Source organism: Siphateles boraxobius, unplaced genomic scaffold (assembly GCF_051911475.1).
Source record: "Siphateles boraxobius isolate OS27281-9 unplaced genomic scaffold, OSU_SipBor_1 49, whole genome shotgun sequence".
Classification (NCBI taxonomy): Eukaryota; Metazoa; Chordata; class Actinopteri; order Cypriniformes; family Leuciscidae; genus Siphateles; species Siphateles boraxobius.
Window position 1 is genome coordinate 5,394,398 of NW_027509130.1, and position 50,948 is coordinate 5,445,345.

Sequence of the window (50,948 nt, forward strand, 5' to 3'; positions counted from 1 at the left end):
TTGCCTGTATGTTTTATTTATTGATTGTTCACAGATAGTGAGAGAAGTTGGTGTTCCTCAACAGTGCTAGCTTTTAGACTGTTTTTGTAACCTTTGTTTTTATTTTTGCTCTTACCCACTGGTGTATGGACCTTTTGCACTTCCTTGCTTGGTGTTGTTTATTCACATTGTCTCATTTTCACAGACCATTTAACTAGAACTTTTACCTGCAACAGTTGTCAGACAAGAAGGGCAACAACAGGTTTTTATCTTTTTATCAAAGTGACTGACTCGTCCCACAAACCTTTTCCTGCGTTCTTGTTGGCAAAAAGAAAATACAAGCATGATGAAACCTCGACATACAGGTATCTGTTTTTGTTATAAATATATTATTTATGTTTGTTATGCGCAATGTACCATAAATGTGAGATGAGTTTACACTAAATTATGAGTTTAATTAATATATGAGCTGCAGTAACACTGAGTTACACTTTCTTTAATCCAAAGTGACTTTAAGAATGAGAAGCTAAAGGCTTAAACCTATAATCAATAGCAGGTTTGAAGATAAAGCTCTACTCTTTATTAATTTAAACATTCAGTTCAATGCAGTTGACAGAAATCTGTTTAACAATAGAGAACGAGTATGGTGTTTTTCATATTCTGGTCAAATGAACAGAGACTGAAGTCTTTAACTGAAAAGATAAACTGACAGTTGTCAAGTGTCAGAGATGATCAAATGAAAAACGATCACGTCTGAAAGAAAGAGACGGAGAAGAGAACAGAATATCAACATGTCCAGCAGAGACAGCATAGGTGAGAATCACAGAAAAAAACTTTTTAAATGTTGTTGACCAAATGAGCATGCAGCTAAAAAGTTGAGATAACATCTGATGATATTTTAATCCAGTTTCTAAACTGCAAATTCACTTAGGAAAAGTTATTTTTATTTCCTTAAGACAAAACACTGAGAAGTTGTATTTTCTAATATGATTTCCCAGTATCTCACTTTCATATTTCTGCTTTAAGAATCACTTAAATATGTTGTTTTCTGTTAGTATGTGCTACTGTGATTAAAGTCCAATTTAATGTAGACTTTTTTTTCATACAGTGACTGTTGTCACCAAACCTGCTCTAAGGAGAAAACAGAGTCACCATTTTCCCATTGAATGTAAGTCTTGATCTGGATTTTGCTTGATCTTTTTCTGATCTTAATTTTGCTGTGATACACATATGTAATTAGTGGTAGTGACAATAATAGCTGACAGTACAATTGCTTGTAAATATTTAAGAGCATATTACTTTGCACATTGTCACTGAATCAGTTTGTAATACGTGCATTGTACTGTACATTTCAAACGTTATACATTATTTAATGTTTTTACAGTTTATTATAGTATTATCAGGGATTGCAGTCACTAGACATATTTAAAAAGTGCATGTCCTGTAAAATAACATTTAAATGGAATCTACTGCATGGTGAAAACAGGCATTATATGGACTAGCAAAATATTCCCAGCTAACAGGGAACATTCTCATAACTTTGGCTAATGTTCTATCAAGGTTCTTTTAGAATTATGAACAAAAAAATCTTCCAGTAACATTAATAGAACATTTGTTCAATATTATCTTGTCTTAATGTTCTCAAAAGGCTAGCACAAAAACGTTATTTATAATTTTTTTTTTTTTTATGTTATGTTATGTCCTCAATGTTGGTTGAAAACATTCCCTTTCAGTCGGTCACGTTCGATGTATTGGGATCGCGTCAGAGAGCCCCAATCATCTTCGAGTGTAAACAGAACGAGCCAATGATCATTGGCGTGCAAGATTTGCATGGGTGAGCTCCGTACGGCAACCGACCTCGCCCCCTGAGCGACGAAAGTTGCCGCACATACAATCGGTCAGGTGATGTCCACACTTGTGGTCCAGTAGCACCATTTCTGGCTAAACCTAGCGGTCCCTGGACTCCCTCATTTCCCAGGCTGGCCTCTTCGGCGACGTGGTGGAGAACATCGCCCAGCAGTTCTCTGCTGCCCAGAAGCAGACAAAGGCGATTTGGTACATCTTTCCCCGGCGAGGTGTCCTCCTGCCGCCGGCTCCACTAGGCCTGTGCAATCACCTAGGCCTCAACGTGGAGCCGGCTACAGGAGAGCCGCCCAGCCCAAACCAGGTGGCAATGTTCCCTCTAATTTTTTTTCTTGCTGAGCAAACTTTTTTCTATTGGGCGGACATTTTTCGCCACCTGAGCAAAAATATTCTTTATACCTGACCTGTACAGCATACGTAGAAACACAATGGTTTCAACATTCAGTTGTAACTTTTAACTTGAATGTGCCATTTCTATTTTATTTGACCCTTGATGTAACTTATTGGTATTAAATCATATTTTTGAAAAACAAGCAGTTAATTAAGAAGTCACTAAATAAAGCACATTTTAGGTTACCTGATATTTTTTTCACAGTGCTGTTAACTGTACAGTCTTTACCAAGAAATCCTATGAAAAATAATTTACAAAATCTTCTGCAGGACAGTTCAATTCTTTACAATAATAGAATATAGTATGAAAGAAAAGTAAGCTGTTACACTGAGATGGTTTGGGAAAACCATAAAGTGTTTTTGTACAGTCAATTAATTGTGTTCATGAAGCATTAAACCATCAAAGTTAAATGATTGTTTATTGCTTATGAATTTCCAATATTTTCTTTAGCAGGGGGTTTCAAACTTTTTAATGGCAATGAGCCTGTGTGATTCTTTATTTAGGCTTATAATATAATAAAATATAGGCCTAATATAACCTAATCAATACCCTTGTGAGATTCTTTATTTAGGCTTATAATATAATAAAATATAGGTCTAATATAATATAATATTTAAAAAACGAATTGAAGTATTTGAAGTGATATAATATATCAGTTTAAATGCTTCAATTTGTTTACATATTATATTATTATAATATGAAAACAAACTGAAGCATTTAAATAGATCGAATAGCTAATTATTTTCAAGAAAAGTAAATATGTGAACTCTTTTATAGTAATCTAACCATGCCTGAAACTCCCCCCCACACAAAAACATCTATTTAAACTAATGATGTATTTTGAATTTGCACGCGGGTGGGTGTGTAATTGTTACCGTTCTGTGTCCATCAACAGTTATTTCTACCACTTTAATCAAACCACTCTTCTTTAAAACATTATGATGTGATTTTTACATTATGATTTTATTTCACATGTCTGCGTTTCTCGTTGCCTCTCGTATCGAGCTATTTGGTCCGCACACAAGACTCACTGCCAATCACACGTGCTCACAATCCTCACATCATTCTCTTCGCGTCAGTCCTCTGTGTGGCATTTTATTCTTTTCTGCGCGGCCACGGCATCAGAAGTGCGCGGCCGCACGCGCGCAGCTTAGAGGGAACATTGATTTTTAAGTACTAGCGGCTCTGAGACAGGCTACCCAGGGATGGAAGAAGCAGCTCTTCGGGAGATGACCACATCACTCCCTTCCCCCGGAGGAGGGCCGGGTGGAGAATCTTCAGTTTGTTTCTGTTTGTGGTACCTAAATTTTCTCTGAGAGCAATTTCCTCTATTCCTGGGTCCCAAGAGGGCGAGGATGTGCAACGCTGTGCCTTGCCACCCTCAGCCTCCTCTTTCATCTCCAACCAGCAGCCTGATGTGGTTTGAGAATGCGATGCTATCTCACACGTCCCCTGCTGTTTGGTGGAGTCAGGTTAGTGTTATGCCATCCGAGTCGGGCTCCTGCCCCCCTCTGCACGGGTACGTCTGTGGTTCCATTGATCCCCCTTGCACAGTCTCTGAGAGCCTGTTAAGCGCTCCCCAGCCCGTCCAGCTGGCTCATCTGCACCATTTGACTTGGCTATGCAATTCAGTTCGCCCCCCGTTCGCCCAAGTTCAGGGTCATGCTGGGTTGCCTCTGTCTTGTGCGATAGAGCCGTTCCCTCCAGTCGATATGACGATGTGCTTCTACAGCACATACTTCATTGTACCCAAGAAAGGCGGTGGGTTGCGGGCGATCTTGGACCTGCGAGTTTAGAACCGGGCCTTGCCCAGGCTTTCGTTCAAGATGTTGATCCAGAAATGCATTTTCGGATGCATCCGTCCCCAAGATTGGTTTGCAGCGATCGATCTGAAGGATGTGTACTTTCATGTATAAATTTTTCCTTGACCGTCAGGCATATCAGTACAAAGTCCTACCCTTCAGGCTGTCCCTCTCGCTCTGCGTCTTTATGAAGGTCACTGAGGCTGCCATTGCTCCCATGAGAAAGTGTGGTGTGGTGAACACAGGGACATGGTATGTGACAATCACCCCGGCCTGCTGCCAAACCTTCAGCCCATGGTCAGACCCTTCGCTTCTACGAGCAGGAGTTCCAAGTATACGTTTCCCCCAGTGAGCCTTCTTGCACAGACAATGTGCAAAGTCAGGGAAGACAAGGAGCAGGTCTTGCTACAGTGGTTACCCCATATTGGCCCAACGGACCTGGTTCCCAGATCTCACGTTCCTCGCAGCCCCTCAGCCCCTCTCTGACCCATTCTTCTGAGGAAGGACCTACTTTCCCAGAGACGAGGCACCATATGGCACCTGTGGCCAGACCTCTGGAAACTCCTTGTCTGGTCCCTGGACAGGACACGGAGGTGTTAGGTTAACTACCCAAAATGGTTGTAGACCGTTATATTATATTAGACGGTTGTACCCTCTTGGAACTTGTTTCTGGTGCTGTACTGAGCGCGCTGGAAGGTGGCGCAATAGGTGGCGTTTTACTTGGGATCCCAATACGTCACGTCGAACATGACCGACTGAAAAGGAATGTCTCGGTTACATATGTAATCCTCATTTCCTGAAAGAGGGAACGAAGACATAACGTCCCAACGCCACCATTGCTGGACCACCACTGAGTGCCGGGTCCTGCTTGGCTCCTCAGAGAAAAACAACTGCTGCTTGCATCAACTTCCTATTTATACCCGCACGGCGGGGTGGAGCGGGAGAGCGTGCAAATCTTGCACGTCAATGAGCATTGGCACGTTCGGTTTACACTCGAAGATAATTGAGGCTCTCTGACATGATCCCAATACGTCGGTACGTCAGTGTTACATTAGGGCTGTAGTCAAGTAAAGTCCAAAACCAGGACTAGTCGAGACAGAGTCAAGACCGAGTCCAAAGAGGTTCAAGTCCAAGTCAAGTCTAAGTTCAAGTCCAAAGAGGTTTGAGTTCAAGTCAAGACCGAGTCCAACTGAGACAGTCAAGACAGACAGACACAGAAAAAAAGGATCCTCTTCAAGACCTCGTACTTAACTATCTATTCTAAGATAACCATTTTGTGTTATGATTTGTAATGATCAAAAAGCATGTATGCATATTAAAGTGTGCATATTAGCTGCCTGGTTGTTTTTAAATTCACTACACGTTTAGAATAGAATAATTAAATTAGTGCTGTCAATCGATTAAAAAATTTAATTTGAATCATCACACATTTTTTCTCTGATTAATCGGGATTAATCACAATTAAAAACTAGTTTTTATACGTTTTTAATATATTTTATAATGTAATAATTTCACAGTTAATCTCCAAATTTGTAATAGATCCACTGAAGGCAAGTTGTAGAGAACCCATGTGCAGTTTTATTCACACATAACAAGATCCAAGATCAAACATAAAACAAAATCTGTTTATTTTTATTTGTATTAGGCTTCAAAAATATAACAACTTTTAATTTAAGTGAACTTAAAACAATCCTCACTTAAACCCATAATAAATGTCATAATTACCTGTGCTCTTCCTGTCTTACAGGTAGGAAATATTCAGAAATTTAATAAAGTTATAAAAAACAGTCTGCACTGCATAAATTATGAATTAAATATATACCTTATTAAAGCTACAAAAGTTATTTAGTCAAGAGCAGTGAGTAATTTTGCCTCTGTTGCCTTTGTTTAATTTTACTGACAGGAAGAATTAGTGGCTGCTGTCACTTTAATTTCAGCCACTGCTGAGAGACACGGACCTAACACGCGTCTCATTCTCTCACAAAGTTTGTTTTAGACTTTTTTAAATTAATTTAAGACTGATCTTATGAGGATCCTCGACAAAACAGACATTTTATTATTAATGTGTGTGTTATTGTTCATTCAAGGAACGTAACATAATGTTACCTTTTGTCAACTCGCTTCTTTACTACAACTCGACCGCCGTGTGTGTGTTGGCCCATACTCATGTGTGTGTTTGATAGAGGAGCCGACACACAAGTGACGAGAGCAGAGGCTGCTGGTCTGCAGCACCACGGCCCGTTTAAAGGGACACTTCACCAATTTGCATTAAGCTTTGTATCGTTAGAAACCCAGTAATATTTGTGAATGGTCATGCATTATTCCCTCATTAAATCCTCAAGGATTTAAGTGTTGCAGTTCCTGCTTATAATGACGTAAACATCGTAATTTTGCTTCATTATAAGCGGGAAGTCCCACTTCTTTGTATATGGGTTGAGACTGCAAACACTGGTTCCTCATTTCTCCAGTGTGATGAACCCACTCACGCTACAGACCTATTAGAGATCAGTGGGTGGGGCTTCACTTGCAGAAACTAAAAGCAATATCCGCCATCTTGTGTGGAAGCTAAGCTAAGAAGCGTTGTGGAGCCAGATGGAAAGTTACGACTATTTTTTGGTAAAAATAATAAAATAAAAAATTTCCAAGAACCCTTGCAAAATTATTTTAAATAGATTAGGAAAGGCACCACAACTGGTCACATCTATGGTTATTGATTTGTTTAGATCCAGTGAAGTCGTGTCCCATCACTTTTTCTCAGGATCAATATTGTCCCCCACCACTTTTGGAAACATTGAGGCACGGATGTACCTAATACAAATAAATAAAACATCTCCAGTTAACTAGCAGGATTCATTTAGTTAAATACTATTAAATAAGATATCTAGCACTAAATTGTGTTGTTTTTTTAAATCAAACTGAATGCTCGTTTCCGCTGCTATCAGGGTCATGGATACAGTTGTTCTCTTGTGGCTCGCGCTGTCTTCACTCGGACGCGCGCTTTAATCTATCGCTGTCGCGGAGACTCTCTATTCATTCCGGTGAAATCACAAAATAAAATGCATACAAACGTGTCCCTGCTTGATATAGACTGTAACCACTGATGAACATATTCAGTTTTGGAAAAAAAACTATGCGAGTGCGGATTAGAACCTGTTACCTCTGACACGCTTGGCAAAAGATCTACCACTAGACCATTTAAGAACTCAAACAAAACTGCAGATCTGCAGATCAAAACTGCATCGAACTGCAGATCGATGGATTTATTTACGGGTTGAACAGAGAGGCTGCACAGTTTGACAAGTGGGCAGCGGCCATACACCACCTGATCTCAACTCATCAGCTCATTAACCCATGTGATAATGAGCTGATGAGTTGAATCAGGTGTGTTTGATTAGGGAGACAAAGAAAACGTGCAGTGTTGGTGGTCCTCCAGGACAGGTTTGACAACCACTGTTCTAGATGGATTGTGAATTAAACCAATAATGTTACCCGTTTTCGGAAACAAACGGGTAAAGGTTTCAGAAACCTGTTGAAATAAATCAGTGGTTTTGTTTTAAAGGAGAAAAATACATATATTGCTGGACTCGGTCGAGACCACCTAGAACATTTGGCGAGACCAATGACCAAACCCGAGACAAGTCCGAGTGCAAATACAAACGAGTCCAAGACAAGCCTGAGACAATAGAAAAACGTCTTGAGTCCGGACTCAAGTACTACAGCACTGCGTTACATCTACGTCCCCTCATTCAAGGAATAAGGGTTACATACGCAACTGAGACGTTCTTAGAACAAAATTCTTGGAACATTCTTTAAATATTTAGAATGACAACTACCTTCAAGTGAAGTCAGGTTGTGTTTGCTGTTAAAAGAACATCCTTGGAATGTAGCCTTTTCCATAGTTATTGTTCCTGACTTTTCTCTTAAACTTATGTAAAGGTTATGCACGTGTTAGAATTAAACTCTTTCAAAAGAATGTTCATGTAATCATCATTGTCATTTGGTGATTGTTCACATTATGTTGATAGAAGACATTCTTTGAACAATATTCTTCGAATATCCTTTAAATATTAAGAATTAATTACTTGTAAAATGGTCTAAAATGGCTAAAGGTTGGATGTTACACAGCAAATTCCCCTGTGTTTCAATAACTGCTAAGTGTTCATATATGTCCACACTACAGAGTGATAAACTGAAACCATACTGGAGTTTATTAGACAATTAAGTGATGATTAATCATTATGTGATGATGATGACACACTGAAGGAAATAGGAACAAACATTTGAAGTCACCATCAATAAATATAGCTGCAAGCAGCAATTATTGGGGCCAAGTGCAAGAAGACGATAAGACATGCCAACATGGCTGGGAGTGTCAGACCAACTGCAACGATGAGCAATTAAAGACATTTTTTAAGATGATTTTAGGCAAAATGGGTGAAAAAAAAATCATATACAGTCAATAATAATAATAATAATAATAATATGATCTTATAGTTTGTCACTTTTGACCAGGGGCGGTGCCAGAGAATTTTTGCGACGCCAATGCTTTTGACCAATAGGTGGCGCAGTTACAAAATTTTACTGTGTCAGAGAAATTTGAGACGAAATAACGTGAAGTGGTTTGATTATCTGATTACATATGAAGTCCAATCACTGAATTGTGTTTTGTCATTCATTTGTTTAAATATTGTGCTAGTGACCATGTGATATTAATATGATAAATAGATATTTAGAAAAATGATGAAACTATGGTTTTATCATGATGGAACTGATATTTTTACAATACAGTATAAAGCAGCTTTACAGTGTTAACAGGAAAGTAATTCAACAAAGTTTGTTTTGGCTTTGTTCAGCATTGATTCATTTCCGTTGAAAAAATTATTAGTTATCTGGAGAAAACAGTGATGTCATTGTCCAGCTCTGTTCAGTTCTCATCTCAAACAGATCAAAAATATATAGAATAATAAGAGTTACAAATTAAGCAAGCCAGAGGCGACAGTGGAAAAGAATCCAAACTCACAGAATGGAGGAAAAAAAACCTCTTCAGGCAGCATTACAGGTCAGAAGTCAGATTGGGATCCGAATATTCAAAATATTTAATCCAGTTCCATCTAGTTGCATCTCAAGTTTTACATAACGGAGGTTGTAGAAGATTTTGGAAGATTTTAGATCGCTTCAGTGTTACAAAGTGATCATTCTATCACACCAGCTGAATTTATTACTTTTTTTATTAATTAATTCTTCAGCTTCATAACTATTTTAACCATTCATGAAACTACAGAAAAAGCAGTTATTTAAATCAATTAAATACAGACTGTCACTAAAACAGAAATGTTCTACTATTTTATCTTTCTCTTTCTTGAGCAATGCACAAATATTCTCTGAAAACAAAAGTCAAGAGCCCAACCATAATGGTGATCAAACTAAAACTTATTTTAAACTAAACATCAACATCTAAACCTCTCAACTCAATCAGAGCAATGTACATGTCTGAAAGGATTACAGACAAACTGGACTGTAAATTAAGATGTAATGCTTGTGGAGTTGTTTAATCCTCCTCACCTGAGATGTTGAGATATTTAGGGCCAGATTTACTAACTTCCGTCAGCGTATAGCTTGTTTTTGCGTTAAAAACCTACTGTCAGGATTTACTAAAGACACGCAGTGTAAAATTAGCTCTGAAAAGGTGTGGACAGGGTTATTTTTACAGCTGACCTAATTGCATATGAATTTGTAGAAGTTTTGCTTTCATAGGTCATCATTTCTGAACATTTTAATAACACAAAGAAAATTGGATATTTTGATAATAAAATTTATATTTTTTTCCATCTATGATGATAGATCGTTGCATCATAAAGTTACATATCACTTGTGTGTTTTAGTTAGCGACCTCAGGATTGTTCTGCTGGGGAAGAGCATTTCAGAAAACAGTCGAGTGGGAAACTTTCTGTTGGGACGAGCAGCGTTTGACAGTGAAGCTCCTCCAGATGTTGTTGAGAGAGTCGGAGGAAGATTGAAGGACAGACATGTGACCATCATCAACAGTCCTCAGCTACTCCAGCAACATCTGTCACTCCGTCACATCACACAGACAGTGAGAGAGTGTGTGTATCTGTCAGATCCAGGACCTCATGTGATCGTTCTGCTCCTCAAACATGATCAGTGTTCAACAGAAGATCAAGAGTGTGTGGAGAAGGTGCTGGACTCTTTCTCTGAGCGGGTTTATCAACACACCATGGTGCTCACAACACAAGAACCGACTGAAACCGACGACATCCTACAGAAAATCCTTCAGAAATGCTTAAACAGACACTTCAGTCTTCAGAAAAGCAGCTCTCCTGATGATCTTCTGCAGACGTTTGAAAGCATTGTCCAGATGAATGATGGACGTCACCTGATTTGTGCTGAACATGAAGCTTCACAGTTTTTCACAATGAAGCAACAAGCCACAGAAAGAGGTACGTGTGATAATATTTGATAAATTGAAATTCACTATAATATACGTTTTTTTTGTTTCATTTTAATATTCTACTATCTGTTTCAGAGGGCGTGAAGCTGAATCTGGTTGTGTGTGGGAGCGACGGCACATTAAAATCCTCCATATCAGAGCGGATCCTGCAGCAGACAGACAGAAAATCAGACGTGGATCTTCATGGACGTGTGATCAGTGTGGTGGAGCTTCCAGCTCTGTTCAACACTCGGCTCTCAGAGGAGGAAGTGATGCGTCAGACTTTCCGCTGCGTGTCTTTCTGTGATCCTGGAGTTCATGTTTTCCTATTCATTATTCCTGACGCTCCACTTACAGATGAAGACAAAGCAGAAATGGAGGAGATCCAGAGAATGTTCAGCTCAAGAATCAAGAAACACATCATGGTTCTTATAATGCAGAATTCAGAGCAAACAACAGCAGAACTAAATGAAGAAACAAAGTCTGTCATTGAGAGTTTTGGAGGACGACATCATTTCTTTGGTCCCACCACACAAGTGTCCACATTAATGGAGAATGTTGAGCATATGGTGGAAGAAAACATAGGCGGGTTTTTCTCCACAGAGACTTTTTTGGAGGCACAGATTAATAAAATGCTGAAATTTGAAGAAATGAAGAAGAAAATTCATTCACTAGAGACACATTTTCTGCCACAAGGTAATGACCTGATAATCAGTTTGGGTCTTAAACTTTGGATCCAGAAAAATTACTAAAAGTTTTGAATTCTAGACATGACATTAAACAAAAATGTTGTATGTTAATAGTTTTATACAGAAGAGGTGAAATTCCGAACTCCAACATTATAAAATTTAAACTCCAAAACAAAACCAAGCTTCTGCATTCCACAGGAAAAGCAGATTATTAGAATTTTTAATTGATAACTGATAATTTTGGCCATTACAGATAACTATATGTAACGGAAGCCAGCTAGTAGTCGCTGTGCGAGTAAACCTTACTCCTCTGATCTCAAAAGGCTCTCTAGCGACAGATGCTAGAGGCTGCAGTCTTTTGCCTCCTTGTTAGAGCGCCTGACTCCCATGCCGGAGATCCGGGTTCGAGGCCCACTCGGAGCAGGTCGAGTGGGACCTGGGTGGAGGGGTTACATATATACTATATGTACTATAATTCTCTGGAGTGTTGAGGCTAAAAGTTGTTCCGTCATTTTATAAGCTGTATACACCTTATCGTGAGAGTGGACGCATTTTCAATTTGAATGAGGTATCCAGTGTCATCTGCTTAGTTATTTTAGCAGTAAAAAACGTCTCAGGTTACGACTGTACCCATGACGCTATAGTAACAAGTGCCTGTTCATGTGAAATCTCTGCACACACAAACCGGAAAGCACCTGTGTGCGTCCCTGGAGTGGAGTCGAAGTCAAGATCAAAAACCTCACAAATGTGTGCGGCGAGGCAACCTCCTGCCACATCACAAACATATTGGAGGGAAACTCCTGACAATAATGTTTTAGAAGCAGCCCTACTCCTCGTCTCTTGGTCTGACGCCTACAGAGCCACGAAGGAAACGTTACTAGAGGGTGTCTCCTCAAGGACACATTCCACTTAAAGGGACGTGGTAAGCAGCTTAGGCCGCCATATATACCTGCGGAGAAACGCTCCTGCAGGAACTGCAGGACTGCAACCACAGGGCAGATAACTGGGTCCAGCTGGTGCTCTCTGCAACAGAAAGTGAACAATATCCACTTCAAGGTGTAGAGTTTCCTCAGTAAACGCCAGATATGAGCCACTAGATTCTTATCGGACCACGTAATCTACGCGCTGCCTCAGCACACGCGAGATCCGAGATCGAGTAACAGAATCTTTATTGCAGACCCCGTAATCTACGCGCTGCCTCGGCAAACGCGAGATCAGAGCCAAAGAATCTTTATCGACTTTCTTCCCTCGAGAAGAATGGCAACAGGAGCAGAGCTCTCGATAGTGCATGTTACACGTCGGGAATTTATGAATGAACACCGTCAGCCCCCTTTTACTAGAGGTGACCGTGTATGCTCCACTCCCAAACAAACAACACATGAATGAATGAAGCGAGCTCGCCATTATACTCCTGTCTATATATATATATATATATATATATATATATGCTTGTGGACAAACAACAATAAATATACAGAGACAGATACACACAGAGCACTTGCTGAAGCCACAGAAGCTAGCGCGGTCTGTTTTCAGGGGTGCTTTATAGCTTCCTGCTCACTCCATTGGACTGATTTCATAGGTGCTTCATAACGCAGTCACCACAGCGTCTCGACCCAGCTCGAGTTCCCTTGAAAGGGAACAGTCTGTTATGCAGTTTGATATTGAAAACTAGTAATTATCATATATTTTTTTTACATTTATTACTCATAAACACACTGGTTTGAAGTGAAAATAGTTTTACCGTTTACTGCACTTTGTTATTCTTAGTTATTTAGCTATTGCAGCTAATAAATCATAAGTCTTGCAAATTCACAGCTTTCATCCGTATTGCAAAATATGTTGGATAAACTTTATTAATAAATAAACAGAGGTGGGTAGTAACGAAGTACATTTACGTCGTTACATTTACTTGAGTATTTTTTTTTTTTAATTGTACTTTTAAAGGGGGGTGAAACACTCAGTTTCATTCAATCTCATGTTAATCTTGAGTACCTATAGAGTAATATTGCATCCATCATATCTCCAAAAAGTCTTTAGTTTTATTATATTTATAAAAGAAAGATAGGCTGTACCGAGTCTATCCGGAAAAAGCCGAGCGGGTGGAGGCGTGCCGTATGGGCGGAGCTAAATAATCACGAGCGCGCGAAGCTTTTATGTTGAGAGCGTCTGGAAGCTGTGACATCCTGAAACAAACAATGGCTAACAATCAAATTCAGGCATACATTTTTGATACAGAATCAGATCCGGAGGCTGAAACTGACGAGCATCAGCAGCAACGACTACAGCAGGACGTCTCTATGTGGTGTGTACTGGAACTGTATAACTTATATTTGCGTAGCGGTTATTGTAAATGACTAATTTACCTTTAGTGTTGGGACTGCTCCATCCTTGAGAACTAAACGATTAGCAAATCCGGCTTCGAACTGGGCCTTGTTTATAAAAAAAATCATCCTCGAAATGCATGGAACAAACAAGAACACTTGCACAACTGTGTTGATGTTCTGAAAAAAACACATGGGTTTGACCTGGGCTATCTAACTGGGACCCAGCCAGTTTTGCTCCCGGTTTCCATGTAGGCCCCACATGGGTTTGCCCAGATGAAATGAACACAGCTCAGTGTGCACACTACAGGCTGTTAAATGTAGCACTGATCAGTGTTGGAGTTAATGAGATAATTAAGTGATTGAATAATGATTGAGCATTATTGATGAACACCTGCTGTTAACAAGCAGAATCGCTGAAGAAAAGATAAACACAAGAGCTACTTCCAGCCACAGCCTTATATGAAATCAACTGAAGATAAAATACACGAAATCTCTCAACATCTGATTAAACAACTCCACAAACAGCATTACCAGCTTTACTTATTACCAAACAGGTTTACTTTATTTCTGTTAGACGTCTACAGAAGTTCTTATTGAAAATTAACAGAGGTTAAGATGTTGATTATTTATTGAAAATAATAGTTTGGTTTGATGTCACCATTATAGTGATCAGTGTTTGCTTTAGTTGGGATATTTTTAACATCAATTTTTCTCTGCTTAGTTGTATCAGATTGTTATGTTGAGAACAGCAAGAAAATGCAATCAGATGCTATAAACTGATTGATAATAAGAAAAAAATCCTTGTGTGTGAGCTTTATACAGGTGATTTGTTATTCATTTTGTTTTGTTGTTGTGATTCTACAGCAAGATGTCCAGCACATTTTTATCAGAACATCAAATGATTTTTAAAACACCATTTTCACATTTTGCACTTCTGCGGTTTTTACTCACACACAGACATCAAGAAAACGCATATGAATCTCATCAATGGTAACATACTTCATGGTGCAATGTATTCTAGGTGCATCATACGATACTTATCCATGGCTCCCAGAATGCATTGCACCATGAAGCATGTCACCATTGTAGCGATTTATATGCTGAATCTTGATGTCTGTGTGTGAGTAAAAATCACAGAAGTCCAAAAATGTGAAAACTATGTTTTAAAAAACATTTGATGTTCTGATAAAAATGTGCTGGATCTCTTGCTGTAGAATCACAACAAGAAAACAGTTTATAGAATCTGATTGCATTTTCTCTTGCTGTTCTCAATATAACAGTCTGATACAACAGAGCAGAAAAAAACTGATGTTAAAAAGTCAATAGCCCAACTAAAGCAAACCAAACTATTATTTTCAATAAATAATCATCTTAACCTCTGTTAATTTTTTTAATACGAATTTCTGTAGATGTCTACCAGGCATAAAGTTAACCTGGTTGGTAATAAGTGAAGCTGGTAATGCTGTTTGTGGAGTTGCTTAATCAGATGTTGAGAGATTTCGTGTATTTTATCTTCAGTTGATTTCATCTAAGGCTGTGACTGGTAGTAGCTCTTGTGTTTCTCTTTTCTTCAGCGATTCTGCTTGTTAGCAGCAGGTGTTCATCAATAATGCTCAATAAATATTCTATCACTTAATTATCTCATTAACTCCAACACTGATCAGTGTTACATTTAACAGCCTGTAGTGTGCACACTGAGCAGTGTTCATTTCATCTTGGCAAACCCATGTGGGGCCTACATGGAAACCGGGTGCAAAACTGGCTGGGTCCCAATTATATAGCCCAGTTCAAACCCATGTGGGCCCCACATGGCTGTGCTGGCTGGGTTGGGAATCTGTGCAGTGTTGTCTTGCCTTGGCAACCGAAAACACACTTCTTTGGTGACATATTGCAGCGCAGCCCATGTAAATGATTACGGCTATCACTCTACAGCTGCGCGCGCGCCCTTCCGAGAGAAGTGCCCTTAGGACCGTATAAGGAAATTCCGGCGCATCTGACGTCATAAGCGCTCACACTCTAAAAAAAAACTTTCCGAAACTTGTGACAACCAGGAAGGAGTATTTTGAGAACAGAAATACTCAATCAAACGTACAACTTAATTTTTGAAACTTTGTCCATGTTTAGCATGTGAATCCAACTCTTTAACAGTGTAAAAAACTCACTATGCATGAAATAGCATTTCACCCCAGTGTACAGTTTCCGTCACGCACTGAATCGTTTGAAGCGGGTTCACACTCGGAGTTGTAAAAGGAAGATTTAATAACACCAAGAGCATTGGATGAAGTAGCCGTGGACCTACATTAAATTGAAAGCAAATCTGCAAGTGCATGATATTGTTTGCCAGCGATGAAGATCTTCATTAGTTGAACATCTTCGTATGCTGTCTGTGAACGAATGATTCCACAGGACGATACATTTGATTTAATTTCATTCAGGTAATACATTTTACAACCAAATAGATTATTACACCACAATAGCACTACTACAAAGTATGACATTACTAGTTTTTAGGACATATACCCTTAATTTATACATTAAATAAGCTACCAATGTTCACAGTTTATGAAATGAACACCCGCCATCCCGCGGTAATGTGTGTGTATTGCGCAGCCTGCAAAATCATCTTAAAAACGAATGTCTTTGCCTGCCTTAGACAGTTAACCAGTTTAAACATGCTTGGAGAAATATATATTTGATTAAATTTTGAAGAACAGACGGAAGAAGATCTATCAATATGCATTTGATCGTTGTTTGTGTTCAGATGTTCAGTAGCCATCATGATCGAGTGCGAGCGCATGTGAAGAGTTTTAACTCTTTCTTCTCTGTGTCAATGGTTTCCTGACTTTAAATGCCTTTGAATGCAAAACTCTGCATATTCACTTTATTTCGACATTGCATAATAATACAAATGTAGTTGTATAAGTTACTATTATACAAACCAAAGGACAGGCAGTGATTTTCGGGCTATACTGTAGATAGCAGAAATAATGCTTGTCTCTTGTGTTTTTGTTGCAAAGATAATTATCTAAATAATCGAAATAATATCATGTTAATATATATATATATATATATATATATATATAGGCCTATATGATCCGAAGTAACTTGCTACTTGAGTACTTTTTTCTTTGGATACTTTTTTACTCTTACTCAAGTAACTATTAAGATTATTACTTTTACTTTTAATTTTAGTAAATATTTCTATAAGTACTTGTACTTTTACTTGAGTACAGTTTTTGGATACTCTACCCACCTCTGTAAATAAATTATAGCTTTTCTGTAAAGTTATAAACACTCACTCAGTATTTAAGAGCTGGCTGCTGATTTACTCTCTGCATGTATGGCTGATGTTAGACAGTGGCTCAATCAAAATCAGTTGGTACTAAATTGTACAAAAACAGTCTCCATGTGTTTTTCTATTAAGAAACTTGATCATAGTCAGGCTTGTGCACAATTCAGAATTGAATTGATGTCAAAAACAGGATATAGAATTACAATTCAAATATGAATTAAAGGAAGCACAATTGTAATTCAGGAAAGAATTCAAAGAAATTCATATACATATTTTAAGTGAAGTGTTTAACAATGAAGCTTTACAGTATATGTCAGATATATGATTGCATTAAATATTCTATAAATGATATTAGTTTGATCTACTTGCACAGATTACATTAACAGGAAATGTTTTCCATCAGCAATGAATGTTAAAAGCTCTAGTCACAGAACAAATAATTAAGTTTGATTTATTGTAATTGTAATTTTGTAGAACATGATGGAACATGACTCCATTTCTGTCACATCTACAGAAGGTCTTATTGAGAATTACCAGATGTTTAGATGTCGTATTGAAAATGTTTAGTTTGAGGTCACCATCATGGAGATAAGTGTTTGCTTTAGTTGGACTCTTGACTCTTGTTAATTGGCTTTAAGTTGGCGCTTTATCAGCGATAGCATGCGTTCATGGAGAGCATTTCTGCATTGATAAAGCAGATCAACATGTCTGTTTAAATAGCAGACAAATGACTGCTTTTTCTGTAATTGATTATTTAATGATTTGAAATATTGAACAATAAGAAACTCAGCACATGTGAAAAAGGTTGTTTGCAACAACATTATTGTGTCTCAGATGTTGAATTCTGTAGTCGTTATATGAAACACAACAATGGTGACATCCTTCATGCCAGCATACAAAACATATTCATGGCTCCCAGCACGCATTGCGGTATGAATAAATAATGCAGCTGAATTATTTTTTGATTGTCACCATTGTTGAGGTTTGTATGACGAGTGCTGATCTTTAAGTGTATCGATTTTATCTTTCAAATAGTTTTGGACAGTTTTACACAAATTATTTTGATCAAATTAATTGAATTCATTATCCTTTTCTCAAATTGCATTCAAGTTCCAAAAGTGGGCAAAACTACAGTGAATGCAATTATTTAATTGCAGTACTTTTTTCTGTTATTTAGGCAGACATGTTGTTCTCCACAAAGTCCTGTACTTGCCAACAAAGCACCGAGTTAAAGAAAGTCAAGAGCCCAACTAAAGCAAACACTGATCTGCATGATGGTGACCTCAAACTAAACATTTTTAATAAGACATCAAAATCTAAATCTCTGTCAATTCTCAATAAGATCTACAGTAGACGTGACAGAAATGGAGTCGTGTTCCATCATGTTCTACAAAATTACAATTACAATAAATCAAACTTAAATATTTGTTCTGTGACTAGAGCTTTTAACATTCATTGCTGATGGAAAACATTTCCTGTTAATGTAATCCGTACAAGTAGATCAAACTACGGTAATATCATTTATAGAATATTTAATGCAATCATATCTGACATATACTGTAAAGCTTCATTGTTAAACACTTCACTTAAAATATGTATATGAATTTCTTTGAATTTTTTCCTGAATTACAATTGTGCCTCCTTTAATTCATATTCGAATTGTAATTCTATATCCTGTTTTTGACATCAATTCAATTCTGAATTGTGCACAAGCCTGATCTTAGTGAGAGATTTAAAATTAACTTACAAAATGGAAAAATTGAATCTGTTACAGAATTTAAATATCTTGGATTGGTCATAGATCCTCAACTTAAATTTGCTAAACATATAAAGAAAATTTCTAAAACCATACAAAGGAATCTTAATTGTTTTAAACTGATTAGAAATTACATACCAAACCAGGCAGCCCTGCTGTACATGCATGCAATGGGGTTTTCGCATATTTCATATTGCATGACAGTTTCGGCGCAAGCAGCCCCGTCTGCAACAAAACACATTGGTTCACTTTACAATCAAGCAATAAAAATTATGGATAAGAAACCAATCTGTTACCATCACTGTTACATTCTCGAGAAATATAATATATTAAGCTTTGAAAGCTTCAGTAATTTATGTTTTTTAAAATTAATTTCCAAGTGTATTAATAACTTAGCACCCGAGCCACTTAGCAAATTTATTCAAATACAGAACAGCAAAAGAGTTACCAGAAGTAGCACAAATCATAACTGTACAATACCATACTGTAGGACAAGCTTCGCACAGACAGCCTTTTCTGTTTAGAGCAGGAGACTCTGGAATTCGTTACCATCTGACATTAAGGTCATATATGACTTGAAAAAGTTCACTTCCAGGATTAAGTTGTGGTTAAAGGCAAACCAAAACTGTAACCATTTTTAACTATTGTTATTTCTCCCTCTGTGTGTGTGTGTGTGTGTGTGTGTGTGTGTGTGTGTGTGTGTGTCTGTGTCTGTGTCTGTGTGTGTGTGTGTGTGTGTGTGTGTGTGTGTGTGTGTGTGTGTGTGTGTGTGTGTGTGTGTGTGTGTGTGTGTGTGTGTGTTTAAAGAAATGTAAATGTTTTCTATTTTTATGTATCGGTTTTATAATGTGTAAAAATGCCCCACCAGGGACAGGAGTTGAAAATTACATTAGCTATAAACTCTATATGCTGCACATGAGTTACAGGCTTTGTATTGTAACTATGTTTGACTGTATGGTCCCTGTTAAATAAATAAATAAATAAATAAATAAACTAAACTAAAAATACAAATCTATAAAATTACTTATTAAAAATTATATATGAATAATTTTATTAAATGTCATGCCTAGATTTCTAAATATGACAATTCAAATCTTTGTCATTTTTCCTGCTCCATATTAAACACCCACCTCACAGTGATACATTTGTTGTATTGCATATTTTGTCTGCTTTTATTATTTTTATTTAGCAATACTAATTATTAGTTTATTATTAGTCTTAATGTATAAATCGCAAATCACAATTTTAACCATAAAAATTGCAGTTAGATATTTTTCCCAAAACCGTGCAGCCCTACAGTACAACATACCAAACAAACCACTTAACAATACGTCTGATATGCTGATATAACATACTAAATAAGTAGACAGCAGACCTCTCACAAACAGGGTTATGAAAATGTGAAAGATCAACGTAAAAATTACAGAATCAAACTTTTGAAAGACTGTTTTTTGGCTTTAAGACTAATGCATTTCTTCTTTTTCAGTTTCAAAAGAGAGTCAAGATGATCTGAGGATTGTGCTGCTGGGAAAAACTGGAGTTGGAAAAAGTGCAACAGGAAACACCATCTTAGGAAGGGATGTGTTTACAGCAGAAGAATCTTTTCAATCAGTTACAAGTGAGACTCAGAGAGAAACAGCGGAAATCAATGGCCGACAAGTTACTGTAATCGACACTCCAGGACTATTTGATACAGAACTTACCAATGAGTTGATCCAGAGAGAAATCACCAACTGCATCTCCATGATCCTGCCTGGACCGCATGTGTTTCTCTTACTGATTCCACTGGGACGATTCACTCCAGAAGATGCTAAATCAGTGAAGATCATCCAAGAGACATTTGGTGAAAACTCTTTAATGTACACTATGGTGCTCTTCACAAGAGGAGATGGTCTGAAGAACAAAACCATTGAACAGTGTTTGGGGAAACCAGGATCTCCTTTAATGAATCTTATAGAAGCGTGTGGAAATAGATTCCATGTGTTCAATAATAATCAGACTGGAGACCGAACACAGGTGTCTGATCTTCTGGAGAAGATTGACGTCATGGTGAAAGCAAACAGAGGGAGTTTCTACTCGTGTAAGATGTTCAGACAGATGGAAAGAGAAAAACAAGAGCAAACAATGAAGTTCCTGATGGAGAGAGTGGAGCAACTAAACAAAGAAAGAGAAGAACTCTTGACCAAACACGAAGAAGAGAAAGAAAGAATGGTGATTATGATGGAGGAAGAAAGACAGAATCACGAGAGAGAGATAAAGAGAAGAGAAGAAGAATTTAGAGAGAGAGAGAAACAATATAAAATAGAGATGAGAAGAGAACGAGAGGAATTGGAGAAACAGAAAAATAGAGAGGAAAAGATGAGAAGAGATGAAGAGGATGAGAAAAGAAAAGAGAAGGGACAGAGAGTTTGGGATGAATTTAATCTGAGACTTAAACAAGGGAAAGAGAGAATGAAAAGAAAGAAGGAAGATCTTCAAACTAAACATGAAGCAGAAGAAAACATGAAGCTCCTAATGGAGATAGTGGAACAAATGAACAGAGAAAAAGAAGAACTGATGATCAAACTAGAAGAAGAGAAACAGAGAATTAAGATGATGACGGAGGAAGAAAGACATAATCATGACAAAGACAGAAAGAGAAGAGAAGAGCAACTCAAAAAAGAAATAACAGAACAAGAGGCACATCAGAGACAGATGCAAGATGAGCTAAGAAGAGAACGAGAGGAATTTGAGCATGAAATGGAGCAAATGAAACAGGAAAAGGAGAAAATAAAAGCAGAAAGAGAAAAACTTCAAATCAAATATGACACAGAAATAGACAGACTGATGAATAGAATAGAGAATGATAGACAGAGTCATGACAAAGAGAGAAAGAGAAGAGAAGAAGAGTTTAATGAGAGGGAAGAACAATACAAAACAGAAATAAAAGAGAAAGAGGAGAAAGAGAGAGAGATCAGTGAAAAGCTGAAGCAAGAACGAGAGGAATGGGAGAGTCAGAAACAAAAAGAAGAAGAGAAGAGAAGAGAAGAAGAGGATGAGAAAAGACGACTGAATGAACAGAGAATTTGGGATGAATTTAATCAGAGACTGAAACAAGAGAGAGAAGATATTCAATCTAAACATGAAGCAAATGAGAACAACATGAAGATCTTGATGGAGAAAGTGGAGCAAATGAACAGAGAAAAAGAAGAACTGATGAACAAATTAGAAGACGAGAAAAAGACAATGAGGATGATGATGGAAGATGAAAGACTGAAACAAGAGAAAGAGAGAAAAAAAAGAGAAGAGGAGGAAAGGAAGAGATTGGAGAAAGAAAAACAGATGTCTGATGACCGATATCAGAGACTCATGAGAGAAATAGAGGGAATAGTCAGAGAGAAAGAGAGAATTGAAAGAGAAAAACAAGAACAACAAGAAGATTTTGAGAAAAGACTGAAAGAAGAAAGAAACATGAGAGCAGACCAACAAAAGACTTTTGAAGAAACATTTAAACTCCTTGAACAACAGCATGAGGATGAACTGAACAGAAGAAAATTGGAGAGGAAAGAGGAATATGAACAAGAGAAAGATGAGATGAAGACCTGCTCTGAAACTCATGATTCACTACAGGTGAGTGTCAGAGAAACCTGAAGAGAAATGATTAATGTACATTAATAGCATTTTAACACTTTAAACACCTCAATAGGCATAATGACTAATTGTTCCAGATTAATAGTGAATGAATGAATGAGGCATTTATATAGCGCTTTCATATGTACTACTGTACACCCAAAGTGCTTTACAATAATGTTGGGATCTCTCCTCAACCACCACCAGTGTGCAGCATCCACTTGGATGACACAATACTATGGCACCAGTGCACTCACCACACACCAGCTATAAGTGGAGAGGAGAGAGAGTGATAGAGCCAATTCAAAGGATAGTGGTGCTGTGTGGTGTTTTTTTGTTGTTGTTGGCAGAATGAATCAATTGTAAACAGAGTCTAAAACGTTTTGTGATCAAATCACTGAGGCTACATATAAAGGCCAACAGAAATGCACATGATTATATTACATTTGTAGTGTAATCTGTTCATTGTTTGGGAAAACAAGTTATTCAAACTTTGTTTCCTGGTACAGAAATAGTCAGTTAAAAATTCCTACTACTAATGCACAGACTGACAGTATGTCTGGAACAAACAAACAAGCTTATTTATACAAACAGTGAACAGCTAAAATGTAAGAAAGCCCAGGTGAAACATCTCGGTTACTATCGAGATGTTACATCAATACTGACATAGGCCATTCAGCGGTAGATCAGGGCTGTGAAAGGAGGGACATAAGGTCTCCGTTTCCCCCTTCAGAGAATGAGGCTTACATCAGTAAACCTGTATGTTAAAACACAACCAACACCATCAGATCACCTTTTCTATCTGGCTGTTATAACTCATGTACAGCAGCCAAACATAATCTAAAGTTAATAATGTGGGGTTAACACTGATCACCATAATGGTGACCTGTAATTTTCTCCTTCGGTGATTCTGCTTGTTAACATCAGGTGTCTTCAATAATGCTCATTCATCACTCAATTATTCACTTAATTATCTCTTTAACTTTGACACTGCTTCAGTGTTCATTTAACACTCAGCTCAGAGTTTAATTGGATCGCTTAAAATTACTTCCATGATGTTGAAGTTACATGAAAAAATTATGTTTGTTTAACGAAACCCAGTTGTGTGGAACCAGTGGAACCTGTTTACATAAAAAAGTTAAGTAAAGTCAACACATCATTTTTTTGAGTGTACGGGCTGTAATACCCATACTTCATCTTGGCTGGAGGGGCAGGATGTCCTTTGCCAGGAGCGCCACAATTTCTACACACAGGATGGGTGTCTTTGTTTGCCACTGAGGTAAAAAGGACCCTGCTGCACCTTGGGCGAATGGCACACCAGGTGGCAGCACTTTGCGGGCATAAATGCACCGCAACTGCAAGCTTCACCTGTGCGATCTCCATGTAACCCTTGGTGGCCCCTCCATTGAGGGTAGTGACCGCAACCAGAAACAGAGTAACAGAATACGTCAGTATCAATGTAATTTTGAACATGATTGACTGAATGGGACTTACAGTTTTGTTTAAAAGAGTACTGGAACACACTGATAAATATGAATCCTTGTTTTTTCCATTAAACAGAGAGACAACAAAGACATTAAACCAGGAGGAGTCAGCCCGGATCAACACATACAACAGGATAAGACAGAAAGAAAACAAATAGAGCATCTGTTTCACAGACTTCATCTTGACAAGAACAAAAATACATTTAAAAGAGAAGAAGTTCTTCAGTTAACTGCACATTCATTACAGACCCATGAGTCCTGTGCTGAGGAGGAACTGGTTCTGAGTTTCATACAAAAACTCCTGACGATGAACTACAGAGTAAGATACACCAATGTTAAAGATACCAATGAACAGGTTCACACACAACAAATAGACAATGAATCAACTGAAGGCAACAGTGATATTTTCAAAAAAGTATCTTTTTCTAATGAAGGAGCAAGTCAATCTGAGCAAATCCACCCGATGGATGTTCAGATGGCCGTGTTGCATTGTGCTGATGGTTTCCTGAAACAGCTGCTGGTGTCTAAACTGTCCCAGTGTCAATATGCTTTGCCTTTGCTTGTTCCTGATCCATTCACACAACAGATTGAGTTTCCTCTCTGGACATTTAAAAAAATTACAAAGAGCTGGAAAATGAGAAACAACAACAATGAAATCATCAGTCAAACTCGTCTTGTCTACAAGGCAGAAACTCCAATGGTATGTTTCTTCAGGTTTGGCTCTGTGTCCTCCTCAAAGTCTCATCTGATGAACAGTCTGATCAATGAGAAACACAACACGTTCTTCCACAGGTACTGCCCAGGCAGCAGCAGAACCAGAGTCCTGATGGATGGAGTGGTGGAGATCGCCTGGTTCTGGCCCTCTGCGAAAAACACGGATAAATTTATGGACTGTGTTGCGTTCTGTAATCTACACGGTGATGCAGGAGACCATGAGAAACAGCTGCAGATCCTCATTGAAATGGCCTCAGTCAATGTTGTTCTTCTACCACAACTTCCCAGGAACGACAAAAGCTCAACAGTAATCCAAAATCTGTGCACAAACAGAAAGCCACTCATTTTTCTTTTCACTGAAGATGAATCTACTGTAACTGTGATGGACAAAGGTAAATTCAAAATTGGTTTGAAGCACAGACATCTGTCAGATGTATCTGAGGATCTCCGACAAACTATAAATGATTGTCTCTCAGAATCATCTTCCACTTTTAAACTTGAAGATGTGTCCAAACACTCAGACATCAGAGTAGATGAGGAAGATGATGAAGACTGCAGGAGAGGAAGAGAAGCAGCACAGCAGATGATGAGTTTACTGGAGGATAAAGATCTGACAGAAATCAAAAAATCATTTCTGCCTCATCAAGGGAAACTGTGGCATCAGTGGTGTCAGAAGAACAAAGAACTACATCAACCTCAAGCACATGAGACAGAAATGGACATCAGCCAAAAACAAGCCAACCTGAAGCGATTACGTGAGCAGCAGCATGCATTTAACATAAGTACTTTTATAGAGTTCTTTATTAAAGAAATGCACTTGGATGCAGAGAGTAAGATTTATTTCCTTACATGGCTTGAAATCGTCCTGGATGAATATATCTCACCAGATATTTCTGCTCTTCATCACAAGTATGATGAAAAGTGGTTAGAAGTTTTAAAACTGAAAGAGAACAATGAAAAACACGAACAATTCAAAGCTGAACAAACAGAACTTGAGAGAATATCTGAGGATCGTCAAGCTGCAGCGTTTGGTCTGGAGCACATCATGAGGGAGATCGGTCAGATCTATGAATCATGTTCATCTGTGAAGAAGAACAAGAAAGACCTGCAGTTTCACTTCTCTTCTCTTCCGAGTCTTGCAGCAGAGATGATGATCTCTGGATTTCCACTGGAGCTGATGGATGGAGATGCTGCTCAGGTTCCTCTGGTCTGGATCTCTGCTGTTATAGATGCACTCATCCAGAAACTGGGAGACCAGAGAGTCTTTGTGCTGTCAGTTTTAGGGATCCAAAGATCTGGGAAATCCACCATGCTGAACGCCATGTTTGGACTCCAGTTTGCCGTCAGTGCTGGCAGGTGCACCAGAGGAGCTTTCATGCAGCTGGTCAGAATCTCAGAGGAGATGAAAACACAGATGAACTTTGACTATATTCTGGTTGTTGATACTGAGGGTCTTTGTGCTCTAGAACTGGCTGGAAGATCAAAAAGACATCATGACAATGAACTGGCCACATTCGTTGTGGGTCTTGGTAATCTGACCTTGATCAATATATTTGGAGAAAACCCAGCTGACATGCAGTCAATTCTTCAAATTGTTATTCGGGTCTTTCTGAGGATGAAAAAGGTTAGACTGAATCCAAGCTGTGTGTTTGTGAATCAGAACATTTCAGATGTCACTGGCGGATTTAAAAACATGGAGGGAAGAAGACAACTGCAGGAGAAACTGGATGAGATTATACAACTCGCTGCTAAAGAGGAAGACTATGACGCAAAATGTTTCAGTGATGTCATTAGATTTGATATAGAGAATGATGTGAAGTATTTTGCTCAGCTCTGGGAGGGCAGCCCACCCATGGCACCACCAAACCCAAACTACTGCGAGAACATTCAAGAGCTAAAAGAAACTATTCAAAAGTATGCATCAAAGTCACATGGAATGATGCTGACACACTTAAAAGATCGTATTAAAGATCTCTGGGAGGCTTTACTGAATAAACAATTCATAATTAACTTCAGAACATCTCTGGAGATTTCAGCTAACAGAAAACTGGAGACCGAATATAGCAAATGGACCTGGAGTCTTCGCAGTGCCATGATGGAAACTGAGAACACAGTTTACAACCAAATAGAAAATGATGCAATTCATAAGGTTGAGGAAACTGATCTTCAAAGAGAACTGAAGAAGGCAAGTGAAGAAGTGGAAACATCAATGTCTGAATTATTTGAAAAGGACACTGATGCTGATATACTGATTCATTGGAAAACATCATTTGAAATCAAAATCAATGAGCTTCAGGAAAACATTGTGAAAGAAACCACAAGAAAATTAAATGAGATTCTTCAGCAGCGAAACCTAAAGAAAAAGATTGATGATCAGAGGAAACATCAAGAAAACACTCTCCATGAAAAGAGCAAAGAACTTGCCTTAAAACTGAAAGATATAGCAAATGATGAAGAAACAGTACAGGAAGAGTTTGATTTGTTTTGGAAACAGAGTGTAAAGAAGATCATCTCAGACACTCCTCCAATCAAAGACATTGACATAATGAGAGATGTGAGAGAGATCCTCAGTGACACCTATGGAAGTGTGTCTGTAGGCCAACATAAGGAGAAAAGTGAGTGCAGAGATATTTTGTCTGTACCAAGTTATTCAGATTATGTACAGCTAAAGAAATCCAGTGGATTTACAGGATCAGTGACAAACATCCACAGATCAACTAAAATATTCGGGTGCAATCTATCAAGAGAGGATGAAGCCGAAATAAGAGCATTAGTCACAGATGTTGCTCAGCATACAGACTCAATGATCATGTCATCTAACATTTCAAAGATGGGCTACAACATCAGATGTATTCAACCCCTCACAGATTACATTAAGAAAAGAGTAACAGCACTTCAGGAAGGACCAGTGAGATATGATTTCAAGTATGAATTCTTCAGAGATTTGGTTCTTTCCATCTTCAAGAGAGCAAACAAGATGATAACTGACCAACACAAAATGTTCAGGGATGCCAATAGTCCTGTAATATATGTTGAGAAGAAGAGAGAAGAGTACTATAGTATTTTCCAGAAATACTGTCGTGAAGCAACATCAGCTGCAATTTTTGGTGAGATCATCTGTCAGAAACTTAAAGAGCCCATTGAGCAGAGTGTCTACAAGAAGACTGCCAAAGATCTGGCAGGTGAAATGACAACAAACTGTGAATCACTGAATGGAAACAGATCAAAACTGGAGAAACACATCCTGAAGACATTGGCAGAAGAGAAAGATTTTGAAAAATACATTAACTACATTCATAATCCCAGAGATCACCTCAAGAGTTTCATCAGAGATGAAGTCATTCGGTACATCACTGATAAGTTCAGTGTCAGTGTTTTACCCAAAATGAAGGAGAACATTAAACTTCTGCAGCAGAAGATCATGAAAGCAGCACATGAATCTACTGAACATGTTCAAGAGTACAGAGATGTTGGTTTGTGGTTGAAGAGTTTCACACAGCAGCTCTCAGATGTGCTGATCTTCTCTGAAAAAGACCTCAGTGGAGTCAAACATGATAATGTTGATGATTTGAAACTCCTAGAAGATGTGATAAGAGACAAACTTTCTGCTTTAATGTCTGACATCATCAGTAGATTTAACACAAAAACTTTTCCAGTAAAGCTGGACTATAAGTTCAGGCCAGATGAGCTTTTGATTGATCACTTCGGTCAGTGCTGTTGGGTTCAGTGCCCGTTCTGTAAAGCCACCTGCACTAACACCATAGAAAACCATGATGGAGATCACAGTGTTCATTTCCATCGTGTTATTGGACTAAACGGGATGCATTACAAGAATACGACAAACCTGTCTACTAGCATCTGCACATCAGCGGTAGCAAGCAGTCGATCTTTTTATCCCAATGCCTCAGATGATAATGTCCTCTGGCGAGAATACAGAAGAGTAGGAGGCGTTTATGCAGACTGGAGCATCACCTCTGATCTCTCTGAACTGCCCTACTGGAAGTGGTTTGTGTGCAGATTCCAGAAACATCTGGAAAAATACTACAATAAAACATTCAAGGGGAAGGGGAAGATACCAGATGAATGGAGAAACTACTCAAAACAAGAAGCTATTGAGAGTTTGGATCAATATATCTAATGGAATAGATCTTGTCTCTGAAAGACAAGATTCAATTCCTTAAACACACATCTGATAAATAATCTGAACTTCAAAAAGAACATGCCTTTTCGTAACTAACAAATGAGATCAATAGAAGCAGTTAAACTTCAACAATATGCAAGTGCTATGACCCTTCTTAATTTTTATTTTTTATTTTTATTTTTTAAATAGATGAGAAGGAGATTTTGTGCCTCTTTGAGATGGTACCACAAGACGACGTTCGCTTGCAGTGCGCAAGTTTCTGGATGGTACATAAGTCTGAAGTAATGAGTTAAGGTAAAAGGGAGCAGAGCCAGTGGTTGTTCTGTAGGCAAACGTATATATATATATATATATATATATATATATATATATATATATATATATATATATATACGTGTGAATATGTAAATGTGCGCTGACACATCATCTCTCAGTTGAACTCTGAACTTTCATAAGCAGCTTTCATAATACGGAAACTAACAAGTAAAAAAAAAAAGGTATTAACAGAAAAACGAGGCCCTGAAATGTCACTCTTTAATTGCAGGCCAAATATACAGTGGCCAAGAGAGCTCAATGTGCTGCAACCTAAAGAAGACGCATGCAAATAGAAATAGGTTGCAGCACGTTGAGCTCTCTCGACCACCGTACAAATAACTCATTCTGACATTAACTGTCATTTTGTGTCATATGAGATGGACACATTGCAAACAAATTAAAATGTTAACAGTTCCCGGTTCAGTGCTAAACCATGAAGAAAATGTTATTTCATTGTTTTCCAAAAAAAAACTTTTGAGTAAAGCACTATTTAATTAGATTAATACAAATGAAAAACATGTAAAACATATAAAACAAATAAGTAAAATAAACGGTACTGTAACCAGGTATTAAAATTAACACTTGCCAAGCGCAAATACTAAATTGAGCTCTCTTTTCTGTCTGCTTGCGCTTGAACAGACAAATTCACACAAAATTATGTCAAAAATGCAAAAAATCAGTTTAAATTATACAGTTAAGATTATGTAAAAATTTAAACTAAGGGGATCTGTGCACAGGTAGGAAATTGTAACTTTTTTATCGTTTTACTGTATGTTGCTTTACTCCAAAAAAAAGTTACAGTTACACAGTGTTATTTACATTTTATTACAATATTAAATTTATGTACACAGCAAAAACACCAGTGTTGAATTAACTCTCCTGGGAGTTTATATGACTCCACAGTCAAGAGTGTTAAATTAACACTGAAGCAGAGTTAAAGTTAATGAGATAATTAGTGATTAATTGAGTGATGATTGGTCATTATTGAAGACACCAGATGTTAACAAGCAGAATCTCTGAAGTAGAAAATCACAAATTTAATTCACCATTTTGGTGATCAATGTTTGCTTTAGTTGCGCTCTTGACCCTAAAGAATTTAACTTTAGATTTTGGTTGGCTGTCGAAGCAGAGTGGTGAACAGCCAGCTGAACAAAGAGAAAAGGTGATCTGAAGTTGTTGGTTATGTTTTGATATAATCATAATTGGACCTCAATCTCTGAGCTAATTCAAAGTCTAATCTCTGACTAAGATTAATGTTGGTGATTACAGCATCACAGTGATTCTACAGCATAATAACCAGAATTGACAATTTAATCCTAAGGATTTCCTGAAAGTTTTTCTTTTTCAATAAGTATTTCTTTCAGGCACATACAGACATCTATAATCAGTGTATTAATCTCAACAATGGTGACAAACAAAATATTCAATTAGGAAAAAGGAAATTACTGAGACAAATCAGATCATAATTTATTCATACCGCAATGCATGATGGGAGCTATGAATGAGTTGTGATTGGTGGCACCCAGAATGCACTGCAACATGCTTTATTACTGTCACCATTGTTGAGATTCACAGGCTGATTATTGATGTCAGTGTGTCTAAATAAAATGATAAAATACTTTTCAAAGATTTCTGATCAGAACATCTTTTAAGAAAAATTTTAAATTAAATTGAAAAAGCTGATTATTGTTTGCTATAGAATCACAGTGTTTCTGTAATTAATAGGGGTGGGCGGATCGATCCTGAAGTATCGATACTGATGTGGTATCGAAAATGATCGGTCCTCACGTAAAAATATTGATCCAAATGTGTGTTTTTTTACCAGCAATTTTTATTATTTTAGAACGCAATTCAGTGCGTAAAAAAAGCTTCTAAGTTGAAAAATAAGTGAATGTTAGCAAATAATTGTGTAGGGTAGAACTATTTCTCCTGGTCATCTGGATACAAGACGAAACTAATCAATCACAGAGAGCATTCAAAGCTGGTGCTTCTGTCACATTGCGTTTGGGAAACAAAGCTTTGCTTAGATGACAGAGAAACAATCGGGAGTTATTTCGCAATAAACAAATTAAAAGTTTACATAACGGTTCAACATGTTGACGTAAGATTTGTATAATGAAATTAATATTTTTATTCAACAAGGATCGATGCATTAAATTGATCCAAAGTGACAGTCAAGGGTATTACACTGTTAAAAAAAATCTATTTCATATAAATGCTGTTCTTTCAACTTTGTGCATCATGATACACTTTATGCAAAATGATTTGGTTTCCACAAAAACATAAAACTGTTTTCATTGATAATAATAAGAAATGTTTCTTGAGCAGCAAATCAGCATATTAAAATGAATTCCATCATGAAGGATCATGCAGACTGGAGTAATGATGCTGAAAATTCAGCTTTGATCACAGGAATAAATTACAGAATAGCCTATGTTAAATTGTAATAATATTACAGTTTTTACTGTATTTTTTATCAAATAAATGCAGAAGAGAATTAAAAATCTTACAGCCGCCAACTTTTGAACAGTAGGCTAGTGTACAATAGTGCATTTACTATAATTAGGGTAGTTTGGTAAAAGTCACTGACTAATTACAGGCGAGTTGAGAGCACAAATCACAAAATATTTAGTGGTCATGAAAACATATTCAGATTTAGAATATTAATGATGCATTCACCTCATAAATCATGACACACTGCTCTAGCACAGGAAAGTGCATGTAAGTTCAAGTGCATGCTTTTAAAATTAAAAAGTATTGGTATCGGTATCGATATCGGCGATACTGGCCCTGTATTTACTTGGTATCGGATCGATACCAAATTTTGCAGTATCGCCCACCTCTAGGAATTAACAAGGTAAAGACATTCTAAATGACTTTGGTCATTCAAGTCAAGTGATGATAGCATCAAAACATAACCGACACTGCCTGATCACCTTTTCTCAATGTTCATCTGGCAGTTAGAACTCAATTACATCAGCCGAACAAAATTGATATAATAATTGTTTAAGGGTCAAGAGCCCAACTAAAGCAAACACTGATCACCATAATGGTGGCTTATTTTTTTTATGTTCGCTTTTGGTGATTCTGCTTGTTAACATCAGGTGTCTTCAATAATGGCCAATCATCACTCAATTAATCACTTAATTATCTCATTAACTTTAACACTCCTGAGTGTTAATTTAACACTCATATTTAACACCCTAACACTCTTGAGTCTGGAGCCATATAAACTCCCAGGAGAGTTAATTTAACACTGGAGTTTTTGCTGTGTACCTGAAAACTACTGTCAAATCTAAAAACCTGAAAAGCACTGTTTATTTCATTTGTATCTTTGTTCTACTGTATTTATATATGCTATTGCTTGTAGTTTGAATATTTGATCTTATTGTATCACTGACTGTTTACTTGTCTTTAATAAGGTTTTAAATTTACATTAGTTAGGCTAATAACTTTGGTATTGAAATTGGAATAGAGTGAAATTGTGAATTTTCACTGGTGTTTGAAATTTTGGTGTCATAACTGCAACCGTTTCATGGCCGGTAAAAAAAAAGTATTTATGGGCAGTAAATTATCAGCCATTTGGCAGGTGGGGCAAAAAGTTTGTCTTAGGCCCTGACTAATACATTTAATGCTTCTGAATTTTGTATAAACAGTGAATTATATTAAAACAAAACTGGAAGAAATAACACATCTGTCCTCTTGTCTTATTGAAAATAATGCATGCAGGTCAACAGCTGAAAGACAATCTAATGTGTTAAACCCTGTCTCATTAAACGCATTACACATTAAACGTTTTGTTCGTGAATGGACAGAAAGAACACTATAGAAAATACACTTCAGGTGTTAATGGATCTTATGGAGGGTGTGAGTTTGAGTTATTTTAAGCCAAATGTGCTCAATGTGTGTGTGTGTTAATCTACTGAGTATTACTGTAATTTACTGTACATGAATTTGATTTAGTTTAAAGTAAGGCTGGGCGATATATCGCACGATATTGTTATGCGCATCTCGTCAGTAAAGCCGGTTCCTTGATTAGTAGTAAATCGCCTTCACCTGCTTTCAGATGGAGCGGCATTTACTACAAAGAGCCGTAGTTCACTGACAAGCTGAGCCATATCGCATCAATATCGCGGACATATCGCCAGCGATAATTAATGTGATATGGCTCAGCTTGTCAGTTAACTACGGCTCTTTGTACACAGCAAAAACTCCAGTGTTAAATTAACACTCCCGCGAGTGTATATGAGTCCACTCAAGAGTGTTGAAGTTAATGAGATAATTAAGTGATTAATTGAGTGATGATTGAGCATTATTGAAGACACCTGATGTTAACAAGCAGAATCACTGAAGGAGAAAATCTCAAATTGTAAGCCACCGTTATGGCGATCATTGTTTACTTTAGTTGGTCTCTTGACCCTTATATTATTAACTTTAGATTTTGTTTGGCTGCTTTATCTGAGTTATAACTGCCAGGTGAATAAAAAAAGTGATCTGATGGTGTTGGTGAGGCTATATTATGACAATCATCATTTGAACTTTATGTTTTTGATTTATGTTGTTTGTTAAAGCATAACTGTGATTCTGCATAAATATCCAAAATTTTAGCTATAATATAAAGGGTTTCTTAAAAGTTGTTTTCTAAAAAAAAAAACACCATGTTTTTAGGCACACACAGACTTCAAGATTCAGTCTATGCATCTCAACAATGGTGACGAGCAGAATATTCAATTAGGAAAAGTAAATTACATAGAAAATTCAGATCATAATTTATTCATATCGTAATGCATGATGGGAGCCATTAATGGGTTGTGATTGGTGGCAGCCACTGCAACATTCTTTATTATTGTCACCATTGTTGAGATTCACAGGCTGATTATTGATGTCTGTGTTTCTAAGTAAATTTATTTGAAAGTGTTTTGATCAGAACAATGTTTATTAAATATTTTAGATTATAGGAATCATACCTATGCTCAAAAATCACAAAGCTGTTGCCAATAATTTAAACCAAATTATCTCAATAAGCCTCATTTTTCAGATCACAGCATGATTATGTAAGAACATAACCAACTCTATCAGATCACACTTTCCTTTGTTCATTTGACTATTATAATTAAATAACAGCAGACACACAATTTTAAAGTGAATGTATAAAGGTTAAGAGCCCAAGTAAAGCAAACACTTATCGCCATAACGGTGGCTTACAATTTGTGATTTTCGCCTTCAATGATTCTGCTTGTTAACATCAGGTGTCTTCAATAATGCTCAAACATCACTAAATTAATCACTTAATTATCTCATTAACTTTAACACTCTTGAGTGTTAATTTAACACTGGAGTTTGTGCTGTAGAGTAAATGCCGCTCCATCTGAAAGCAGGTGATGGTGATTTACTACTAATCAAGGAACCGGCTTTACTGAGGAGATGCGCATAACAATATCGTGCGACATATCGCCCAGCCCTAGTTTAAAGTATGTGCGTGTGTGTTGAGAATAGCCATCATCCAACCTGTCAATCAAACATCACAGCCAATAAGGACAAAGATTACGTTTCATGACATTAATAACAGCTAATAAAAATATTACGTCATTCAGATTACTAATGACCAGTCTAAAAGACTGTCAAGTAAAGCCCATGGCTCCAGACGCGATCATTTTTCCTGCTGGTGTGACAAAAATTCGATATAGTTCGCGCTAGCGTGACCACAACATATCCCAGCATCAAAAATACTCCACTTTGCTCATTCTAGAATATATTATTTAGTCCCCATACACTCTAAAAAAAGATGTGTTAAAAAACAACACACAGGATGTGTTGATGGTATTTTGACACATGTTGTGTACATTTTTAACACACAATGTGTTCAAATGTAACTCTGGATAGAATAGCACTGGGTGGAGGGAAGCTCGTGTTTATGAAAAAAATATAGGTATATTTTGTATGGTATCCCATAAAATGCTCTAAAATAAATAAAGCAATACATTCAAATAAATAAATTAAATCTTCATTCATGAAAACTTAAAGATTAATGGGTGTTTTTTTGCAGCCAATCACATCATGCCTCTTTTTCAATGTCTTTTTCAAATGCTGCTTTCACTTGTTATTAATAACCAGATTAACTTTATTTCTGTCAGACTCTACAGAAGCTCTTATTGAGAATTAACAGGTTTTGGTGTTGACGATTCATTGAATGTTCCATTTAAAGTCACCAGAATCGTGATTAGTGTCAGTTTTATTTGGGCTCTTGACCCTTGACTCTTTAATATTAGTTTTCTCTGATTGCTATAAATGTGCATTTATTTTAACACATATGAAATAGCAGAAATAGGCATGGGAACAATATACCCAGATAATAATCTTATCATCATGGACACGTAAGATTATCAAGCTTAGCAAGAGTTTAATATTTGAAAGATGAATGTAATATATAAAAGATGATTTTTAAAAAGATAAGAATTTTACAATTACCTTTAAATTAATTTTTAAAAACACAGTTCATAAAGAGCCTTACAGTCTAAGGTATCAAACATACTTCAAGAATCAGCGTATGAATCTCAACAATGGTGACAAATGAAAAGCTTCATGCTGCAATGCATTCTGGGTGCCACCATAGTACAAATCTCATCCACGACTCCCAGCATGCATTGCGGCATGAAGCTTTTCTTTTGTCACCATTGTTGAGATTCATACATTGATTCTTGAGGTCTGTGTTTGACTACTTTCTGTTGCAGATTAAAATTATCAGAAAACTTTTTTATTCTTATTCTGCACTGCTGGATAGCATGGTGTAGTGTCACAAGATTGTTATAACTAACAGCACATAAATAAATTTAATGCGCACCATCCATATACTTGATCAGAACAGCACTTGCTGATTATGACATCATTAAGTATCATCTGATCATATTTTCTCTCACCATAACAAATTGTATTATATTAAAACACAGTTAAAGCAGCCACAGAAAAATTAAAAGAAGAGTAAAGGGTCAAGAGCTCAAATAAAGGAGCCATTAATCACGCTTCTGGTGACTTCAAATAAAACATTCAATGTAACATCAACATCTAAAACTCAATTTTAACTTATTCGCAATAAGAGCTTGTCTATGTAGATTCATGATGTCTAAACCATCCAAATGTTCAAACAAACTCTTTATTAAACGTCACTGGACTACATAAACACAAGTTAACAATACGTTTCAGTGTTCATCCAAACACTCAGTTGTAAAAACACAGGAAGTAACTCTGGCAAATACACACCGACTACAGTCACATGTGACACATATCTGACACAAGTTGTGTTACTATAACACATAAGAGTGTAAAAGGTTTCAACACACTTCTGTGTAAGAGGAATAACACATTGGTTGTGTTAAAGGTAATACAAAATGTGTAGCCCTAAACACAGAGGTGTGTTAAGATATAACACAGGTTGTGTGTTAAATTTGACACAACATCTGTTGTCCCTGAGCACACACACTAGATGTATTAAAATCTACACAACATGTGTTGTCCCTGAGCACACACACTACATGTGTTAAAATCTACACAACATGTGTTGTCCTTGAGCACACACACCACATGTGTTAAAATCTACACAACATGTGTTGTCCCTGAGCACACTAGCTACATGTGTTAAAATCTACACAACATGTGTTAAAATCTACACAACATGTGTTGTCCCTGAGCACACACACTACATGTGTTAAAATCTACACAACATGTGTTGTCCCTGAGCTGATTCAGCACATGTGTTAAAATTTACACAACATGTGTAATAGTTAACACATCTCTTTTTACAGGTTGTGTTGTTTTCAACTCATTTTATGAGCGTGCCGACACTCACCATCACTGTGAATGGTATGTAGTGTTTGCTATGTTCTCAAACATACAGGCCAGTGTAAATACAAGTTATTTATATAAAATATTTTGTCAGTTGCCTACATTTTAAATAATTCAAAGTGGAAACTCTGTTAACTGTTAACTCTCATGAATTTTTGTCAAAAGCAGCATGATCAGTTATGGGTTGAAGTGTGAATAACTGAATAATGTCCAGTACAGTGAGTCTGTCCAGTCATCGAGCTTGAGACATTGTCTTGTACTTTGTGTGCACATGCATTCTGTACTCGACTATTGATTAAACGGTTAATATTTTTGCATCTGGCCCTTTTGCTTTATTTTTTAAAATGACACAATGTGTGTGTTAAAATGACTTGCACATTTATTGTGTTAAATTTGACACAACATGTGTTGTCCCTGAGCACACTCACTATATGTGTTAAAACTGACACAACACATCTCTTTTTAGAGTGTACATTTTTAATTCCACATTAATCCATCAAAACACAAGTAAACACATCTTTGTGTAAAAATAACACATCTTTGTGTTGGCCTAGTTGACACAATGGATGTGTTAAAGAAAGGGACACATAAGTTGTGTCAAATTTGACACAATATGTGTTGTCCCTGAGCTGATTCAGCACATGTGTTAAAATTTAACACATTATGTGTTGTTTTTAACACATCTGTTCTAAGAGTGCAGTTGACACGTCAACACATAACCGGCGTTATCAGAAATCTCCACTTTGGTCGGAGTTTTTAGAGATAATCGTTTTCTGTGATAAAAACGGGGTTTTCGTCTAAATGCAGGGAAATATCTGCGTCTTCCCTTCGTGTAAACGGGGCCTGAATTACACAGACACTGTGAGAAACAACTCTATAATAAGCATGACGTATTGAAAAGAGATTAAATGTTTTGATTTATTATTTAATACAAGTTCAGTGTGTGAATGAATGCTTACAAAAACAGTTTTATTTGATATTGAGTCTCTTAACAATTAAAACCAACTAATTATGCAAAAATTAATCTCTCAAAATTGATTCTCTTCTCACCAGCAGCCAGCGTTGAGTTTGTTTTCATGTAGTAAATTCTAGAATGAGATTAAAAAACTATTTTAAAGAGATTGCACACAATCTGTTGAACCAAAGGAATGAGCATTCATTTCCTGGAAGTACATACCAAGAAGAACCATGAAACCTATTTCAAACTTGTTGGCTAAACCTGTTCAATTTCCCTTGGGCATGTTCCTTTTCACATATCATGCCATCAGAATTTTCAGAGGTATGTGAAAAAGAACATGCCAAAGGACCAGAGGTGTATAGTCCAGGGGTCAGAAAGTAGAAGTCCTGCCATGTGTTTATTCCACCCATGAACTCAGTCAGCTGATTTCTATCTCCTGGCAAAAAAACTGCTAATTAGTGTAGCGGTGTGTTATCTGCGTTGTGTCAACTAATAAACACTCTTGAATGCTGAAACTTGTTTCTTCAATCCTCTTTTATTTCATCTGGAGTAACAAACAGATTATGAGGACTCTTGCAGCACTTAGAGCAGCGTGCGGCAGCAATGCACGACGCGCACACACACACTGTGAATGATAAAGGATAAAATTAACGTAAAGAAAACCACTTAAAGAAAGAAAATAATTAATAAAACATACGTGTGTCTATTTCAGAGGGACTCAAAGTCACAATTACACAAGTATAACGTATGAAACAATCAGTTAAAAAAAGTACGGCATTATTAAATCAGCACGTAAACTTGCGTGATTAATAAATAATTGTGTGATAACTGACATTCTGGTGCACTATTATCGGAGTCCTCCAGTCTTTGTTTTGTTACAATATCAACAATTCAGACCATCTGAAATAGGGCTGCACGATTAATCGCACGATATTGTTATGCACATCTAATCAGTAAAGCCGGTTCCTTGATTAGTAGTAAATCACCTTCACCTGCTTTCAGATGGAGCGGCATTTACTACAAAGAGCCGTAGTTAACTGACAAGCTGAGCCAAATCGCGTTCATATCGAGGCCATATCGCCAACGATATTTAATGCGATATGGCTCAGCTTGTCAGTTAACTACGGCTCTTTGTACACAGCAAAAACTCCAGTATTAAATTAACACACCTGGGAGTGTATATGAGTCCACACTCAAGAGTGTTAAAGTTAATGAGATATTTAAGTGATTAATTGAGTGATGATTGAGCATTATTGAAGACACCTGAAGCAGAATCACTGAAGGAGAAAACCGGAATTTCAGGTCACCATTATGGAGATGAGTGTTTGCTTTAGTTGGTCTCTTGACCCTCATGTTACTAACTTTAGATTATATTTTACTGTTGTATCTGAGTTATACCTGCCAGATGAACAAAGAAAAGAAGTGATCTAATGGTGTCAGCTACAATATGACATTCATCATTTGAACTGAATGTTTGTGATTTATGCTTTTGATTACAGCATAACTGAGATTCTGCATAAACATCTAGAATTTGGGATATAATATAAAGGATTTCTTAAAAGTTGTAAAAAAAAAAATCCTTCTTTCAGGCACACTCAGATATCAAGATTCAGCCAATGCATCTCAACAATGGTGGCGAGCAGATTATTCAATTAGGAGAAGTAAATTACATAGACAATTCAGATCATAATTTATTCATACCGCAATGCATGATGGGAGCCATTAATGAGTTGTGATTGGTGGCAACAAGGATTATTATTGTCACCACGGTTGAGATTCACAGGCTGATTATTGATGTCTGTGTTTCTAAATAAATGCATTTGAAAATGATTTGATCAGAACAATTTATAATGAATGTTTTGGATTATAAGACAAATACAATTATCATATGCTGTAGAACCACAAAACTGTTGCTATAAAGTTAAGCCAGATCATTTGAATGAGTTTCATTTTTCAGATCAGAGCATGATTATGTCAAATCATAACCAACACTGTCAGATCACACTTGTCTTCATTCATTTGACTGTAATAATTCAAAAACAGCAGACAAACAAAATTTAAACTTAAAGTATAAGGATCAAGATCCCAACTAAAGCAAACACTGATCGTCATAACGGTGGCTTACAATTTTAGATTTTCTCCTTCAGTGATTCTGCTTCTTATCATCAGGTGTCTTCAATAATGATCACTAAATTAATCACTTAATTATCTCATTAACTTTAACACTCGTGAGTGTTAATTTAACACTCATATCTGCATCATATCCATCTGAAAGCAGGTGAAGGTGATTTACTACTAATCAAGGAACCGGCTTTACTGATTAGATGCGCATAACAATATCGTGCGATTAATCGTGCAGCCCTAATCTGAAAGGAGCTTTAGCTACAGAAGATCGTCCCTCATCATCAACATATGGTTTCACAGACAAGACTTAAATCTAGTCTCAGACAAGAATTCATATTTGATCTGTTTTAAAGGACAATTCCGGCCAAAAATGAACCTAGGACTAAATAACACATGGGTATCGAGTCGAACGCCGTGTTACGTGATGGTCAATAGTCACAGTTCAGCTCACGTAGCACGGCGTTCGTGGTTCACCTGGTCGAGACTGTTTTCCAGAGATGGTTCCTGCTTGTATACGCGAAGATACTGTCTTTTAAAAGTATCTTTTTATTAAACTGTCTGTAAACTTGCAAAGTTCTCAATGTTTCGGTTTGCAGGTAGAGACCCTAATTATGCTACCATGATAGTGTGGGGCTATTTTGAGACTTGTTAGTGGTATTAACTAGCGATTTTTATTTTTACTTATTCGTTGCCCCATACACTAGCGTTATAAGCTAATCTGTGGTAAAAAATAACATTAAAACTGGGTACATTCGATTATCATGAAAACACATCCCAGAGAACAGTCAACTCGGTACCCATATGGTATTTAGCCCTAAGTTCATTTTTGGCCAGAATTGTCCTTTAAATGAGAGCCGATATCAAAATATGTCAGAGCCATTGCTTTTTCTCACATTTGTCTTTTTCAGATTCTGCCTCATTCTCACAGAAACGGTAACTTGAACTTTTACCTGCACCAAATGTTGTCAGACAAGATCAGACAGAAACAAGTTTTTACCTTTGCAATGTGACTACTCCAATTACTTTCATGTTAAAAATAATAAACAGTACAGTGATTAACTAGAGTTGATAAAGTTAAGGAAGGGCAATACTTGGTATGTTCTCTAACCCTGAGGGCATGTACACATGTTATTTTCAGTATATAATAATTATTTAAAATATGTTTCATAAAGGATGCAAATTAAGATAAATTAAGCGAATTAAACAGCTCTGGCTTAAGCTGTTCCATTTATATTGATTGAAATAATTGTCAAAGAAAAATGACAGAGGTTTAACTCTGTTTCAGTTGAAGTCACCATAATAGTGATTAGTGTTTAGTTAGTAGTTAACCCATTAGTTGGGCTCTTTACTCATATTATATCTTTTGCTCTTTTTGGCAGCTATGTTAAATGTTTCTTTTCTTATACACAGTACACACTTTTGTAGTAAATTGTGGACGCGTGATTGTTGCAATAAAGATTATGTTTGAATTTTATCCATAGCGTTTACAAGGCCAGGTAATGTTAGCCCTCAAATGTGTTTGCATTACAATAATATGGTACAGGTACTCTAACAAAACTGACAGAATCTATTTACATATTGTAAATGTTTACTAGGGGATGATCCTGGGTGTTTTGTTTTTGTCAACTTCAACTATTTGTATTATTGTTGTTTTTTAATTAAATTAGCTTTTCTGTATAAATAACTGCTTCTTCAGCTCTTGGATGTTAAACGCTACAGGGGTGAGATCATTTGAATTATAAAAATATTATTAAAACATTTACCATGGACTCATTGTTATTAACAAGAGTGCCATCCACTTTGATGGAATTTATCATAATGTGCTTTTTCTTTGCAGGATTGGTTAAGTGGTTTATGTGTTGCCACAGTTTAGAACTACAACCATTAGCCTCTTCTATTTTTTTAGTAAAATAGTTGGTTTTGGCTTTACGCATATTGCTTATGACTTGATTTCTAAGTGTGGTATAAATTAGTTGATCTGTGTATATGAGTTCAGTCATTCAGGTCAAATGATTGTGAAATAATGATTATGTTAAAACACAACCAACACCATCAGATCACCTTTTCTCTATCTGACTGTTATAACTCAGGTACAGCAGTCAAACTAAATCTAAATTTAATGACTTAAGGGTCAACAGCCTAACTGTAGCGTATCTGGACAATCTCACATGACAACCATTCTGAGTCTCAGGAAGGCTTGTCAATTTAGCTTATTTGTCTAAGTTTTGTTACTAGCTTAAGCGCCAGAAAGTCTGGGGTGAGATTGGTTTTCTGACATCATTTACGACTCTGCGATACTCCCCAGAGACCATCGCACCCTCCTCTCGACTCACTTTGGACGCTTCAAAGGAATTCCACGAACCCCCCGGCTGTGTGCTCAATGCGCGCGCATGAGAACCTTTCTCCAATATCCTCACTGAAAGACTTTTACTATGATGTCTTTGATGTGTTTTTATGTGTGTCTGTTTGTCCATGTCACATTGGAATAACTATGATTTTATCGTAGCATAAAGTGAATTATAAATACCTTCATTATGCATTTTAAATATAACTGTATATTCCGTTAACTTTTACATAGCGTTCTTACTACCTGTAGAACACTCATGGCATGGACAACGTGAATATGCATAAAAATATAAAGTAAAGTGTATTTTTGATAGGTTTTACTATCATTGAAGATCGAAATGTCTTTCGACTGTAACCCCTCCCCACACACACACACACCTAAGGAGCTTGCACTCTTAGACAAAGAGTAATAAAAACTAAATTCCCTCCTGTGACTTCCAACTCTCCGATTGGCCAAGCCGAAAGGAAGAGGCTGGATTTCTCCAAGGGGATAAATATCGGCGCGCTCCACTCTCTCTCGCTCTTACTCTCTCTCCTCCTCCTAGCATCATGTAAAGGATCCGCGATTCCCCTCAGGGGATCTTTTCCTTTGTTTCTTTAAGTTATTATTTTCCATTTTCGAATTCTCCTTTGTTCATTTCCACCGACGAGTGAAATGAATTTAGCCTGAATCATCAATCATCAACTTCACCTCAAACGGACATTCAAAATCACCGCGCTTGGCTCGCTCAGGAAGGAGTGAACACGTGACGCCCCCAGGACCGAGACACAAGCGCCTTCTTCATATCAGCCACACAAAAAGAGCTATATGTGCAAGTATTTTGTCTACTAAGCTTTCATAGCAGTAAGATTTGTTTACCCCCGTTTAGGGTGATGTTAATTTCTTGTCTTCTCTCAGAGGGTTTTGTCCAGGTGAAGTTAGCAAAACTGTGATCCTTACGGATCTCTCTCTCTCTCTCCCTCTCTCTTACTTCTCCTCTCTTCTCATCATCATGTAACTGCTCCGCGTGATCCCCCCCTCCGGGGATCTTTTCTTTGTTTGTTTAAGTTTTATTTTTCCTTTCTACCTTGTTCATTTCCTAAGTGAAAGTAAGTGAACTTAGCCTGAATCGTTTCTTTGGTAATGTTACGCCTGAGACAGTTAAACCTTCGTTCGAAAGTGCGCGCTCCGGACCCATCCGCAAGCCACGTGACTCTCCCACGGAACACATCCACATGCTTTCGAAGCAGCCACACAACAAGCCAGTGCAAGTATATATATATATTGGCATCGGGCTTTAAGAGCATTAAGATGCGTTTCCCCGTGTTGTCCCTCAAAGGTTTTAAGGTCTGTAATTTGCCACTGATCCAGATTCTCTCTCTCTCTCTCATTCTCTCTCTCTCTCTCTTTATTGATGCATTCTTTTCCATTGTCGTTGCCATTATTGTGTTTGTAAATACATTTATTGTAACCTTAGTAACTGTACACGTAGTTTTCCATTATTAAATGTATTATATTAATTTATTGATGCTGTCTCTATTGCTCATATACAAGTCCCTTTAATGTATGAAGATCCAAAGCTACGTGCTTTACAAATTTATTGATAGCCTACTTAAAGAATCGTTATAGAACAGGAAGGGTGTTTCTTCTGGCCAGAGAAATAGCTTCTCCTGAAAGTCTATGAAGTAGGATAATTTTGTGAGGTTTGATTGAGATCGAATGATCAGGTTCTTGCGGGACAAAAAGATGATTCGGTCACAAATTAATCCCCTTAAAGATTATCCCGACGATCGATCTATGATAGGCATAACTGATATATTAAATATTTAATTATAATCCCTTTTGATTAAGTATTGATATACAATTGAGCTAATTTTAACCTGTCTGTAAAATATCTACATATGCAATTAATTATAATCATTTGTGTTAATTGCCTAGGTACATATATGAATGCAGATGCAGGGAAATATTATCCCTTTTAGGGAGATTTAACATGTATGATTATCTGGGTCAACCCGTATGAATTATTATTAATTGAAAAATTAAAATTTTTTGAATACACATCCCCAAAGCCGACCCAGGTTTCCATACAGTTTGGTGGAGAATGCAGGCACATTTTAAACTTGTTTTATGAGCAAATTCAGTTTCAATCTATGTATATATTGTTTCTTAATTTTTTTTTATGCGCGCTCCAGTGAGAAGTCGCGCAACGCGAACTCACTGAAGAACTGGGTATAGGCACAAAGCCGATCTCAGTTAAGCAAATTGACTCTGTGAAATATGTTTAACATGTAAACACTGTTAATTGCTAAATTAAACTGCAGTTTATAATATTATACCTGTCCCTGTAAAGACGAAGCAAACTCTTTGCAGCTGGTACATGTTAATATTATTTAAACGCCTGATAAAGACGAGAATCTCTTCATCAGAGCAAGACGTAAATCTGATCGAGAGCAAGTTTCCTCTGTTCAGTAGTAGGAAGGCCTTACATAATGTCGTTATTGAATTCGTGGTTAACCCAGTGATATTCAACAAAAATGGTAAACTCCTGGTCAAAAATTGGTTTAGCTACCCAATTAAAGATCTGATACATTTAAATGTAAATCTAATACATAAAAATGTTTATGTAACAACAGACGGAAATTCCTGTTGTTTCACATCTGCGTGTTTTCACAGCGGAAAAAATCCTGTTTCACGCTCTTGTGCAGTATAGCACCGAAAGATCCACAGAGATCTGCTTGTTTATTTGTGATTTATTGCAGGAAATCAGCGCACGACGCGAGCTGAAAGCTCTTCGTTTGAATCACATTAAAGTCGGTTGTAATTCCGCTTGCTAAACACCAGAGGGCGTCCTTTAAGTGTTTAAAAGTCTCAAATTACGCCCCGCCTTCTGACTTCAGCCTGCATGAGTGCAATTCCGCCATCTCGTGGCCGTTTCAGATAATGCTCTCTTTACTGCTGAATTCATTTCCCTGTGAATTAGCCTGTCTAAATTCTCAATAATTATTTGCATTTACAGCTTTGCTCGTGCGGATATTATTTTGTGGTAGACAAATTTTTCTGCTTTTGACTGGTACATTTACTTTGAGTTTGGTTCAAAACAAGATTTGAATTAAAACTTAAACTAAATCCCAGCACAGCCAGAGAGAGCCCACTTGGAAGTCCCCCACCTAGTGGCCGCCGCCTACTAAGTCGGCTCACTCAACTCTCCTTGTCTCTCTGTCCAATTCTGTTTAAATTGCCTATTTCTACTTTTCTCTTTTGACTATTTTATAGTTATTGATGATACTTTACTGTTATCGTTAATTATTATACAATTTTATCCTGATTTCTCAATCTCCTTTCACGCTTATTTTAATTTGGTTTTAAACCAGTGTAAATTTACGTCGTGTTTGCCTGTCAGCCACTGATATCCATGTGGAGGAAACAGCGTCACCCTGTGGCCTTCCTCACTAGGTCGGTATCACGCTTTTCCTCCTTTCACTCTGTTTTGAATTGTGCATCTATCTCATCTTCCCCTTTTGATTATTTTATAGTTATTAATGATACTTTACGGTGTTATTAGCTATTATAGGATATCATTCTGATTTCCCTTTTAATTCTTTCCTGCTTGTTTTAAATTTAAACAAGTTTTAAATTTTGAATTTGAATCAAGTGTTCTGTTTACCCAGGCAAAGCACAGAGAAGGAGTACGCCCCCTTGTGGTGAAAACCCACTATTGCGGCCTGCTTCTTCTACCGTGTTTCAATCCTGTCTCTTCCTATTTTTGATTTTTAGTATTTTTCCTCTCTTTTGGGTTAGGTTATTTTGATAATTACCAACATCATCATAATTCCCTCTTGTTTATTATTATTTAGTAAAACCTTCGACTCTTCTACATAAATAATTACTCAATTTGGTTTAAACAAACAAGCCTTAATTCACTTTAAGCTTCCCTTGTTCATCCTTTTGTGTATCTATTGTAGTACTCCCTGGGTGATTTGAAGTCATCTCTGGTGGTGTTCTGTCCAGCAAGGTTGTCCGAGCAGCGTTACCAATGCTGGCTGTGCGTGAATCTCGGTTTCTTTTATCTCTGTCTGTCGTTGCGGCCCGCAGTGCTGATATCAGCAATTTGGCACTCCAAAGGTAGTCAACCAGTCCAGCCGACACAAAAGGCAATTTCTGGGACCAGTACCTAAACCGGGGCCTAAAAAGAGGCCACTCCTTCTGGAGGGCTCTGGGGAACAGCCCAATTTTGTAGTGTTGTCTGACGGTTGACATCTTGGCGTTGCCGAGTTGTGTTTAAAGTCACAAAGGCTGTTTGGGAGGGCGCAACGCGACACAGAGTAACGGAGGGCCGAGGACACCGAGGTTGAGTGTTTGGGAAGCGCCAGGGAGGTTGACCATGCCACAGGTTCTCACCGGAGTGGACTCAATTCACTGCAGGTAAACTAAATTTAATAAAACCCATTCCACCTACTATGAGCCACAAAATACTAGATATCTCCCGGATATTTTAAGTGTTTGGCCCATCTCGTCTCCAAGCCACACCTTCTTAGGTCGCTATCCCGACAACCCCACTCACCCGTAGGCCTAATCTTAAACCCCATCAGCGGTAGTAGGCTTAGGCCTCCTTATTCTCCCTAACACTTCCAGTGTTAGTATTTATTCCAGTTCATTTCAGACCTATTCATTTTCATTGTTTCCTTTCACTCTGATCTCTTCTATCTTTGTGCTCTGTTGTGATTTGTTTCTTTCATTTCACTTAGAGACAGTAACCTCTGAGAGCCACCAAGGAAGCTAAATAATAGAATAGAGGGAAAATTACGCAGGCGATGTCATCACGTGACCCGCTAGGCTACTGCCTGTCAAATCTGTAGTTCGGGTCCTTCGTCGACCCAAGTTAATTGGCTCCGCTAACTGTTTACATCAGTTAGCCCCAAAATTCTCATAAACGGCATAGTCCGTATGAGTATAGCTTGTTAAACTTTGAACGAACGAGCATTGGTCTCTTTGTTTGTGTGTGTTGTGTTCCTCTCGCCCACGGTGAGCCAGTATGTTCCGGTCCTACAGTCATGGTCGAGAGCCATGACGACCTCCTTCCTGCCTAAGGACGCCGACTTGGGCACGCTGATGGCCCACGATCCGACACAGAGCTACGACTACAAAGACTGGGCAGAAACCTCGCTCACACCCTCGTCGCCCCGGGCACGGCTCAGAGAAAGGAGCAGCATCAACCTGGAGTGGGAAGCCGAAACACTACAGCTTCAAGCGGAGGAGGCCTGGAGGAACCAGGCCCACGCGCAGAGCCGTCTAGATCAACTACTCCGCGAGACCCACGACCAGCGCTGCACAGAGGATGCAACAGACCCAGCGCTACAGAAAGAAGCGGAAAGACTTCAAATGGCCCTGGGTGATCTTCGTCTCGACACAGACCAAAGAAAGCAAGCGGAGAGAAACGCCAGAGAGGAACTCAACGAGAAACTCCGACAAGGTGAAGCTCTCCTTGCAAGAGCAGAGACTGAACTAAAAGAAAGAGACGCTAAAGCCAAGGCCTGCAAAAACCACTTACACGCAGCCCGAGCTGAAATCCACGAGCTTACTCAGCAGAGACACAATCTAAAAAACGAACTTGACATTGTTCACAGAGAGCTGAAACACTCTTATAGACTGCAGAATGACTGGGAAGGGGAAACGCACACCACAAAGTTTCCCCTAACCAGCCGGTTCGAACCTTTCAGCCACAAACTCAGAGCTGAAAGGGGGGTTAAAAGCCCATTTCTCAAGATGTCACAAGCCAGCTTCCAGACAACCCCTGCCGCTAACCACGCCATGGCCCCCAAAGAACTTGACAAGCTGGCCAGAAACATCCCTACGTTCACTCCGAACCCTGCAGGAGACCACAACGTGCATGCCTACCTGCTAGACATTGACTTTCATTTACAGACTGTCGCCAATGTAACTACTTGGGACAGATTTTACCTGCTAGGAATTACGTCTAGCAGTGACGTGCGCAGCTTCCTAGACCGTCAAACAAAGACCGTCAGAACTGACTACCAGCAGCTGCGACAAGCTTTGATCCGAGAATTCTCTGATCCAGAATCAGACCAAGGGCTCATCATCGCCGTGGACCTCAAGCAGACAAGACTTGAAACCCCACAGACCTACTATGGCCGATTCCGACAAGCCTACTTCGGAGCACGGAACGAGACAGGTATGGAAGAGGATTTCAACTTCAGAACTCTGTTTCTCCGAAATCTGCATCCCACAGGGAGTCATCACCTGGCCTGTTCACGGACCATGTCTGCCCAACAGCTACAAGACTTGCCCCACAAAGCTTATGTCAAGCAAAAGACTGTGTCTGAAAAGACTGTGAAAAACCACACCATCTTCCCTGTCTCCGAAGACTATTCAGAGCTGACTCTAGAGGGCGCCCCACAACACCACAGACCTTTGTACAAAGAGTCAAGACAGTTCCAAGCCAGCAAAGGGCAGCACAACCGCAATGGTGCTCGTCCGAAGGACCAGAGTGGGCGCTCTGAAAGATTCTGGGACCGGCAACACCCATCCAACAACCCAAGGGGTGGAGCCACCTGGAAAGCCAGCCGGCGACCCAGAAATAGCCGATCCCCATTGTCCGGAGCATCAAGCCCAGAGAGCCGGCATCGGAACCCCTGTCAACGTGCCACTGGTAAGCCCAAGTCTGAGCCCATATCAGATCAAAACAGTGCAGACACGTCAGAGACGGCAGATATCTTGAAGGTGCTGAAAGAGATTCTGCCCAGAAAATCTCACAAGGAAGACAATAGGGACGAGCCCGACATCCTGTGTCTAAGCGTAAGACCAAGCACCCAGAACACTGCTTGTCAGCCACAGACCACAGAGCTAACTGTCACGTCACAAAGTGACAGCATCACCCAGCCACCACAGCTGACAGCTGCACAGCCTGAGCAAGACAGCACAATTTCCTACAACTGGGACCAACATCCTAAAGGACCAGGAAATGCTGTCCTGGCTATCACTTTGGAAAATGAGGTGAGCCTTGAAGCCCTGCTAGACCCTGGCACAGACCTTACTTTAATGTCAGCTCAACTCTTTGAAAGACTCAGTGCTAAAGCTAAGAGACAAGATCGAACTCTGACATCTCAAACGTGTGAGCTGAACGTGCAGTCGTACAGCCAGAACGACATCCGGCTCGAACAGGTAGCTCCCATTCACCTGACTCTTGGTTCTATGAGTCCGATCCACCCAGTGGACATCTAAAAAATGAACACTTACCCACTTTTAATTGGCAAAGACCTGCTAGATCACTTTGAACCTTTACTGGACTTCAAACAACTGAAAGTTTGGGCTCAAGTGCTGGAACCCCTCCCCCTCCAGTCACACAGGCCAACAGAGCCAGACTGTCAGGTCACAGAGGTCACAAGAATTCCCGCAGAGCCAGACTGTCAGGTCACAGAGTTCACAGGAACTCTCACAGCCCACCAAGGGGACACAGTTCCAGCACCAGACCAAGATTCAAGTTCACCACTCTGCACATTTCAGCTCACCAAAGACTCTGATTCCTTCTGCCCCAAGGTCACAGCTGACCTGCAGTTTAATGATGTAACCACTACTGACATTGTACTTGCACTATGGGCAGACAACTCAGCCATCAGTGTCTCACTATTCAATGCTCTCATTGAGGACACACCAGACCTTCCTTCTGCCAGCAAGTGCACCCGTTTTCCTTTAAACACGTGCCCATCAACCATGATGACGGCCAAAGGTGTCTGCGCTTTGAACCTGAACTGGAACCACCGGTGTCGGACCCATTACTTCCTGGTCCTTCCGGACCCGCCCCATTATGTCTACATCGGAGCAGACATCCTGACTCACCTCAAGACTCATGGGGACATCATTAATAAAGTAGTGTGGGCGCCATTGACTTTACAGCCCCCTGTTGTTCCAACCAGCACTGAGAACCTCCTGTCAGGTCAGACCATACCTGAGGTTAGCACCCTAATCAACGAACAGGAAACTGTGATACCAGCCTACACCAAAGGGGCCGCCGTCCGGCTCAACATGCGTTGTGGTCTAACCCTAAACCACATGCAGGGCTTCTTTCAACCTTCACCAGAATGTGTTGAACTTGGACTCACGCTGGAAGCCACGCCCCTTACTGAAGTGTCATCTCGTGTAGTCTACATCCTTTTCAACAACTGCATGGCAAGGGACATCACAATTCCCAAGGCCTACCGAGTGGGATGGCTAGTGAGCCACGACTTCCATGACTTTGAACTCACACTACCAATCATTGGGCCCATCCCATCTTCAATGATACCCGAAGGGAGCACAAACCACACAGTGTTCACAGCACCCTTCAAACCCATCTCCATCACTTCGGTCATGCCAATGGACAAAGACCAGGTATGCAGAACAGCACTGACAGAGGACCAACACCTTGCAGTATACACAGTCTCCAAACAGCCTGCCTGCGAGACTGACGATACTGCTGCACCTCTGCCTGCCAACACGACAGACGACACATCAACAGAGTACAGTCAACATCAACAGTACCCAGGATTTGAGTCTCAAGTTCAGCAAATTCTAAAAGACGCTGACGCAAGTACAAATGATGCAAATCTACAAAGACTCAGACAAGTCCTTTACAATTTCAGAGCATCCTTTGCCAAAGACTCTTTAGATTGTGGTCTCACTGAACTCCACACTGTGCGCATCCCAATGCACCCTAATGCTCCTCCCACTTTTGTCAGGCAGTACAAGATCCCCATCGCTTCACACGAACCGATGCAAGAGATCATCGAATCCATGCTTGAAAAAGGTGTCATCCGTCCAGGCAACAGCACCTATTCTGCCCCCGTCTGGCCCGTCCTCAAACCAAACGGCAAGTGTCGACCCACCATTGACTA

At 38.3% G+C, this 50,948-nt stretch overlaps 1 protein-coding gene across 1 annotated transcript; it reads left to right on the top strand.

The window, feature by feature from the left end:
* Positions 1-293: 293 nt before the first annotated feature.
* Positions 294-28,595, top strand: LOC143710958 (interferon-induced very large GTPase 1-like). The gene is made up of 8 exons (XM_077202224.1): positions 294-344; positions 487-535; positions 614-792; positions 1,088-1,147; positions 9,918-10,493; positions 10,580-11,179; positions 20,034-22,156; positions 23,717-28,595. Exons 3-8 carry the CDS (start codon positions 771-773, stop codon positions 28,490-28,492), a joined length of 8,157 nt encoding a protein of 2,718 aa, XP_077058339.1. The 5' UTR covers positions 294-344; positions 487-535; positions 614-770; the 3' UTR covers positions 28,493-28,595.
* The last annotated feature ends 22,353 nt before the right edge of the window (positions 28,596-50,948 follow it).

Excerpts from the sequence above, each read along its gene's own strand:
- LOC143710958 (XM_077202224.1), top strand. The coding sequence starts at position 771 with ATGTCCAGCAGAGACAGCATAG. Across the intron at positions 793-1,087 it reads GTCCAGCAGAGACAGCATAG|TGACTGTTGTCACCAAACCT; the intron begins GTGAGAATCACA and ends TTTTTCATACAG. Across the intron at positions 11,180-20,033 it reads GACACATTTTCTGCCACAAG|TTTCAAAAGAGAGTCAAGAT; the intron begins GTAATGACCTGA and ends CTTCTTTTTCAG.